This window comes from Lactuca serriola, chromosome 6 (genome assembly GCF_051521515.1).
Source record: "Lactuca serriola cultivar US96UC23 chromosome 6, Lser_US96UC23_V15, whole genome shotgun sequence".
NCBI lineage: Eukaryota > Viridiplantae > Streptophyta > Magnoliopsida > Asterales > Asteraceae > Lactuca > Lactuca serriola.
In genome coordinates this window covers 2,796,481-2,868,569 of record NC_136413.1, presented here as the reverse complement: position 1 = coordinate 2,868,569, position 72,089 = coordinate 2,796,481, and the positions used below count along the sequence as shown (strand labels likewise).

Below are 72,089 nucleotides of genomic sequence, written 5' to 3'. Positions count from 1 at the left end.
TTTCTCATTTCATCAAGATTTGGTTGTGCCCTAATTTGTTTTCAGATTTCGTGTAGGTTCATAATGCAGAATCCGATATTGATGCTCTTTGTGTTGGCCCTTGGTTTGCCTCTTTAACAGTAAGTCGTTTGATCTGTTTCTTGATTTAATTTGTATGCAATTCATGGTTCTAAAAAGGGTAAAAGCATCATCTTGTGTTTTAATTGTGGGACAGGAGGATTTTTTCATCGTTTTACACAACATGCTTGCAAAAAGGGTAGAAGTGTCAGATATTCAATGTGTTAAAGATGCAAAGGTTCCTTTAATGAGATTCAAATTTGAAGGAATCTCAATCGATTTGCCTTATGCTCAACTTCAAGTAGAAACTGTTCCTGAGGTCAGCTTGATTTTTTTTTTTTTTTTTTTTTTTTTACTTTTCTTTAATTAATTGACTGAAATAATCACATTTTTTTTATTTAATTTGCCAGAATGTTGATATACTCAACTCGTTGTTCTTAAATGGAATTGATGAAACAAGTTGGAAGAGTTTATCTGGTGTACGTGCAAACAATAGCATCCTGCAGCTTGTTCCAAATGTCAAGGTATGAAATACATTGATCAATTAAATATGTTAATGTTATGGATATAATTATAATTAAAATGTATATATATATATATATATTTTTTTTTTATTGTAGATATTCCAGGAATTACTGCGATGTGTTAAATTATGGGCAAAGAGGAGAGGTGTATATGGTAATGTAAGGATTTCTTTTTCTACTTGTTAATTGAAATATATTGCTATTAATTTTTATAATATATACATATATTTTTTTCAATCATGCAGTTATTTGGATTTTTTGGGGGTGTACATTTGGCTGTTTTATCAGCCTTTATTTGTCAAAGAAACCCAAATGTGAGGTTATTAGCTGCTCTGGTTTCAATCTTTTTCAAGACTTTTGCTTTTTGGCCATGGCCGACACCTGTCATCCTACAAGGATCAATGCTGCCACGTCATCACCCAGAAACAAGATCTTTAATGCCTATTCAGCTTCCTAGCAGCCCACATGAGTATTGCCATTCCAATATCACAAACAGCACTTTCACAAAAATTAAAACCGAATTTCGCAGAAGCTATTGTCTTATTCAGGTACATTACATAATTATTAGACTTCAAAAAGCAAAATAATATTCATTTAAAACATTGGTGCAGGATTTATTGAAGCCACAGTTTGATTGGAGAAACCTATTTGAACCCTACCCTTATTCAAAGATTTACCACCGGTTTTTAAAAATTACCCTTTCATGTTCTAAAAAAGATGAGCTAGGGGATTGGGTAGGATGGGTGAAATCAAGGTTTCCAGGTCTTCTAGTCAAGGTAAAATTAAAAAAATACTATATATATACTTTTCTTACATTTTGCTTATATGTATGTTCTTGAATCTTGTTGTTGCAGTTGGAATTGCAGAGTTTTTGTGATCCAAACCCTAGTGAGTATTTTGATGAAAGTATACAAGATCCGAATGTTGTTTTTTATTGGGGATTAGCTGTTGATGACTTGGATCTTGATTTAGTACAAAAAGAGTTCCAAAAGAATCTTGGAAATGGGTTCAAGGGTATAACAGGAAAGATGACATTATCACTCATTCAGACTGTCTGAATTATCTACCTAACCCTAACCATTATTATGTTGGGTTTTTGAGTTAATGATGGACTTGTGCTCAAAGGGAGATACATATACAGATACATGTATAGATACAGATAAAGTGAAAGATACACAGTTTTTTTTTTTTTTTTTTTTTTTTTGATATTTTTTGTTTTGTTGTTTGAAGATTAACATAGGATTGGAGAGAGTGGGATTGTATAGTTTTTTTACAGGGTGGGTTGTATTGAACAAGAGGGTGATAGTATAGTTTTTATGGAGGATACCATTAAGTGTCCATCTTTCTCTTGTAACAATTTTTTTTGTTGTGTAATACCAATACCAAAAAAAAAAAAAAAAAAAAGTTAAGAAATGTCCAAGTGATGTGATAGTGTGTTTTCGTGGTTTGTTTAGGGACATTTTGCTATTTTGCAAAAGTAATTACAATTTGATTCGTAGTATTCTCTTTGAAGCATAAATTGTACCATCGTATAGCATTTAGTACTTTAGTAATTCCAATCTCTTAATCGTTCTGAGAATATAGGGTTTCTTAACCATTTAGAAGAGGCTTATCAGACATGTTGAATGTTGACTGAATGGTTCTGTTATGAGGTTATCAAACTGCCCGTAAGTAATCTAAATGTTTGAATTTCATGTCAAACATTTTAAAACCAATTTCAAGATTCTTTTTAAACTCCTCTTGTTTTGAATCAAGATCCAAGTAATAAGATCCTTTCAAGTACTAATCCCAAGTAATAAAATGGGGCGTGGATTTTGTAGGAGCAACACAAAATCTTCAAGAAAGAGGTAAAGCTTTACTTTTGATGTTAATCTCTTAGTTTATGAAAACAACCTTGGGATCATCCCATAAGAACAACTCTATGTTTACACACATTTAGAGCAAGGAACAATATTGGTGTATATATTTGTTCTTAGTTCTAAGAGAGCAAAACTACTTATGATAAATTAGCATTATACATATTGTTAATTTATAATAGGCTCATGACCAGTGCTTGAGCTGAGTCGGCTCAATACTAGATGCTTTAGAGTCAAGGTGTTTTTCATCGGCTTCTTGGCTTCTGTAACATCCCAAATTCCAAGCCATTTTTTTTCATTTAATATTATAACATTTGTTCCAATTACAAGTTCAAAGGTAAAAAAAAAACCATTTGATTCAAACATTTAACACAATATAGATATAAGAGTTATTAAGTGCATAAATCTCCAATGGATGTGATGCAATCAAGTTACATCCTTCCTTCGTTACCAAAAAAACCTGAAACAATTTAAACTTAAAACCGTAAACACAAATATAGTGAGTTTCCCAACATACAACATATAGCCATAATAACAATAACATACATATCAGTAACCCAAAAACCCATCTTTCTTTATGCATGGAGTAAAGAGAACTCTTGCATGCACTCTTTACTCCACCAAATGACCGTATAACATCCCAAACATCATTCAAGAGCTCAAGAGTTCTTCTAACTCAATGGAATGAGCCACAAAGGAGCAAAAACTTACTAAAATGGACCAGAACCCAACAAACTCTTAGATCTATAGAGGAAATATAAGAAAGCTTGAAACTTTAGAGTTTACCAAAGTCCAAAGGTGTTAAGAAGGCTAAAATCTTCAAGATCCATGCTTCCTTGCCCAAGCTTTCATGCATTATCACTCAAAAACCCTAAAAAACACATAGCATATTGGGCCAGAGGTACCTAACGCTCATTAAATGGCACTCCACGCTTCTTGATAAATTCTAGATTTTTCAGTTCTCAGCTTCAGCTTCAAACAATAATAACTTCTTCATTGTGAACTTGATTTCAGTGGTCATTATATGAACGCGAAGGTATGACAATCCCTACAATTTTATCAGATTATATTTGAAAAGCATACCGAACATAATTTATTAATACATGCAAAAAGTCCATAATATCACTTTTTCCCATTTTACCCCTTGGCTCCAATTCACATTTTCAGGGGCTTAAATCACTTAATTATCAATGTCTAATAAGGTCTAAACGTTATTCCCTTGAAGCCTAAGACCTTTACTTGATCAAATTACGGTCCGCTATCCTGAAATTAGGAACATCCCAAAACCGGGTGTACAATTCTCCCCTACTTAATCTGGATTTCTTCCTCGAAAACTGTTTCACTTAAAATTTTAGAGAACAACACCAACACACCCTATATGCTTCCTCTAACCACTTCATAAAATCAAAACATCTATAAAGAAAATATGAGAGACCACTTGGAACCCACTGATGCCAATAAATACCCAAATCACTTGAAAAAACTCAATTGAAATACCTAACTCATAGCGAAAGCCACTGAAACTGTGAAACTCTCAATCTACAACTACAAAGCAACTCCCTTTACATACTTCACAAGAGCGGGAACCCATTAGTCCAAAAACTTCAGAAATCATACATAACGACTGTAGATCAATCGTCTAACGTGCCCTCCCCAACTCTTTGACTAGAAGCACCACCAACCCATGTTGACTCTCAAAACATCCTGATCATGAATTACAACCAATCCCAAATTCATAAATTATGCCCACAAGACCTCGAGTACACACTTGACTTCCTGAAAAGTCATCAATACCAACCACTCCCACGAGCATAACAATGTTTAATCCAAAAATATTGCATGGCATCCAAACTCCCATATCAATTCATAAGCACAACCATCTGACAAATCATCCAAGAGACCTACAATGAATCTCATAATTGGTAACTTAAATAAAAAAAATCATTCTCACAAAAACGAACAAGGATCCTCTAAGACGAAACCCAATATGGAACTACTGATATACAACCATGACTTTCCAACAAGTCAACATTTAACAAATACTTGAACAAAACTTGCATGGTACCGAACCACCAATAGTATTTCTATACTGCCTAAATACCCAAATATGCCAAAAGACTAATGAACCAAACACATGAGTCTCCACTACATAACTGTCGGGTCCAACTCACATAAATCGTATCCATGATGGTTTATGTGACATCCCCAAAATCACGGCCAGAAAAGACCGGTTTGTTTATGCTTTGTTTAAAAATCAGAGTTACATTTTAAATGAAAGTGTTGCGGAATTTGTCCCAAAACAAAAATATGATAAAGATTTATCAAAAGCATTTCCATAGAAATTTATTTTATTAAAAGACTCGGGATATCATGTTCGTACATATCAAAAGCATAAACAGTACAATATAAGCCTTACTACATTATTTCATATCTACAGGCCTATATCCGTAATCCCTCGTCCAAAACATCACACCTATGCTCATGCGCCACTACCTGTAATACATAAAACTGAGTGGGTCAGGCTTGGGAGCCTGGTGAGCACATAGGGTTTTCAACCCACAATAAATAAGTTTATTAATTTCATCGATCAACAATAACCCGATTACCCGTTCCCGTTATCCTCACTTTACGTCCCTAAACACCTATCATAAGGGACCTAGCCTAAGGATCATCATCGGGACGGACACTACTGCTAAGGGGATTCCTCAGCAATAAATGTCCTAAAGGCAACCATGTGGGGGATGGAGTACACCGGTGAACATATCGTTCACAAACACCTACAGGTTGCGAGCCTGCTAGTGTTCCACTGGACTGTCTAGAAGAGTCCGTGGTCGTCATCCATACTCCGCTAGATGACAGAATCAACAACATCAACATCGAGGCCTCTCATCATTTTATCACACATCACCTATTGCATCTACCCATGTTTTACCCCAACATTTTCGTAGATATAAAATACATATACAGTTTAAATCATTGAAAACATGTATAACAACGTTCATCTAGCATAGATAGCAAGTATTCAGATAATATGCACACATAGCACGTAATTTATATAAAATACTTCATATCTATGTGTAAGTTGAAAGTAACTATGCACTCACTTGTTAAGGTGATGATTCCAAAATCGGGCAGCGCTTGCTTCTAACGATTCTATTTTCCTTCGACGAAACCTAGCATTATTATCGCTAAATTTTAGTCTAATATTTACCGTGACCAACTATTAGTCTTAGTATTATTATTATTATATAAGCGTTAAACAATATTTTCCAACCACTATGTACAGACAGGGGCCAGACATAAAACACCGGAGGGCAGGACCATTTTGGCATATAGCACTTCTGAAATCCAACAACCCTATGCGGCCCTTTAAACCAGATTCCCCGTACCGCGAGTAGTTAAAAAAAAATATTATAACGATACTTATATAAGTTATAATAATAGCTCAAATATTTATTATAAGTTCATAATAACAATACTAATTTTAAATATAAGCTATATTAAAATAAGGTAAGCATAACTTACTTACAAGGGGGTTTTAGCTAGGAGTCGGGCTCTGCAGGGGCAGAACTTCGTCGCTGAATCTTTCTAAGAAAGATTCGTGCAGCGCTTCAGCGCTCACCTTACTATACTAAGCTACAGAAAGAGAAGTCGAATCACGAGGGACCGAAATGCTCGGGGGATAAGGAGAGAAAGACTCTTGAATCAAGAGAATGGTGCAAGAAATATGAGAGCCCAAGGCTCTTATTTATACTAATTGAATTTTCAAAAACTACCCTCCATAATTACTTAATGACCTTTTAGTTATATAAACAACTAAACACCCCTTTATAATACTATTATAAATGGATTTAATGATATTTGTACTAAACTAATGTCGAAAGAACTCAACATTAGTCTTATAATGACCGCATCGTCGATACCTTTCTAATGATATATACATATGTACATATATGTGTACGTATACATGATTTATACTTTATTTTAATACGTAAATATGCTATTATAATTTGTAACTCGTTCATACGAACTCCGTTTTTGACGTTCTTTATATCCACGCGTAGGTGAAGACGTACTCTACAACTTTCATTTAGACTCCGTCGGCTAATTTTGACTTTATTTTTAAAGTTATATTTTTAACAAGCCGGGACAGGATTGGTCTGTTTAAAATCTCATAACTTCTTCATACGAAGTCAGATTTGGGCGTTCTTTTTATCGATGTTCTTAGTTTAATATATTCTACGACTTTCGTTTAGATCACTAAGGCTAAATCTCGCTCTATCGTAAATTCACTATTCACGCTTCCCGGTATCGTGCCGGTTCTGTCGTGAAACTTCGACGGGTCATAACTTCTTCGTTATAACTCGGATTTCGGCGTTCCTTATATGCACGGAAACCTTGAGACATATTCTACAACTTTATGTAGAGATATCAGGATTATCTCACACTTTAATTTTGACGCTCATTTTTATTCTTTATTAATTATACATTTATAATTAAATAATAAACACATATAATTCACATAATACTCAAATATTTCATCTTTATTACTTCAAAAAGAGTTACAAGAGTTGACCTAGACTATTACATTGACAAAAATGCTTAGCCCTGAAACCCGGGCGTTACAGTTTACGATATGTCATGACACCATCCAAATCATTGGAATAAGAAGTGTACGGTTCTACACCTCTCTTGTTATCATCCAATCACGGGCATGAAAACTCATGACCAACACCTCGGTAGGCATGTAGTGTAACACCTCAAATTTTAGACCAAATTTTTTTCATTTTTAGTTTACCAAAAATTACTTTTCATAACCAAGTTATCAAACACAAATTTGTTCAAACAACCATTATTACAAAATATAAGAATTCACAAACTGCCCCAGTAACAAATCTCCTAGCGAGTGTGTACAATCAGACCTTCGCCTTCCCGCGGTCTCAAAAGTACCTGCCACATATAAGTCAACAATTGTAAGCACGAAGCTTAGTGAGTTCCCCAAGATACCACATACATCACAACATAAATAAACAACTATGGGTTATCAGCAACTATGGGGACTATCAGCAGTCCCAGTGGGCTAACAGCACGCCCTGTGGGTTATCAACAACACTGGAGACTATTAGCAGTCTCAGTCACATATAAACAACATAACATAATAACAGCTAGACCCAACTGGTCGTCACAGATATTGCTATTCTACCACACAAGTGAGAATAGGTGAGGAGACTCACTTGATACCGACAACAAGTAAACCTCACACCCAAACTGCCGTAACTAAATTCTGACTGGTCAACGAAATAGTTAACCCTAGTTAATAATTAAGGTTCAAAACTCAACTTGCAAGTCCAAATCCCATAACTAAGTCCTCTAAGCACAAAAAGACCATTTTGCCTTTCCCATGGTTCAAAACCCTAAATCTTGACCAAAGGTCAAAAGTCAACTGCCCGACACGTAGGCTAGGTGTACCTCTTCTTACGCGGGGCGTACAACTCGAATAACGTATGGTCGGGGTCAGAACCGGCTACGCCCAAGAGTACGCACGACGTACTCCGTCTGTTTCAACTTGTCAATTTTGTGTCTTAATCCATAAATACATCTAGCCCCCAACTTCAGATCTAACCATCCTAAGGTGACTTGTTCCATAAAGTCATCAACTTTAAGCCTTTGCATGGCTAGGAAGGGCCCAATACAACAAACTTTAACTTATAACACACTCTAAGCTACCATACTCATGCATGGGCCATAAGGAGTGATCAAGCAACCATTTTTATGCCTCTACAAGTCCTATATTGCATGAAAGGTCGACTACTAGTCCTTAGAGTGCTCCAAACTCATAAAGGTCCAATCTTGGTGGACAAAACTCATAAAACTTCAACCATGAAGATCAAATGGAAAACTTATCAAGGTATAAACTTTATACTTGAAAATGATGCACAAAGAGGAAAGATTTATGGATCTACAAGCTTGCTAGCAACCACTCCTTCTTCTCTAGTCTCCTTCTTCAACTATATGCACCAAAATCACTCAATAAGCTCACAAAACCCACACAAGCAACCTAGACCCAAAATTAGGGTTTAAGGAGGATATGGTGGATGGAAATGATGGTCCAAAGGGGTATAAGATGGTTTAAATAAGGATAAACCCTTAAATTTAGGGTTTGAAGTCTGGGCTAGTACGCCATGTGTACCAAGTGTACGCCCAACGTACAAGCAAAACACCCCCGATGAGGCTTTACGATATTCTAAAAAGTACCAAGATACCATATAGTATCTTGGTAATTTGATACAAAAATAGATTAACAACCAAGAAAACAACGAAATACATATATGTTGATCAATCAACAATAAGTAAATAAAAATAAGTTCAAGAACACAAAGAATTACAAGGAAATACCTTAATCATTTTGGATCTCCAACATAAAATATCAGGAGGTGATAAAATCATCTGCCTTAAAACTTGTATTAAATCAAAATAAAATTACAGTTGATAGCTGATCTTAGAAATAATGTGAATGTGCTTAAGTTTTGAAAGAATTAGAGAAGAAGAAGTAGTGGAAGTGTCTGGGTGTGTATCTAGGGGTGAGCAAACCCAAACCAACAAACCGAGAAACCGACTAAAACCGACGAAACCGAAACCAAAAAAACCGAATCCGAAGCAAAACCGACGGTTAGGGTTTTAATTTTCTAAAAACCGAAAAGTCGGGTTCGGTTTCGGTTTTTACCCAAAAACCGACCCATACTTAAAACCGACAAACCGCCCCAAGAAACCGACCCATCCAACCCGTGAAACCGACTCAAACTTGATTGTTTTTTGGTTATAATAGACTATTTTGGGCTTTGGTTGTAACTTGTATTAGACTATTTGGTTGTAAGACTCATGTTTTTTGAAGTATTTAACTTCAATTTGGTGTTTTTGAAGTATTTAACTTCAATTTGGTGTTTTTGAAGTATTTAACTTCTTGCTTAATTTTTGGAAAATGGGTTAAAACCCAAAACCCATGGGTTTAAACCAAGAACCCATGAGTGTATGGGTTGAACCCAAGAAACCGAAAAACCGAAAAACCGACCTCAGAACCCAAGAAACCGAACCGACCAAAAACCGATCCTATTGGGTTCTGAAAACCAGAAACCAAACATTTATGGGTTGGGTTGGGTTTGGGTCCAAAACCGACCCATGCACAACCCTATGTGTATCTGTCAGCTAGTCTTTATATACATAACAAGAATAACTAAAATTCCGACATTCTTGGGATTCTCCTTGATCTTTGCTTGACCCGGATTTCTTGAAAATCTTCGATGTTCATTAGGCATTGACCATATGTAGTTTAACTTTGACCGGTGAATAGTCAAAGAGCCAACAGTTTTACATGCCAAAAAAGAATCAAGGGTTAAGCTACCTGCCAAATGCCCCTCTTGTGGTCCCATGAATTACTCGGAAGAATGCCCCTGACGATACCGCCGATAACACCAAACCCATGGTCGGAGCCCATTGTTACTATGTGCATCCTAACACCAAATTAACTCATACCTAACACACACTAGCATCCAGACCAAATAACTCTGAAATGAAAACCTTAAATATGTGCATGGATTTTACATATAATTCATTTATTTGAACATAAAATTTGAGAAAATCATATGAGAACTTTCCTTTTCTTTTTCATATCCTCGAAAATGTTCCTAAAGCTGAATTTTTATGCTTAGCCTTGTGTTTGTCGTCCTTATCCACCTTTCAATATCCTTTTTTTTGTTAATTTTTCACTTTTCTTGTTCTATCAATCATTGAATATCATTTATTTCTTGGTAAATTCTTTTTGGGGCCACTTTCATCTTTTCAACATTCGCTTCTGTGACAAATACACCGTTCTTCATCACAGAAGCATTGTTTAGAATTGAAGATCATTGTCAGAAATTGAAAAATAGTTAAATTTATGGGTAATTTTGGACTAATCAAAAATATTTTAGGAGCGAAAAAGAAAGTTAGGCCTTTAAGTTGGGGTCTTTGGAAGTGCTTTTCAATCAACTTATTGGCTTTTCATTTTCAGTCAACTTATTGGCTTTTGAAAAAGCCAGAAATTTCTGATTTTTTGAAAAAAAAATATCATTTTTACACTAAAAAGTTTGTGTTTACCAAACATATTTTTTAACTTATTGATTTTTTAAAAAGTCAATAAATTAATAAGTCGGTTTGAAAAGCATTCCCAAGCACCCCTAATCTCCCTATTTTAATAAAAAAATAGTTTTATTCAACTTTTGATATGTGTCACTATATTAGGCCTCATAATTAACGTATATTTTATTATGTCTCCTAATTAATGCATGTCACTTGTTAACCTATTGGTTCTCCATTTCAAATTTTAAGTTTCCCACTCTAATTATATTAAATTAATAACATTAGAATAAAAATTAAAATAAAATTAATACAAATTATAAAATTATATAATTTTACATATTTATTTAAATCAATGATTATAATTTTATATAACTAAAAAAATCTCTTAATTAATAATTTATTTAAAATAAGTGATTAATAATTTTTATTTTTTACTATTAAAGTTTAATTAATTTTTTAACCGTAGTTTTCACGGGTTATAAACTAATCAACAATAATAAATGACTCATTGTAGCTTTGATGTGAATCTTATTATGCATTTTGGAATATATATATATATATATATATATATATATATATATATATATATATATATATATATATATATATATATATATATGTGTGTGTGTGTGTGTGTTGAATGAGACGTTAGATGAGAATTATGAGGTATTTAGTTATGTGAAAATTTGATGGATCCATTAATAATACTGTTTGGTAACAGTTAGTGTATTTATAAATTATAATGTCGGATTGATGGCCACATTTTTAGATTGACAATATTTTCTTTTTAAATATTCTAAGCATACCATCCTTAAAGGTAATAAGTACGTTTAAATCAAACTAACGCGATCATTTGAAAATGAATTTGAGTATAAAAAACTATCTGAAATATATATTTTGGATACCAAAGGGCAAAGTCACTTTTGTAAATGGATTGGGCTAGATATCAACAAGTATTCGACTATCCTATAATTCTTTAACTTATGAAACATATAAAGGAATCAATTTGGTAGTAGCATCTTATATTGCACTCTTTGCAGCATTTGAGTTGTCAAGGAGATGATCTTCAAGAACAGTAGGACAACTCCAACAAGTGTTGTGGATGCCATTATTGCTAATTCATATGCATGTTGAAAATGCAGGAGTAAAAGATGGTTACAGTGGCTGGGCTGAATGAATTTGTTCACCTTTTACTCATTTATCTTTGTAATATGTATTCTTCTACTCTCGTTCTTTTTTTTTTTCTGTATCTTAATATTGTATTTTTATTGTGATATAGTCGCTTGCTAATGGTCGACCTTTTAATGATATATGTCGTTTCAAAAAAAAAACCACAACAACGACAGATACTCTTATTGAGGGCGTAGCTATGCTTGTATAAGGTAGATTCTAGGACCTACTTTTTTTTAATGCAACAAATATATAGAAAAAATGTAGGATCTATTTTATTTTTGCTAAAAGACCTATCTATTTCAGTTTTATTTAAATAAGAAAGCACGTGGTTTTTAGTTCTAGATTCGTCACTGCTTATATAATAAATGAACATTAATGTGAATACCCTTAAGAATTATAATGCCAAACGAAATTCTTGTAAATATCCTTAATAATTGTAAGGGAAAATGACTTGTGAGGGTAATTACTTTTTTTTTGTCTTGTTCACGTTTAAGAAACTTCATTTTTTTGTACACATTTGACCATTTAACTTGTTAAATGTGTTTACATATTACTATTGTCATATGCTATAGTAGGTGACAATGGTAATATGTGAACACATTTAACAAGTTAAATGGGCAAATGTATACAAAAAAGAATGTTGTTTAAATATGAACAATTTTTTTTAATAATTTTTTATAATTTTTTACAACATTTTTATGATATTTTTTTCTACAGGTTTTTCTAATACAATGTTTTAAATCTTTGTTTATATTTTTTTTTAACTTTTTTTTATTCTGTCATGTTATTTCAATACAAGCGTTTTTAAACCAAATATTTTATAAATGTTTTAAAATTTTCTTACAAGTATTTAACTTGTTTTTTTTTTTATATTTTCATACATTTTTTTATAACTTTCATATATTTATTTCTAAACTTTATTTTACAACATTTTTAAAGTGTTTCTCAAATTTTGTATGATAGTTTAATATTTTTTATTACATTTTAAAATATTTTCGTTAAATACCAGTTTAAAACCTTGTATTAAAAAAATTAAAAGTTTATAAACTTCTAATTAAAAAATATTAAAAAGTTGGAATATTTTTAAAACATTTACATTATATAGATTTTTTTTATTTGCTAAGTAATATTTTCTTTTTCTTTTTTAAAAGACCATCCATATTTCTTGTTACATATTTAATTTATTTAATTTTATAGTCAGATACTATTTACTTTAAACATATTGTATATGCTTAAAAACAAAAGAAAAAAAAATTATAAGAGGCTATATAAAATATTTCAAAAAACAAAAACATATTGATTGATTAAAAAGTAAAGTTTTAAAATTGATCAATATTTAATTAGTATTTAGGAAATTGTGAATATTTTAAAAATAATGTTTGAAAAAAACATAATACAAACAAATATGAAAAATAAAATCGCTATTAAAAGTGGGGAAAATGACTTATTAGTATAATTTACTTTTCGTTTTGTTTACATTTAGACAACTTTCTTTTTTCATACACGTTTAACCATTTAACTTGTTAATTTGTTAACATATTACAATTGTCACCGGTTATAACCGGTAACATTGACAATATGTGAACGCATATAACAAGTTAAATTGTCAAATATATACAAAAATAAAAAAATTATAATGATTATCCTCATAAGTCTTTAAAAATTTTGGGAGTTACATTATGCTTTTCACCTTTTACACAATCACTTAATAAGAGTTTTTAATCATAATAGTATTATGAGAAAAAATATTTCTCATATTAGTGTTCTCTCAAAAGTATTTACCAAAATGGTATTATTTAATTTTAATACTAATATTATTCTTTATAAAAAAAGAAAAACACGTTTTTTGTTTTCCCTGGAACGTTGGAACGAATAGAAACAAAAAAAAAAAAAAAAAAAAAAAACATAAACGCAAACTGGGGCTCAACTCATCGTTCTGTCGTCGTCCACCATCTCCGGCAGCCTGCACCTCCTCCATCCATCGCCGGCTGGCTGCGCCTCCTCCATCGTCGCCAACGACTGCAAGGTATGTGAAGTTATCGATTTTGATTCTGATTCTTAAGTTTTCTGTTTGCTTCTGGATTCCAATTGTTAAGTTTGTTGTTTGCTTTTTTGCTTCTCTATTCTCATTTATCTCAATTTTGCTTCTAGTTAGGACGAATTGTTGATCAATTTCTATTTTGATTATTTGCTTTTGTAAATGGAATTGATTATTGTTTTGATCAATTTATGTTTCGATTTTGCCTCCTCCATCTTCACAGCTTGTTTTTTTTTTAATCTTTGATGGAATTGATTGCATTATGTTTCTTTTTCTTTTTTGTTATCACAAATTCATATGATCATTTTTTTGATCAATTTTTGCTTGTTTTTGTTTGTTTGTAGATGAATTCTATTATAGATATGATTGACAATGAGAATTTTTCTATAATTTCTCAAGCGGCTGTTGTGACTAATTTGATGAATATAAACAATGATGTTGAGTTAAATGAAATATTGGAAGATGGAATTGGAGATGAAGATGATGATGAAGCATCTTTTGACAATAATGTTGAATTACCTTCAACTTTTACTAATATGGAAGGAACAAATTTGACTATTGATGAAAATTGGATTATGAGACAATCAACGAGGAAGAATGATTTTACGCGAGAGTTGGGAAAAGATTCTTTCAAGGATAAAGAGGAACTTGTTAGAGAAATCAAGATCCATAGCATTAGGACGCATAGACAATTTGAGGTCATTGAGTCACGCCCAACTATTTGGACTCTAAGATGCAAGTTGTACTTATCTGGTTGCAAATGGAAACTTCATGCAAGTAAACGTAAATGTAGTGGTTATTTTGAAATCACAACGTATACCGGTTCGCACACTTGTTTACACTATAAGCTTTCTCAAGACCATCCGAACCTAGATGCAAGCTTGATTTCTATGGAAACTAGACACCTTATAAAAGAGCAACCTTCTATCGGTATTCCGGCTTTGAGAGCTGAAATAGTTGAAAAATTGGGGTATACTCCTTCATATAAGAAGGTTTGGGATGGAAAGCAAAAAGCAATTGAACATGTGTTTGGAAACTGGGAAGAGTCTTATATCGCTTTACCAAAATATCTAGGCACACTTCAAAAGTTCAATCTAGGAACTATAGTTGAATGGTGTGTTTCAAGATCGAACGATGTGGATGAAGTTGAATTTAGGCGTGTTTTTTGGGCTTTTGCTCCCTCTATCAAAGGGTTTCACTATTGTCGACTGGTGATTAGCATTGATGGCACACACTTGTATGGTAAATAAAAGGGTAAGATGCTAATTGCAATGGGAGTTGATGGCAATAATCAAATTTTGCCACTTGCATTTGCTATTGTAGAAAATGAATCTTATGATACTTGGGATTGGTTCCTTTCCCATGTCAAGAATCATGTGGTGAAAGACCGTGAAGGCATATGTCTAATATCTGATCGTCATGGTGGAATTCTTAAGGCTGTCAATGAGCATGGATCTCCATGGTTAGAGCCACGTGGTTTTCATAGGTATTGTTATATTCTTTTAAGACATTTCAATAACTTGCTTCATTAACTTACATTATCATTCTTCTTCTTCTTATTATTATTATTATTATTATTATTATTATTATTATTATTATTATTATTATTATTATTATTATTATTATTATTATTATTATTTAATAAAGGTATTGTTTACGACATTTCATCAACAACTTTTATGACAAGTTTCGTAATTCAGAATTGAAAGCTTTAGCTTATCGTGTCGGGAGTCAGAATCAAATTCGAAAGTTCAACTTCGTCATGGAAGAAATTGGGAAGTTAAATCCACGTGCTCGACAATGGTTGGAGAGTCATCCACTTAATAGATGGACACTTGCACATGATGGTGGAAGGAGATATGGGTTGCTCACAACAAATTTGTCAGAGATTTTCAACATTATACTTAAAGGTGCTCGTTTCTTACCAATCACAGCTTGTGTGTAACTTACATTCTATAGAATGATGCATTATTTTGAGATGAGACGTCCTTTAGGATCTAGTTCTCAAGCTCATGGAGATACACATACTCCACATGTTGTTGTAAAACAAGTAGCTTTGATGGCAAAAGCAAGTGCACATTCCTTAAGATCTTTTAATCAAGAAAAAGGTATATTTGAGTTGATAACTCAAAGAGGTCGAAATGTGCAAGTAGTTAATTTGGAACAAAAAACTTGCACATGTGGTAAATGGGAGGCATCTAAATATCATTGTTCTCATGTCTTGAGTGCATGTGCCAAACTCTCTTTGAATAGTTGGCAATATGTTGATAGATGTTACTCGATTGAATATCATTATGCCACTTAGGCATCTGAGTTCTCCCCGCTTCCTCATGAAGCATATTGGCCACAATCACCATTTAATGAATTACGTCCAAATTTAGAATTATTACGAAATAAAAAAGGTCGTCCTCGTTCAACAAGACTAAAAAATGGCATGAATATTAAAGAATGAAGAAATGTCAATCTTTGTGGAATTTGTAGGCAACCAGGACATAATCGAAAACGATGTTCGTCTATGCCAAGGTAATATATATATATATATATATATATATATATATATATATATATATATATATATATATATTTGTATGGTATTTGTTGTGGTTATTCTCTTATTTTTTTTACAGGTAATGATTTTTTACCAGTTCAAGGTCAAGCTAATTTTTAGCACCTGGTTCTTGGTATGTGTTCTGTTATTAAATCTTCTCTATTTTTGCACTTTGGCCTTGGACTCGGCGAGTCGAGGGACTGAATCGCCGAGTAGAAGCCGGATGAGGCGCGGGGTTTAAGTCGCGAACTCGGCGAGTAGCCGCTGTTTGGGAAAAAACCCTAATCCATGGGTTTGCACCCTATTTAATTGACCTTATGCAGCCTCCTTTCCTCCCTTTATGCTCCAAAACACTCCTCATAGCAACCCTAGCCGTTTTTGTGAAGATCTAAGGCTTTTTGAGTGATTCTTGTGAGTTTTGGTCCCAAGGAAGAAGGAAGAGCATAGAAGGATCAAGAGGGGACTGAAGGATTCGAGTTTGGTTTATCATTTGCAGCCTTTGGAAGGTATAAAGTCTGAACCTTTCTCATTCTTTTGTTAGATCCCTCTTTGGAGTGATTTAAGGCTTTTATAAGCCATTTTTGGTGGCCAACCATGTTTGCAAACATGGTTGGGGGTTTGGGTTTCTGTATCATGTCATTTTATGAGCCACAAGTCAGATCTACGTTGCTTTTTGCACCAAGGATGGCTCCACGCAACAAAAGAACCATTCTAGAGCCTTTTAAGCTCTAATGTCCCATGCATGCACGTAAAGTTTGTAACGTTACGTGCTAGATCGAGTTTAGTGGCCTGGATCTATCATTTGGTTAAGTGTTGTACATCAGAAATCGAAGTTCTTAGTAAGGAATGTGATAGACTCGGCGAGTCCAAGGGTTTTGGTCCCATATCAGTGAGGGTCGTAAGGACCAGTTGAGTGTGGAAGGGTTTTTAGGAGTCCCGGGGAGTGACCCAACGTTCTGGACTAAGCAAAGTGTTCTGGGAATTCATGGTACTCGACGAGTGCATGAACGGACTCGGCGAGTCCAAGACAATCTTCATGGAACTCGGCGAGTTGTTCATCAACTCGGCGAGTCAAGGACAGAACGTGTTCATAGGATGAAGAGTAACTCGACGAGTTGTTCATACGACTCGGCGAGTCAAGTCAGGACATGAGTATTAGTTGATGATGAACTTGACGAGTTGTTCATACAACTCGGCGAGTCGGATGTAGATTCAGTCGGTGTTCATTTAGAAGGAAAACTCTTCTAGTCATCGCCTAACTCGACGAGTAGAGACGGGTATGAGGACAAATGAAAGGAAAGGGACTCGACGAGTTGGCGAGTCAACTCGGCGAATCAGGTCAACTGGAAGTTGACTTTGACTTTGACTTGGTCAAGGGGTAAAATGGTCATTTTAACCTAAGGCTAGATGTCAGTTTCTGACTAAGTGTTTTGTGGGAATTTTAGCCGGAGGACTTCCGGAGCAGTTGCGGCAGCAGTCAGAGGATTCCCGCACAGTTCAGCAGATACGAGGTGAGTTACCTTCCAGTAGGGGTGGGTCTAAGGCCACAATGCCGGCCCACCATTGAGGAGTACTTAGAAGATAATTGTCTTTGTTATAATTTATCTTGGTCTGGTTTGCGTTTGGTTATGAGTTATATCTGTATGATATGTTGCATGTTAGGGATAGTTTCCCTGATAGTGGTCTTTAGGACCAAGGGGTAGGTCAGTACCCGGATATGTTCGAATGTGTTCTTATATCTTGCTATTGTATGCTAGTAGTAGGGGTGGAATAGTCCCTAGTTACCGGTTGAAAGATACCGATGACGATTACCGTTTGAAAGATACCGATGACGATTACCGGTTGGAAGATATCGATGATGTTTACCGGTTGAAAGATACCGATGATGATTACCGGTTGAAAGATACCGATGGTATTGTATGGTATGTGGTATGATGGGGGAACTCACTAAGCTTTGTGCTTACGGTTTCAGTTTTTGGTTTCAGGTACCTCTTCGTCTAAGGGGAAGGAGCCGGCGGCGTAGCATGGCATCACACACACATATGATTTTTCCGCATGGTGTTTTCTAGGATTGTACTCTGATATGACATTTGTTCATGGTTGTGGGTTTTGAATATGATACTTGGTTTTGAGATGTCATGTTTATACAATACTTTCCAATGAATGTTTTATGAATTAATTAATCAGAAAATGAAATTTTTGGGCTTGAATTTTGGGATGTTACAAGTTGGTATCAGAGCCCTGGTTTGAGGGATTCGGGCACGCCCTCGGGGGTATCTGGACTCAAACTAAGGGGCTAAAAGATTTTTACCATAAAATGGTTTTCTAAAAATCTAAGCGAAAGGATTTTACGAAAGACAAGGTGTGTGATGCATGCGACCGACCTGGCTCAGGTATGTTTTCCCCAAGATACCCATACATGTTAGGTTATTCTATATGGCTTGATTCAGAATTGCATGCTATAATAGGACTAAGGATCTAGGAGGATGCCTTATATGCCTATTGTATGAGTTGTATGCTAGGGTTGTTCAGTCAACAGTAGGATGACCTGTATAGGTTATGCCTGATTTGGTTACTCGATGCACGAATGCTGCTTGCTTTGTGCTACGGGGGTTCTGGCTATTTCCGACTAACTAAGGAGCGGATATGTAACAGTACCTGCAAGTTAGTTAGGGGGAAATGCTAGGGGCTCCTGTGCAGCTGAGGGCGGAGAGTAGGTCGGAGAGTGCCCTAGGGAAGCCTAGGATGAGGTTAGTGGAAAGGGGTATCGGTAAAGGGACCTGGTGAAGACGAAGCAATCCTTGAGGAAAGCACGGGTAGATGTGGAAGGTAGTATGGGCCCGTACTACTGAAAGCAGAGGACCCGTACTCGAATCAAGGAGGGCCAAGACGAAATCAGGAACCTTGGGGGAGTGTGTTAGATCTCTCGAGTATATGTATGATCCTGACCCTTATGCGTATGTTTTCAGTATGGTGACCACACGACTTGGAGCAGGAGGTTCCGGATGAGGATCAGGATCGGGCTCGGGTTCGGGATCCTTGAGTCGACCCCTATCATCTTCGGGTCGATCAAGGAGGGGATTGTTGAGCTGATGGAGGATCGTCTTCGATCATTCAGGAGTGATATGGCGTCTAGCCAGATGGGTACGCGCACACTGTCCTTTAAGGACTTTCTGATGGGTTTTGGCTATAAGAACATCCTATGTGCTCATACAAACCCTAATGCTTGGATCTAGGTTTCTCTATTGTACATGCAATTCATCCAAGACTATAAACCCTAGATCTAGAATATGATAATCAATATAACATATAAATTAGGGTTTAGATCATACCTTGATTGTTATGTAGCAATAACAATCTCAAATCCTTCTTGTATTGACTTTAGAAAGCTTAGAGTCACAAATGTCACTCCTCTAATGGTTCACAAACACCAAGAGCAAGAGTATGAAGAGGAGAATAGGAGGAGGCTGCCCAAAACGTGTGGAAACCCTAGAAGGAAGCTTGTCCACGTTTTTGGGGCATAAGGGTTCTATATATAGTGAGGCTATTAGGGTTATCTAATAAGGAAACCCTAATTTGGATGCTTAAGCCCTAAGCAACCCATGGACTCCTTTCCTTAAAGGCCTTGGACAATTTCTAATGGGTTTCCCCAAAGAATTCGTCCAACCTTATAATATAAGGTAATCCATAGCCCAATTGCAATTATCTTATAATTACAATTCTAGTCCCTTAAGTTTAATTAATCTCTTTTAGTCACAAACTTAATTCTTATTAATTCTTGACTAATATTAATTAAACAATATGATTTCTCCTTTAATATATTATTCTCATAATATATTAATAAATCATATTTAATCCTTTCTCTCCATAATTCATCCTATCAAATTGCTTTGGTGAAGACAATCCAAAAGGACCATGCACCATCGGGTCAAGTACATACCAAAATAGTTATGGACTTAGACACTAATCCAACAATCTCCCACTTGGATAAGTCTAATAAGTATTCTGCGTATGACTTCAGATCCTGATCTGCAACCGTAGCTTTCCAAAGCCGTTGTCAACTCTGATCCTATCAGATACGCGTGTCCTTTAGATAAGGGATCATATATTCCTCCATTCTAGATATCGTACGAGGCATGATTTCTAATCATTCTCTCTGTACTATTTCTCGACTTCCGATTTATGACGACTGACTAATTGAACAAATCAAATTAGCCCTAGCTCGGCCGAGCATTTACGTTTGTCATCAATAAATCATCGAGGGGCCCAAAGATATCGCTTTCATCCTACTTTGGATAAAAGGAACGGATAAACTTTGATTCAATGCTCGCTTTCACTCACTCACCGAATCACACACAACAATATGTTTTATAACACCAAGTTACTGGTGCGTTTACATATTATCAATGTGCAACCGATTTGCAAGATACAACTCACACATCTCGGTTTCAAGAATATAAGATGTTATCGTCTCACCAATCACTCGTGATACAATTCATGGAGTGATCCAAGTGAACGTGGGTTTAATCCAATGCTCAAATCATATTCATAAGCACTCATGAACGTTGCAGCAAACATTTTCTTATGTCTAATACTCTTTAGACAATCCACACACCAATTCACGACAGTCTTTATTCATACCTACTTCCAACATATGAACGATTATGGCCCGTTCGAATAATTTGACTGTTCTCAACCAATTAAATTATTCAAGAATTCAAAACATGCAAAGTGAAACACAAGGATAATACTAATCCCATATGGCCTCAAACCTTTGAGTATAAATAAAACACCTTTTATTTATCACCATATCGATTACTCATTATTTTTTGTTTCGGGTAATCAACTTCTTACTCGAATTATTACACTTGTCCCATGCTCTTAGCATGCACACAATGTTTACCTATGGTTCTTACTTTGTGAAATAGATCAAATGAATACATTTCCAATCCTACTCATTCCACAACTCCCAATCCTTTTCACAAGTGTAAGAATATCAAATTCTTGCCACTTATAGAATATGTTAGATTCTAACATTTTATGCAACGATCCTTTTGTAATGTCACTGCACTAAAGTCACAATGACTATTGCCAATGAAATTACAAATTCCTCTATCGGATATTGTTACAATACAATTCCTTAGATGTGATGTCTCTCACTCAAAGTACATTCCTTTGAACATCCTTTTGCATAAAATTTCTAATCTAGACATTGATTCTCAATATCCAACTCCCAATATGGAAACCTTTCCATACTTACCATATGACAACTCATTCTCAATAGAATCTTATCTATTAATAATAATGTCGATATGGTCCATCCAATACTATACTTCCAACTACTCACAAGCGACCGATCCTCGGCAAACTTTGGATTGTCCTTTGATAGTTGTTTAATTATCATAGTCAAAACCGATTCTCGTCCTTTTTCCCTCTAAATGCGTTAGACATTTGGAAAATTTTAGAATGGTCAAATATTATAGCATTTGCAATCAATCCTATACCCGAAGCGTATGGGACACGATGCATAATGTCATACACGAAGATTCGATACTTTATCAATCTTCTGCCATAATATTTTATGTGCTACGTTCTCAAAATTCGAACTATGAAGAGGAATGTCGTAATCATAATCGGATTTTTAAGAACGCACAATGTTTCCTTGACTAAATTATTAACATTCCACAACCTAATCCTTTATATTTGAAATGAAGCATAATATTCTCTCCCTTAATTATAGCAAAACAACTTTACAACCCTTACGACTTTGCAAGGTGTAACTCTTGTTTTTCTATAATTAATATTGCTAACTTGTAATACTTGCCTTAATAATCATACAATCATAACATTTATGCTCCCACTATGATGATTATTATAAACATAACACTTATGCTCCCACTAGCTTTGACATGTATTCAGAAACAACTTAATCTTTCAGAAAAACAATGCCTATTGAATTTCTTTAAGTTCATATTTCTAATACTCAATGCTTTGATAATCTTTTATCAAGGCTTCTTGAACTTATACACCTTTGTCTTATATAGCTTATATGTGTGTCTAACCAATTCAGACTAATTGCCAAACCTCACAATTCAAATCATGGAAAGGGATACCGTAACCATAATCGAATTCGAGAATACAATTTCACAATCACTATCTTCTTAAAATCTTTCTTAGTGAAACCATTTCCTCACAGTCATTTTCATGAAGGAGGGAATCTTATGACACTTAGATTTAAACGGTGTATGTGTTCCTATCCATGTGAATTTGTCAAAACAAAGTTTACGACAAATTCAGACTCATATGGACCGAACTTTCTTAATCTTGATTTCTTGCCTTATGGTAGCACAACTGCCCACCATGTCTTCCAAGTAGTTAAGCAGCTCACCTTTTCCTATCAATGTACTTTTCATTGATCAAGGTCCTTGCCTTTTATGCATTCAAACGAGAACTCATAGGACTCACATGCATAATTAACTCAATTGGAATGACACAGAAACAAAATAGTGTCAACACGATAGGTTGTAAACCTCAGCTCATGTGCTAGTGATGACCGATATGGTTTATTTTGATTTGTTTTTGAAACCTTTCAAGACTATTAAAACTCCCACTGACTCCTTGACATATAAGATTCTCTTGTCAATAAACATTTCTTGACAAACAAATATTCAAGAGTTAGTGTAATTTTTATCAAAACACTTCATAAATTGGTCCTAGTTGGTCTTTGTCTTGTCCGAGATATCACAACTTTCCACATTTGATGAATGTTATAAACCTTCCTAATGCTTGTCACTCAATATCACAATCTTAACTCTAAGACTTGTTTTGGAACGAAGTATGATTGACTTCTTGATTTAACCATTTCTTCAATTCTTGATTCCTCTTCTTAGACATACAATTGTACCAAGACTCACTTAGAGGATCAATTGAGATATGGTTCTTAATCATTAAGACTTATCATAAAGCATAAAAGGTACTCTCCCTTCTTCTTAGAATGAAGAAACTTTTATCTTTCTGCCTACTTGATTCTTCTTATTCGTTCTGCTATTGATTTAAACTTTTTCAATCAATTCAGAATTACACTTAATCTTATAAGTCTAATCATATTTACTAAACCTTTAGTAAATCATGACGAATATCTTTGTTACTCTTATGGTGTACTTGATCAACACGCAATTTTGTGTACTCGATTTCCTAGTCCTTCACTTGACACTTTGTCAACGAATTAGTCTAATTTCCAAATATGAAATTTCTCATTCATCATGCAACCAAGTTGCGTGATTCCAAATTTCTATCCAACTGAAACTTGGGCGATGAGAAACTCTCCTTATTTGGTAAATTTTTGACATTTTCATAATTAAGAATCAAATCCATTATTGCTAATAACAGAAACATTCTAACATCAATTTTTCATAAACGCCATTGCAAGGATAAATAAATAATATAAAATCAAAATTTATTTTATTGCGGAAAAAAATTGTCCTTACAATGCAATTCTTTGAAAAAACTATGCTAATACATCTTTCTTAGCAATCTTATTCTAACTCTAAGTAGTAGCTCAAGAATCTAATCTTCAAGTAATGCGATCGAAATCCATTCCTTCACGGTTAGATTCTGCTCACTTCTTCCCTTAAGCTTCCTTTCTTTTCTTCGATCCATCAATTGCAATCTTATCACATTATGTATTTAGAATCAAGAATAGAAACTTAAAAGAGTTAGTCAATGGATTTTACCTAAGGCAGAGCCATACGTTTTGACTCTCCCATCTCTTAGATCTCTTAGGTAAATAGGGCAGTTTCGTCTCCAATGCCTCTTCTCTTGGCAATAAAAGCAAATTGACTCGTTTGGAACAGGACATGGAACTACTTCAGACATTGCCTTTCTCTTATGATCAAACTTTTTGATCATAGCATGTCTTTCGTTGCCATTGTCTATATCCATAGAGGTCTTGAAGGCAGATTCACCAATCAACTTTGCTTTTCTATTGCGCCAAACCATTGCTGATTCAGCGGCAATAAGCATATATGTGACATCCCCAAAATCACGGCCAGAAAAGACCGGTTTGTTTATGCTTTGTTTAAAAATCAGAGTTACATTTTAAATGAAAGTGTTGCGGAATTTGTCCCAAAACAAAAATATGATAAAGATTTATCAAAAGCATTTCCATAGAAATGTATTTCATTAAAAGACTCGGGATGTCATGTTCGTACAGATCAAAAGCATAAACAGTACAATATAAGCCTTACTACATTATTTCATATCTACAGGCCTATATCCGTAATCCCTCGTCCAAAACATCACACCTATGCTCATGCGCCACTACCTGTAATACATAAAACTGAGTGGGTCAGGCTTGGGAGCCTGGTGAGCACATAGGGTTTTCAACCCACAATAAATAAGTTTATTAATTTCATCGATCAACAATAACCCGATTACCCGTTCCCGTTATCCTCACTTTACGTCCCTAAACACCTATCATAAGGGACCTAGCCTAAGGATCATCATCGGGACGGACACTACTGCTAAGGGGATTCCTCAGCAATAAATGTCCTAAAGGCAACCATGTGGGGGATGGAGTACACCGGTGAACATATCGTTCACAAACACCTACAGGTTGCGAGCCTGCTAGTGTTCCACTGGACTGTCTAGAAGAGTCCGTGGTCGTCATCCATACTCCGCTAGATGACAGAATCAACAACATCAACATCGAGGCCTCTCATCATTTTATCACACATCACCTATTGCATCTACCCATGTTTTACCCCAACATTTTCGTAGATATAAAATACATATACAGTTTAAATCATTGAAAACATGTATAACAACGTTCATCTAGCATAGATAGCAAATATTCAGATAATATGCACACATAGCACGTAATTTATATAAAATACTTCATATCTATGTGTAAGTTGAAAGTAACTATGCACTCACTTGTTAAGGTGATGATTCCAAAATCAGGCAGCGCTTGCTTCTAACGATTCTATTTTCCTTCGACGAAACCTAGCATTATTATCGCTAAATTTTAGTCTAATATTTACCGTGACCAACTATTAGTCTTAGTATTATTATTATTATATAAGCGTTAAACAATATTTTCCAACCACTATGTACAGACAGGGGCCAGACATAAAACACCGGAGGGCAGGACCATTTTGGCATATAGCACTTCTGAAATCCAACAACCCTATGCGGCCCTTTAAACCAGATTCCCCGTACCGCGAGTAGTTAAAAAAAATATTATAACGACACTTATATAAGTTATAATAATAGCTCAAATATTTATTATAAGTTCATAATAACAATACTAATTTTAAATATAAGCTATATTAAAATAAGGTAAGCATAACTTACTTACAAGGGGGTTTTAGCTAGGAGTCGGGCTCTGCAGGGGCAGAACTTCGTCGCTGAATCTTTCTAAGAAAGATTCGTGCAGCGCTTCAGCGCTCACCTTACTATACTAAACTACAGAAAGAGAAGTCGAATCACGAGGGACCGAAATGCTCGGGGGATAAGGAGAGAAAGACTCTTGAATCAAGAGAATGGTGCAGGAAATATGAGAGCCCAAGGCTCTTATTTATACTAATTGAATTTTCAAAAACTACCCTCCATAATTACTTAATGACCTTTTAGTTATATAAACAACTAAACACCCCTCTATAATACTATTATAAATGGATTTAATGATATTTGTACTAAACTAATGTCGAAAGAACTCAACATTAGTCTTATAATGACCGCATCGTCGATACCTTTCTAATGATATATACATATGTATATATATGTGTACGTATACATGATTTATACTTTATTTTAATACGTAAATATGCTATTATAATTTGTAACTCGTTCATACGAACTCCGTTTTTGACGTTCTTTATATCCACGCGTAGGTGAAGACGTACTCTACAACTTTCGTTTAGACTCCGTCGGCTAATTTTGACTTTATTTTTAAAGTTATATTTTTAACAAGCCGGGACAGGATTGGTCTGTTTAAAATCTCATAACTTCTTCATACGAAGTCAGATTTGGGCGTTCTTTTTATCGATGTTCTTATTTTAACATATTCTACGACTTTCGTTTAGATCACTAAGGCTAAATCTCGCTCTATCGTAAATTCACTATTCACGCTTCCCGGTATCGTGCCGGTTCTGTCGTGAAACTTCGACGGGTCATAACTTCTTCGTTATAACTCGGATTTCGGCGTTCCTTATATGCACGGAAACCTTGAGACATATTCTACAACTTTATGTAGAGATATCGGGATTATCTCACACTTTAATTTTGACGCTCATTTTTATTCTTTATTAATTATACATTTATAATTAAATAATAAACACATATAATTCACATAATACTCAAATATTTCATCTTTATTACTTCAAAAAGAGTTACAAGAGTTGACCTAGACTATTACATTGACAAAAATGCTTAGCCCTGAAACCCGGGCGTTACAATTCTCTCCCCCTTAGGATGATTCCGTCCCGGAATCATGCATCAGCAAACAGATGTAGATAGCGACTCATCATGTCATCCTCTGTTTCCCAAGTGAGATTCGGCCCATTCGAATGTTTCCATCGGACTAGCACCAAGTCGACCATCTTGCGTCGTAACTTCTTAGTCTTACGGTCAACAATTGCCTCAGGCTCTTCGATCAACCTTTTATTTTCATCCATCCTTAACTCTGAGATTGGAATTATGTCGGGAACATCTCCCGTGAATTTCCTCAAATAACACATATGGAAGGTGTTATGAATACCATTGAGTTCTTCGGGCAATTCCAGCTTGTAAGCTTGGTTCCCTATCTTCTGAAGAACTTTGAACGGTCCAATAAACCTTGGACTCAACTTTCCTCGTTTCCCAAATCGTATAAGTCCCTTCCACGGTGAGACTTTAAGCAAAACGGAATCCCCAACTTCGAAAGTTATTGGTCGTCTTTTCTTGTCAGCATAGCTCTTCTGACGATCCTGGGCTGCTAACATCCTTTCCCTAATCACCTTCAACTTCTCAGCAGTCTCATGGACTATCTCGGGGCCCATAAACTGCTTCTCTCCGGCTTCAAGCCAACAAGACGGCGTACGACACTTCTGCCCATACAAGGCTTGATAAGGAGCCATCTTGATGCTCGAGTGAAAACTATTGTTGTAGGAAAATTCTACTAGAGGTAAGTGCTCGTCCCAATTCCCATGGAATTCGAGGGTACATGCTCTCAGCATATCTTCCAGCGTCTGAATCGTTCTTTCGCTCTGACCATCAGTTTGCGGATGATAAGCAGTACTCAAACACAACTTTGTACCTAACTCCTCTTGTAGACTCCTCCAAAACCTTGACGTAAAACGACTATCACGATCTGATACAATCGTAAGAGGGACACCGTGAAGTCTTACAATTTCCTTCACGTAAGCATTTGCGAGCTTATCCATAGACCACTTCTCGTTGGCTGCTATGAAGCGTGCACTCTTGGTGAAACAATCCACGACTACCCAAATCATGTCGTGACCGTTCTTCGTCCTGGGCAGTTTAGTCACAAAATCCATGGTGATGTCTTCCCATTTACCCATGGGTACAGGTAAAGGTTCCAAACTCCCATACGGTTTCTGATGTTGTGCCTTAACCCTCGCACATGTTACGCACTCGGCCACATACTTCGCAACATCGAGCTTCATCGTCGGCCACCAGTAGTAGGGTTTTAGGTCCCTATACATTTTAGTGCTACCGGGATGAATCGAGTACATGGTCTTGTGTGCTTCTTCCATCAGAAGATCTCTTATTCCTCCCGTCTTAGGTACCCAAATTCGATCTTGGAATACCTTCAGTCCTTGACTGTTTGTACCAAACACTAACGTTCTTCCTTTCGGTCATTTTTCTCTAAAGCTTCTTCTTGAGCTTTCCTGATACTTTCCACAATCGTCGAGACGACTTCAATTCTTAACGCTCTTGGCCTTTTCCTTTCCAGATTGACTTTCCGACTGAGAGCATCAGCAACAATATTTGCTTTACCTGGGTGGTAAAGTATCTCACAGTCGTAGTCCTTGAGGAGTTCTAGCCAGCGTCGTTGCCTCATGTTCAACTCCTTCTGATTAAAGAGATACTGGAGACTCTTATGATCAGTGAAGAGCTTGCACTTCGTGCCGTAGAGGTAATGCCTCCATATCTTTAAGGCAAAAACTACCGCTGCCAACTCCAGATCATGAGTGGGGTAGTTCTTTTCGTGCTCTTTCAATTGTCGAGATGCGTATGCTATCACCTTTTCTCTTTGGGTCAGAACACAACCCAACCCGACTCCAGAAGCGTCACTATAAACCGCGAAATCTTCGACTCCATCGGGTAGAGAAAGTATCGGTGCTTCACATAACTTCTTCTTTAGCTTCTCGAATGCCTCATCGTGTTTCTTACTCCACGTATACGTAGCTCCTTTATGAGTCAAAGCTGTTAATGGAGCAGCTATCGAAGAAAAGCCTTGGATAAATCGTCGATAATATCCGGCTAATCCTAGAAAGCTTCGAATCTATGTGGGACTCTTTGGACGTTCCCACTTCATTACAGCCTCGATCTTTGCGGGGTCAACCTTTATTCCCTCCTGGTTAACAACATGACCCAAGAATTGGACTTCCCGTATCCAAAAGTCGCATTTGGAGAACTTTGCAAAAAGCTTCTCCTTCTTCAACACTTCTAATACTTCCCGTAGATGCTTGCCATGCTCCTCTTGGCTTTTCGAGTAGATGAGAATGTCGTCGATGAACACTATCACGGATTTATCGAGGAATGGTTTACAAACCCTATTCATCAAATCCATGAATGCTGCGGGAGCATTGGTTAGCCCGAATGACATAACCAAGAACTCGTAGTGTCCATATCTCGTTCTGAATGCAGTCTTCTCAATATCCTGCTTTCTCACCTTTAGCTGATGATATCCTGACCTAAGATCGATCTTTGAGAAGTAGCTCGAACCTTGCAGCTGATCGAATAGGTCATCAATCCTCGGCAATGGATACTTGTTCTTCACCGTTGCCTTATTCAGCTCTCGGTAGTCTATACACATTCTCATACTTCCGTCCTTCTTCTTCACGAATAACACCGGAGCTCCCCAGGGTGATGAACTAGGTCGAATAAAACCGTTGTCCAACAGCTCCTGAAGTTGCGTCATGAGCTCCTTCATCTCCGTCGGTGCTAATCGGTAAGGTGCCTTTGCTATCGGTGTTGTTCCTGGTAACAAGTCTATACGAAACTCCACTTGCCTATCAGGTGGTAATCCGGGAAGATCTTCGGGAAAGACTTCCGGATAATCACACACAACCGGTATATTCTGCACCTCTTTCTTCTCCTTCTTGGCATCGATTATGAATGCCAAGTATGATGCACATCCTTTGGACAAACATTTCCTGGCTTTCATCAGGGAGATGATTCCAGAATTCACTCTGCGTTTGTCCCCATACACCATAAATGATTCTTTTCCGGGTGGGTTTACCTTTACTATCTTCTTTCGGCATTGAATCTCAGCATCGTTGGCGCTAAGCCAATCCATACCCAAAACGATGTCGAAACCGTTTAACTCTATGGGTAATAGCTCTTCGTGGAATTCGTTTTCGTTTAGGTCAATGACGATGTTCCTAATACGATTACTAACAAGTACGAATTTGCCACTGGCAACTTCTACAATCAGGGCATTATCTAGTTTTTCTACAGGCAATGCTAATTTCCCACCAAATTTATGCGACACAAAGGAGTAGTTGGCTCCGGAATCAAATAGTATATTTGCAGGCAAACCATTTACAAGAAAGGTACCTGAAGCGACGTCTGCTGCCTCCTTTGCAGCCTCGAGCGTCATCTGGAAGGCTCTCGCCTTCGGCTTCGGTGGTATGTTGGGTCTTCCTGTCTCCTTCTTCTTCGGGCAGTCCTTCAAAATGTGCCCTTCTTCATTGCACCCATAACAGGCTTTCTGGTTGAGGGTGCATTCATTGGCGTAGTGCCCAGGCTTTCCGCACTTGTAACAAGTGACCCCTCCGTCACACTTCCCAGAGTGCTTCTTCTTGCACTTGTCACACCACTTCGCTTCTGATCCTCCTCCCATCGAACCAGACTTCGAGAATCTACTCTTTTTGTTGGACTTCGAGGATCCACTGAACTTCCGTTTCGCACCAACCTCAGCCCTCTCCAGACCTCTTTCCTTTTGTTGGGTCTCCACGTTCTTAGCTGCTCGAACAGCTGATTTCAGAGTGGTTGCCATCTTGACTGTTGGCCCAAAGTCAGCCGGCAGTCCGTTTGCGAATTTCTCAATTTTGGAAAGTTCGGTTGGCACTAGGTATGGAAACAACTTCATCTTTTCCGTAAATGCAGCAGCATAGTCATCGATGCTCATTCTCCCCTTCTTCAAATTTTGGAACTCATTGTTCAGATCAATCAGGTCTATCTCTGAACAGTACTGCGCCTTCAGTTGTTCCAAGAACTCATCCCATGACATTTTCAGAGCTTCTCCCCGTGGCATTGTATCTGCCAATAGCTTCCACCAGCTCAAGACTCCAGTTTTCAATTGTCTCACAGCGAAGACAGTCTTCTGCTTCTCGCTGCAGTCGCAGCTCTCAAACACCATCTCCATCTCGGAGATCCAGTCCATAATCTCAACAGGCTTTGGGCTTCCTGAGAGACTTGGTGGTTTCGCACCCAAGAAATTTTTGTACATTCGCCCATCCTTGTTGTTTCTCCCTTCTGGGCCATCCTTTTGCTCACCTTGAGTCCCTACTTGACTCACTTGGCGGGTATAGTTCCCTTCCTCAGATGGCTCGGGAACTGGCTCCGTCGGTTCAACATGTATGGTAGGTTCGTCCCTATTTTCGTGGAGCATCCGTCTCATTTCTTCCCTTTGTTCAGCTAGCATAGCCTGAATCATGGCTTGAACTCCAGCCATGGTGACTGGCTCAGGTGCAACTTCTTCAACAACAGGTATTTGCTGAACCACTGGGGGTTGGTTCCTACCTCCATTTGCGTTCACGTTTCCGCAACGGGTCCTTGCCATCTTGATCTATACACCGAATAAGGTGAATTTAGATCTTTATTTAGGATAGACGTTTTAAATCGTCCTTATCACTCCGAAACATTTACATGCTAGTTCTAATATCGTAGTCGTACGTTTAGAACCCTAAACACATAAGGTTTCCAGATCCGGTCGGCAACAGACCATAGATCCGAACAATTAACAGCATATTATGCACAAAGCATTTAGCACATAAAAGCATTTTAGGCACAATTCCTAAAATAGGCTAGTGCTCACACCTCACAATCATCGCTTAGCATTCTAAGTTTAAGTCTAGAAATCCTACAAATTCCTAGTTCGCTTAAACTAATGCTCTGATACCAACTGTGACATCCCCAAAATCACGGCCAGAAAAGACCGGTTTGTTTATGCTTTGTTTAAAAATCAGAGTTACATTTTAAATGAAAGCATTGCGGAATTTGTCCCAAAACAAAAATATGATAAAGATTTATCAAAAGCATTTCCATAGAAATGTATTTCATTAAAAGACTCGGGATGTCATGTTCGTACAGATCAAAAGTATAAACAGTACAATATAAGCCTTACTACATTATTTCATATCTATAGGCCTATATCCGTAATCCCTCGTCCAAAACATCACACCTATGCTCATGCGCCACTACCTGTAATACATAAAACTGAGTGGGTCAGGCTTGGGAGCCTGGTGAGCACATAGGGTTTTCAACCCACAATAAATAAGTTTATTAATTTCATCGATCAACAATAACCCAATTACCCGTTCCCGTTATCCTCACTTTACGTCCCTAAATACCTATCATAAGGGACCTAGCCTAAGGATCATCATCGGGACGGACACTACTGCTAAGGGGATTCCTCAGTAATAAATGTCCTAAAGGCAACCATGTGGGGGATGGAGTACACCGATGAACATATCGTTCACAAACACCTACAGGTTGCGAGCCTGCTAGTGTTCCACTGGACTGTCTAGAAGAGTCCGTGGTCGTCATCCATACTCCGCTAGATGACAGAATCAACAACATCAACATCGAGGCCTCTCATCATTTTATCACACATCACCTATTGCATCTACCCATGTTTTACCCCAACATTTTCGTAGATATAAAATACATATACAGTTTAAATCATTGAAAACATGTATAACAACGTTCATCTAGCATAGATAGCAAATATTCAGATAATATGCACACATAGCACGTAATTTATATAAAATACTTCATATCTATGTGTAAGTTGAAAGTAACTATGCACTCACTTGTTAAGGTGATGATTCCAAAATCGGGCAGCGCTTGCTTCTAACGATTCTATTTTCCTTCGACGAAACCTAGCATTATTATCGCTAAATTTTAGTCTAATATTTACCGTGACCAACTATTAGTCTTAGTATTATTATTATTATATAAGCGTTAAACAATATTTTCCAACCACTATGTACAGACAGGGGCCAGACATAAAACACCGGAGGGCAGGACCATTTTGGCATATAGCACTTCTGAAATCCAACAACCCTATGCGGCCCTTTAAACCAGATTCCCCGTACCGCGAGTAGTTAAAAAAATATTATAACGACACTTATATAAGTTATAATAATAGCTCAAATATTTATTATAAGTTCATAATAACAATACTAATTTTAAATATAAGCTATATTAAAATAAGGTAAGCATAACTTACTTACAAGGGGGTTTTAGCTAGGAGTCGGGCTCTGCAGGGGCAGAACTTCGTCGCTGAATCTTTCTAAGAAAGATTCGTGCAGCGCTTCAGCGCTCACCTTACTATACTAAACTACAGAAAGAGAAGTCGAATCACGAGGGACCGAAATGCTCGGGGGATAAGGAGAGAAAGACTCTTGAATCAAGAGAATGGTGCAGGAAATATGAGAGCCCAAGGCTCTTATTTATACTAATTGAATTTTCAAAAACTACCCTCCATAATTACTTAATGACCTTTTAGTTATATAAACAACTAAACACCCCTCTATAATACTATTATAAATGGATTTAATGATATTTGTACTAAACTAATGTCGAAAGAACTCAACATTAGTCTTATAATGACCGCATCGTCGATACCTTTCTAATGATATATACATATGTATATATATGTGTACGTATACATGATTTATACTTTATTTTAATACGTAAATATGCTATTATAATTTGTAACTCGTTCATACGAACTCCGTTTTTGACGTTCTTTATATCCACGCGTAGGTGAAGACGTACTCTACAACTTTCGTTTAGACTCCGTCGGCTAATTTTGACTTTATTTTTAAAGTTATATTTTTAACAAGCCGGGACAGGATTGGTCTGTTTAAAATCTCATAACTTCTTCATACGAAGTCAGATTTGGGCGTTCTTTTTATCGATGTTCTTATTTTAACATATTCTACGACTTTCGTTTAGATCACTAAGGCTAAATCTCGCTCTATCGTAAATTCACTATTCACGCTTCCCGGTATCGTGCCGGTTCTGTCGTGAAACTTCGACGGGTCATAACTTCTTCGTTATAACTCGGATTTCGGCGTTCCTTATATGCACGGAAACCTTGAGACATATTCTACAACTTTATGTAGAGATATCGGGATTATCTCACACTTTAATTTTGACGCTCATTTTTATTCTTTATTAATTATACATTTATAATTAAATAATAAACACATATAATTCACATAATACTCAAATATTTCATCTTTATTACTTCAAAAAGAGTTACAAGAGTTGACCTAGACTATTACATTGACAAAAATGCTTAGCCCTGAAACCCGGGCGTTACAATATAGGTGAGATATATAAGGGTTACGTCGCAGTTCATCATATAGTACTCTCTTACGAACTCACTATATGAGTTAGGAAGTGACTGAAGAACCCAATCAACAGCCATCTCCTCACAGACAACGGATCCCAACATTCTTAACCTATCAATGTGTATGACGATTCCAACATTCTTAACCTATCAACTCGGTAGAGGGATGCCGTAACCCAAATTGCAGAACATTTGAAGGTAAGTGAATGACGATTCACTAATTTCCACCATGAAAAACGAAAAAGAAATTTTAAGTTTTAAATCTATGAAAACTCCTAGATCCTTTGAGATTCATTGAACATTTCAATGGCATGTTTAAATCTCGATATGCCCCTCTTGTTTGTGACTGGGATGCCGAGGATCACAAAGCGGGTGTGAATAACCATGCAAACTTACATGGTACCCTCACATGTTACAGTCACCTATTCGATGTGCCGGTAAACCACACACGCTCCACCGAACTATGACAAACATTGAGTCACCCTTTACTACCTATGCTTAGAACCATTTAGTGTGCCGGTAAACCACACACGCTCCACTAACGTCTTCGCAAGGGCACAAAGTGTAATTTCATGGAATTGCATCAATTCACTTTTGCCTAAGTAACTAAGATTGGGAATTTGTAAAACATTTAGTTACTTTTGTACTTCATTATACTTATAATGGAAGGTTTTTTTCCTATCCTACCCGTTCGGCTAACGACCCTCCACTAGTCAAGAGTGCGGTGGGTAAGAGTGGATACTCATTCAATCGCCATTTTATAGGCAATTTCCTTAAACACCCCTTATAGACCAGCTTCGTGAATGAGGCCTACTAACGGTAAGACTGACTTTTTCACATACATATATATAATGTTAGACTTTTAATGTTATATATAGTATAGGGTGTATTTTACACTTTTAAAATACTAGGAGGTCAAATTTAACAATTATACTTTTAATTCAATTAAATTGTAAACCTAAACTTTTATGGATTTATTAAACCTCTTTTAATTATACACCTTAATTAATTAATAAAAACATAAGGGTGTGATTTGAACTTTTCAAAACAATACTAGGGTTTTAGAATTTAACATTCCTAAATTAAACCTTTTAATCAACTTTTAAATTCCAAAACTTGAGGGCAAGTTTTGAAACATTTCAAAACATTTAGGTTTAGAATTTAAATATACATCAAAATTAAACTTTTAATCAAAATTTAAATTCCAAAACTTGAGGGCAAGTTTTGAAACCTTTTCAAAACATTAGGGTTTCAACTATTTAAATTTCAAAACTAAACTTTTGAGTTCAAATTTAAACTATAAAACCTAAAGGGGAAAATTTGAAACTTTTCATAACACAAGGATCAAATAAATAATATAAATTAAACAATTAATTTCATCATTATTTATATTTGACCTAATTTTCAATTTCTTGCAAAACAAGTTACCCAATTAATACAAATAATCCAATCTTTATCATATAAGGAAGTTATTATCTAATCAATTGGTAATTATCTTGTGTTTTGGCAAGGATATTCTTTAAGAAACAATAAAATTCGTATTTTATAGGTTTGAAACGAATATGGTAATTATCCTTAAGCAAAACAGCAACAAAATCCGAAATTTTCTCTGTCTGACGCTCCGACTCACCGAGTCACACTTTGGAACTCGCCGAGTAGGGCTGACTCGCCGAGTCCAAGTAGTGACTCGCCGAGTTAGGTCAAACAATAAGCCATAATTCGATTTTCAGCTACATAATGCATCAATACAATAGAAACCAATCAAGGCTCTGATACCACTGATGGGTTTTGGCTATAAGAACATCCTATGTGCTCATACAAACCCTAATGCTTGGATCTAGGTTTCTCTATTGTACATGCAATTCATCCAAGACTATAAACCCTAGATCTAGAATATGATAATCAATATAACATATAAATTAGGGTTTAGATCATACCTTGATTGTTATGTAGCAATAACAATCTCAAATCCTTCTTGTATTGACTTTAGAAAGCTTAGAGTCACAAATGTCACTCCTCTAATGGTTCACAAACACCAAGAGCAAGAGGATGAAGAGGAGAATAGGAGGAGGTTGCCCAAAACGTGTGGAAACCCTAGAAGGAAGCTTGTCCACGTTTTTAGGGCATAAGGGTTCAATATATAGTGAGGCTATTAGGGTTATCTAATAAGGAAACCCTAATTTGGATGCTTAAGCCCTAACAACCCATGGACTCCTTTCCTTAAAGGCCTTGGACGATTTCTAATGGGTTTCCCCATAGAATTCGTCCAACCTTATAATATAAGGTAATACATAGCCCAATTGCAATTATCTTATAATTACAATTCTAGTCCCTTAAGTTTAATTAATCTCTTTTAGTCACAAACTTAATTCTTATTAATTCTTGACTAATATTAATTAAACAATATGATTTCTCCTTTAATATATTATTCTCATAATATATTAATAAATCATATTTAATCCTTTCTCTCCATAATTCATCTTATCAAGTTGTTTTGGTGATGGCAACCCAAAAGGACCATGCACCATCGGGTCAAGTACACACCAAAATAGTTATGGACTTAGAAACTAATCCAACACTTTTGTGGGAGTGGTGCGCCGGATTTCCATGGGGTGAAAGACCCCATTGCTGCTAGGAGATGGATTGCAGACATTGAGTCTGCGCAGCTGACGAGCTTCTGCCTAGAGGGGTCGAAGGTGAGATATGCAGCAGGATGCTTGCGAGATAGGGCTAGGGAGTGGTGGGAGTCTGTTGGCTTCTCATTGGGAGCCTCGGCTATTGAGGCTATGACTTGGTCGGACTTTGTGACCAGATTCAGGGCGGAGTTTGCGCCAGCTGTGGAGCTTCAGCAGCTGGCCAGGGAGTTTTGGGATATGAGGCAGACTACGGAGACTGTGGCGGAGATCACCGCCAAGTTCCGGGAGAGGGCATTACTGGTGCCCCAGTACGTGGGTGATAAGGATATGAGGAGGACCCGCTACCATGACATGCTACGAGCTGACATTCGGGAGCATGTTAGTTTTTCGGCTTGCCATACCTTGGATTCCATGATTGCCAGGGCTAGGGAGAGGGAGATTGATCTTGAGCACGTCCAGAAGAGGAAGGCAGTGGAGGGGCTGACGACTGGGGCTTCGGGGAAGAAGCCCAAGAGATCTGATGGTAGGCCGAAAGGCCAGGCAGGACGGGACCGTTGTGGGAAATGCAGTCGGTCACACGAGGGAGCTTGCCGCACTGGGCCGGGTTCGGGCTGCTATAAGTGTGGCAAGGTGGGGCATTTTGGAAGGGATTGTACTGCCCCCGCCCCTACGGTACAGATGACAGACCTGATTTGCTTCCATTGCAATCAGAGGGGCCACAAAAGGGCCAATTGCCCGAGATTGACAGCAGCGTCAGCAGCAGTGCCAGCGGCAGCCCCGGTCTCAATGACGGCGCGGGTTACAGATGGCCGGAAGGTCAAGACAGAGGTTCCAGTGGTGCGCAACCGAGCATTTCAACTAATAGCCGAGGAGGCACGCGCTGCACCCAATGTGGTGACGGGTATGATTCTTTCCCTCTGGTATTTTTTGTTGAGATTGTGTTATTGATATGTGCTCTGTTTAGGATCGTTCCATGTGAACGGCATCCCGGTTCTGGTATTGTTTGACTCGGGCGCTACCCGATCATTTGTGTCTCTTGCACTTAGCAAGAGATTTTCCAAGTCTTCGGGCATGCTGGATTGCCCTCTAGAGGTAGAGATTGCAGACGACCGTTCGGTGCGGGCATTGACGGTATTTCGAGATTGTGTGCTGAGGTTATTTGAGGAGCGCTACCTGGTAGACTTGGTTCCCATTCCATTGCATGGGAACAAGGTGATTATAGGCATGGATTGGCTCAGCCCTAATGGGGAAATGATCGACTGCGCGCAGCAGTTGGTGCGGATCAGGACCCCAAGCAGGGGAGATCTGGTGATCCAGGGCGAGAGGCCACATCGAGGACCAACTTTATGTTCAGCAGCGAGAGCTAGGCGTTACCTCCAGCAGGGTTGTGCAGGTTATGTCGCGTATGTTATGGATACCCGGGAAACGGGTAGGGCTACGGTGGACGATGTACCTGTGGTACGGGAGTTTGCGGACGTATTCCCCGAGGAGTTGCTGGGGATACCTCCGGAACGACAGGTGGAATTCAGGATCGACCTAGTTCCTGGTGCGGCTCCGATAGCCAAGGCACCATATCGGTTGGCTCCTCCTGAGATGCAGGAGTTGTCTACACAGCTGCAGGAGCTGTTAGACAAGGGTTTCATTAGACCTAGCAGTTCACCCTGGGGAGCCCCGATTCTGTTTGTGAGGAAGAAGGACGTGTCGCATCGGATGTGTATAGATTACCGGGAGCTGAACAAGGTAACGGTGAAGAACCGCTACCCACTCCCGAGGATTGATGACCTCTTTGACCAGCTTCAGGGAGCATCTTGGTTCTCCAAGATTGATTTGTGTTCAGGGTATCATCAGATGAGGGTCAGAGAGGAGGACGTACAGAAGACCGTGTTTCGGACGCGTTATGGCCACTATGAGTTTGTGGTGATGCCTTTCGGGCTCACCAATGCTCCTGCCGCGTTCATGGATCTCATGAACCGCGTGTGTAGACCGATGTTAGATCGGTCTGTGATAGTGTTTATTGATGACATCTTGGTTTATTCCAAGACGCGGGAGCAGCATGAGGAGCATCTGCGGGAGGTTCTAGAGACTTTGAGGAGGGAGAACTTGTATGCTAAGTTCTCCAAGTGTGAGTTCTGGTTGCGTGAGGTGCAGTTTCTTGGGCACCTTGTCAACCAGAACAGGATTTCGATAGATCAGGACAAGGTAGAGGCCGTGAAGAATTGGGAGATTCTGAGGTCTCCATCTGAGATTCGGAGTTTCCTAGGATTGGCAGGCTACTATCAGAGATTCATTCAGGATTTCTCCAAGATAGCAGTTCCGCTCACCCGACTGACTAAGAAGCCGGTGGTGTATCGCTGGGGGCCTAAGCAACAGGCCGCATTTGAGACGCTGAGACATAGATTGTGCGAGGTGCCAATTTTAGCCCTGCCATAGGGCATGGAGGATTTTGTTGTGTACTGCGATGCATCCATCGCAGGATTGGGTGCGGTATTGATGCAAAGAGGGCATGTCATCGCCTACGCGTCGAGGCAGCTGAAGCCTCACGAGTCGAACTACCTGACGCATGATTTGGAGTTGGGGGCTGTTGTGTTCGCCCTCGAGATTTGGCGTCATTACCTCTATGGGGTTCGGTGTACGATTTACACGGACCACAAGAGTTTGAGGTATCTCATGGACTAGCTAAATCTGAATACGAGGCAGCGTCGGTGGCTTGATGTGGTGAAGGACTATGATTGTAAGATCCTCTACCATCCAGGGAAGGCCAATGTCGTGGACGATGCGCTTAGCCGCAAGGCAGCGCCGATCAGGGATATCTGTCTAAGGATGATAGTGGTGACTCTGCTTCTGGAGCGGATCCGGGAGGCTCAGCAAGAGGCTATGAAGGATGAACATCGGAAGAGTGAGCGGATTGTGGGGCAGGTTTCCTCTTTCGACTATGATAACCGAGGGTTATTGACTCTTCACCGTAGGGTGTGGGTCCCTTATCATGGAGGAGTGCGCCAGGTCCTGATGGAGGAGGTGCACAAATCTTGATTCTCCATTCATCCCGGGGCGACGAAGATGTATAGGGATCTTCGTCTGGACTATTGGTGGCCCTGCATGAAGCGGGATGTGGCATGTTACGTGGAACGGTGCTTGACCTGCAAGAAGGTCAAGGCCAAGCATCAGAGACCCCACGGCAAGATGCAGCCGTTGGATATCCCACTGTGGAAATGGGAGGATATTACAATGGATTTTATCACGAAGCTTCCCAGGACCGCGCGGGGGATGGATTCGATATGGGTCATCGTGGATCGATTGACCAAGATCGCCCACTTTATTCCGATTCAGGAGAGCATCTCGGCCGAGAAATTGGCCGATATCTATATCAGGAAGGTGGTGGCGCGGCACGGAGTGCCAGTTTTGGTAATTTCAGACAGAGACGTGCAGTTTACTTCCAGGTTTTGGAAAAGGTTTCATGACGAGCTGGGTACTCGTCTGGATTTTAGCACCGCTTTTCACCCGCAGACGGATGACCAGAGCGAGCGGACCATCCGGACTCTGGAGGATATGCTGCGGGCATGCGTTTTAGATTTCAGAGGTAGTTGGGATACCTACCTCCCATTGGCGTAGTTCTCGTATAATAACAGCTATCATGCGAGTATCGACCGTCCTCCCTTCGATATGTTGTATGGGAGGAGGTGCAGGACCCCGATATGTTGGAGCGAGGTTGGCCAGAGAGTCATGGGGAGCACCGAAGTAGTGCTCGTGACAACAAAGAAGATTCAGTAGGTCCGGAGTAGGCTTCATACTGCTCAGAGTTGGCAGAAAAGTTATGCTGATAAGCGTCGATCAGACCTGGAGTTCTAGGTCGGGGATATGGTTCTCCTAAAGGTGTCGCCATGGAAGGGCGTCATCAGATTCAGTAAGCGGGGCAAGTTGGGCCCAAGGTATATCGGACCGTTCAGGGTTGTAGCCCGGGTGGGCAGGGTGGCGTACCGGCTGGATCTGCCAACCGAGCTCATTCAGATCCATAGCACTTTCCACGTCTCTCAGGTGCGGAAGTGCCTAGTGGACGATACGACGGTAGTACCCTTGGAGGACATTCAGGTTGATGGCATCCTGAATTACATCGAGCGGCCTGTAGCAATCCTTGACAAGAAGTCGAAGGATCTAAGGAACAAAAGAGTAGAACTTGTGAAGGTGCAATGGCAGCATCGGAAGGGGTCGGGGTGGACATGGGAGCCGGTGAGCGACATGATGGAGCACTACCCCAAGCTGTTCCAAGATTGAGTGGCAGACTTCGAGGACGAAGTCTAAAATAAGTGGGGGAGATTTGTAGCACCTGGTTCTTGGTATGTGTTCTGTTATAAGCCATTTTCGGTGGCCTTTGGGTTTCTGTATCATGTCATTTTATGAGCCACAAGTCAGATCTAGGTTGCTTTTTGCACCAAGGAAGGCCCCATGCAACGAAAGAACCATTCTAGAGCCTTTTAAGCTCTAGTGTCCCATGCATGCACGTAAAATTTGTAACTTTACGTGCTACATCGATTTTAGGGGCCTGGATCTATCATTTGGTTAAGTGTTGTACATCAGAAATCGAAGTTCTTAGTAAGGAATGTGATAGACTCGGCGAGTCCAAGGGTTTTGGTCCCATATCAATGAGGGTCATAAGGACCAGTTGAGTGTGGAAGGGTTTTTAGGAGTCCCGGGGAGTGACCAAACGTTCTGGACTAAGAAAAGTGTTCTGGGAATTCATGGTACTCGGCGAGTGCATGAACGGACTCGGCGAGTCCAAGACAATCTTCATGGAACTCGGCGAGTTGTTCATCAACTCGGCGAGTCAAGGACAGAACGTGTTCATAGGATGAAGAGTAACTCGACGAGTTGTTCATACAACTCGGTGAGTCAAGTCAGGACATGAGTATCAGTTGATGATGAACTCGACGAGTTGTTCATACAACTCGGCGAGTCGGATGTAGATTCAGTCGGTGTTCATTTAGAAGGAAAACTCGTCGAGTCATCGCCTAACTCGACGAGTAGAGACGGGTATGAGGACGGATGAAAGGATAGGGACTCGGCAAGTTGGCGAGCCAACTTGGCGAGTCAGGTCAACTGGAAGTTGACTTTGACTTTGACTTGGTTAAGGGGTAAAATGGTCATTTTACCCTAAGGGTAGATGTCAGTTTCTGACTAAGTGTTTTGTGGGAATTTTATCCGGAGGACTTCCGAAGCATCCGCGACAGCAGTCAGAGGATTCCCACACAGTTCAGTAGATACGAGGTGAGTTACCTTCCATTAGGGGTGGGTCTAAGGCCACAATGTCGGCCCACCATTGAGGAATACTTAGAAGATAATTATCTTTGTGATAATTTATCTTGGTTTGGTTTGCGTTTGGTTATGAGTTATATCTGTATGATATGTTGCATGTTAGGGATAGTTTCCCTGATAGTGGTCTTTAGGACCAAGGGGTAGGTCAGTACCTGGATATGTTCGAATGTGTGCTTATATATTGCTATTGTATGCTAGTAGTAGGGGTGGAATAGTCCCCAGTTACCGGTTGAAAGATACCGATGACGATTACCGATTGAAAGATACCGATGACGATTACCAGTTGGAAGATACCGATGATGTTTACCGGTTGAAAGATACCGATGATGATTACCGGTTAAAAGATATCGATGGTATTGTATGGTATGTGGTATGATGGGGGAACTCACTAAGCTTTGTGCTTACGGTTTCAGTTTTTGGTTTCAAGTACCTCTTCGTCTAAGGGGAAGGAGCCGGCGGCGTAGCATGGCATCACACACACATATGATTTTTCCGCATGGTGTTTTCTGGGATTGTACTCTGATATGACATTTGTTCATGGTTGTGGCTTTCGAATATGATACTTGGTTTTGAGATGTCATGTTTATACAATACTTTCCAATGAATGTTTTATGAATTAATTAATCAAAAAATGAAATTTTTGGGCTGTTACATAATTGTGATGTTCTTCTTTTTGTAATAAACAATGTTGGAGTTTTTTTGTGGTGTTTTTTTTGTAAGAAACAATGTTGATGTGTCTTTTTTTCATTTTAAAAACATTGTATGTGAATGTTGGAATTTTTGTGCGTTAAAATTTGATTATAGTGGTGGTTTTTGATGATTTTTTAATGTTGAGGCTAAAATTTGATGGTAAAAAGGTTGTATAAGAAAAATGGATATTAAAAAAAGAAAAAACCTGAAAAAAAAAACATTTATTTTAAAAAGCAGTAAAAAGGGTAAAAAAAACTAAAATGAAAGTTGTCATTTAAAAATATATATATAAAAAACAATAAAAAGGTGGAATAAAAGAGAAAAAAAATAAGATATTTAAAATAAAAAAAGAGCTAAATAGGAAACTATAAAGTAAAGAAAAAAAAGAAAAACACTAAAATGGTAAATACTTTTGAAAGAACATAGTAAATATTTCTTTCAACAACCCCATTATGGTCAAAAAGTCCACTTAATAATTTGTATGATCTCGCCTAGGGGTGAGCAAACTCAAACCAACAAATCGGGAAACCGGTTAAAACCGACGAAACCGAAACCGAAAAAAACAGAAACCGAAGCAAAACCGACGGTTAGGGTTTAGATTTTTTAAAAACCGAAAAATCGGGTTCGGTTTCGGTTTTTACCCAGAAATCGACCCATCCAACCTGAGAAACCGACCCATATATATATATATATATATATATATATATATATATATATATATATATATATATATATATATATATATATATATATATATATATATATAAAGAAAAGAAAATATAATAACCCTATATCACTAAATCGAAATCGACGACACAACCAGTAGCAGCAGGAGCTCCGACGAGTTCCGACTCCAACAACCCCATTCCCAAACTGTCGACGCCATTCTTCCAAACCGCCGCCTCCGACACTCCGTTCTCGCTTCTCACTTCTCAAGTTGGTTTTCAAATTTCTCTTAAGGATTATAACATCGATTATAATGTTCAAGGATTATAACCTTCATGGTTCATCTAGGGTTTAAATGTTTGATTATAACCTTCATAGTTCATCTACAGAAAGAAAGACATCAATATTCAGCAAATTATTGTTGTTGTTTGATTTTAATAGTAGCTGATTTAGTGATTTTAGAGCTGAATGAACCTACGATATAGATTATTGTTGTTGAAATATTGTTGTTGTTTGCTTATGAATTATGATGTTATTGGCTATTTGCTTATATTTTTTATGCTGAAATTCAGAATTTTTGTTCCTGTATGATCTAAAAACAATTTTTTTTGGTAATTCCAGAAACTGTTGATGTTGATTGCATTTTTTTTCTATGTAGATTTAAAGGTCTCAAGTAAATATAGAAGCTGTTGAGTGCATGGGTTGAAAAACCGATCTTAGAACCCGAGAAACCAAACCGACCAGAAACCGATCCCATTGGATCCTGAAAACCAGAAACCGACCATTTACGGGTTGGGTTGGGTTGGATTTGGGTCTAAAACCGACCCAAACCGACCAATGCACAACCCTAATCTCGCCCATATAATTTTTGTGTGCGTCGTTATATCGTCCAGTTTTTGGCTTGCTTTTATTATTATTACTAGGTGTAAGACTCATGTATCACATAAGTTTATTTAAAAAAATTAATATAAAATTCAAAAGATTTGAGAAGTTTGAATATATAAGAAAAGTGAGAATTGAATTATAAAAATTAAAGTGTTTTTTTTTCTCTTTTAAATTTAAACAAATAATTTAAATAAATAAATAAAGGAAATTAATGAAACTTTAATTTAGTAATTTTGAAATTAGAAGGAAACACCATTAATGAAATTGATATGCATTTATTATTAAATTTAAATAATATTTTGCATTTAATAAAATAGATAAACCATAAAATAACAAGTGAAATAAAAATTAATTTAAAATTACCATAAAGTTACAAGTGACAAATTAAATGAAAGTATGACAAGTGGCAAAAAAAAAACCTTCATTTATGAGTAAATCATTATTATTATTATTATTATTATTATTATTATTATTATTATTAAACTTTTTAATTGTTAGAAAAAGTTAATAATCGTATTTATTTACAAGGAAGAAAATAATCGATATTTATTTTGGGAAGGTGTGAGTAACATCCAAAACTCCTTTGAGAATCGTGTCGCTATCAACTTTATCTATACTCTATTATTTAGAGCCAAAGTTCTCAAGTGCAATGCAATACCAATTCCAAAGGATATACATCAACCATTAAAACTTGTACGTTACTTTGGATTTAAAGATTCGAGCTCCTAAAAGAGAGTGCTAGCTTGTTCATAAATAGAGTATGACACTTCCACTTGGGAAAGCAAACTAATCTCAAAGGCTAAGGATCAATTCATCAAATATGAAGCTCTTCTCTTTTCTCATTTTTCTATCTCTTCATCTCTTTCAAGCTCCATTAATGGTGATGGCAGATAGAAAGTTGATAGAAAGCACATGTAAGGCAACACCTTCATACAATCTATGCCTCACAACTCTCTTATCAAACCCCAAGAGCTCAAGTGGTGATGTTAGTGACTTAGGACTCATCATGGTTGGTGCAACAAGGGTTAAGGCGACTCAAGCCATACAACACATCAAGTCTCTTTATGGGTCACACCCTGAGCTCCGGCGGTCGTTAAGTGAGTGCGCTCAAATGTACATAGCGGTGGTGAAAGCAGATGTGCCGTCGGCCATACAGGCGTTGGATGGTGGTCAGCCCAAGTTTGCTGAAGATGGGATGGCGGATACTGCGGTGGAGGCTCAAGCATGTGAGAGGAGTTTTAGTGGTGGTGGTGCTCATAAGTCGCCGGTGACACTGACGGAGATGAATAAGGGAGTTGAGAATACTGCTAACGTTGCTAGAGCTATTATTAGGATGTTATTATAACTTGTCATTTATTGTTTCTATAAATATATATATGCTTGATGCTAACTAAGTTATATGTATATATTTATTTTTCATATTATATAACATGTAATAGGGGTAAATTTGACGATTATATATTGATATGAATTTCATTCCGTACCGTTTAGTTAATAAGAGATATTCAGGTTTTTGTGGTTTTTGTAGGTTTAAGAGTCGGGTTTTTTCTAGTGAGGTGCATATATATATATATATATATATATATATATATATATATATATATATATATATATATATATATATATATATAGAGAGAGAGAGAGAGAGAGAGAGAGGGGGGAGGGGGGAGGAAGTTTAGGTATATATATATATATATATATATATATATATATATATATATATATAGAGAGAGAGAGAGAGGGGGGGGGGGGGGGGGGGGGGGGGGAGAGGAAGTTTAGGTATATAAGTCACCAAAGTCCAATACCAAACTTGATTAGGCTTTGTAGATGATAAAGCACATGAACAATCATTGATATATATATGGACAAAAGGGTGTACAAAGTGGCTTTGGGAACCCATCATATTCTTCCCCCTTTAACTTTATGATCCTTTTCCATCGATGATAAGAAAATGCTTTGATAAAAAGATTCATGCGTTGTTCATGGTAGAATCCACTCTCTTTTTCTGTTTAATGATGATAAAAGAAAATTCTTTTCTATTTTCAGCTTATAATATATATATATATATATATATATATATATATATATATATATTGTAGTTTAAAATTTTATTGATTAAGATGTTTTTCTACTTAATGGTGTTAATATGGAAATCAATTAAACCATACATATATATATACAAGTTTGTTTCTTTTAAACTTAATATGTGAGAATATATTTATAAACGTCTGCGTATTTACTATGTTACTGTTATCTAATAGAAGTGGTTGTCCACGTCCTGCTTTCTATTAGATGAGGGGTGGGACATGTGTTATATTTTCACACTGCATCGACACAGCATACACCCTTCTGTTCACACCTTACATTTCCCTTACAATTATCTTTTAGGATAATTAGTTAAAAGGGTAAAATATATTTTTTAATTTGTATATACGGCGGAACACGGCCATTTATCCGAACTAAAATTTGATTGGTAGCTACAAGATATCAATAATACTAATACTTTTGGTTTATGAGTCAATTTTTTTTTTTTACATTTATTTACTAAAATCTAAACTAAGGACCCGTTTGAGTTTCTGTCTGGAAAAGTTTTCTGATTGGGAAAGAAACCATGTTGTTTGATTGTACATCTGATTGACTATGCTGAATGATGAAAAAAAGTAATAATTCAATAAAAAATTAATTTTAAAAAAGTTATTTAAAAAAATTAATAATCCAATAAAGAAAGAAAAAGACGGGTTCGGTGTATAATTGTCTTTCCAGCCCATTCAGCCAGAAAGATATGATTTTGGGGCTTTCTGGGAAAGACATATCTTATCGGGAAAGACCCTTTTTTGTGCAAATCAAACAGTCTTTCTGGTCCATTCAGCCAGAAAGATTTGTTTGGACCTGGAAAGATGCGTATCAAACGGGGCCTAACTACCAATTAACGAGTATGTTTGATCTAAAGGTATTTTCTTTTTGAAAAAAACACGCATGATTTTTTGTCCTACTTTTCCAAACATAATTTTAACAACATACCTATTTAACTTCTCAAAACCTTTATACAACTAAGGTAAGTAGAATTACAAAGAATATGACATCTTTAAGTTCTAGCACATAGAAGCATTAAAATAACTAGCAAAAAAAAACTGTAATAACAAATTTATAAGCATTTATTTTTATATGGTACTATTATTTAGGCAAAAAAAAAATCAAAAGCTAGTTTGTAGTCTGCAACATAATGTATTATCTTTGATTAAAAAAAAAAAAAAAAAAAAAAAAAAAAACACTCACCACTATGATTCATGATATCACAATGTCATGTACTCTTGTTTATGATACTATAAGGCTAATGCTTGAAGGCGTGGACTGCGGTTCCAAGTCGTATCATTGCCACCTGGACTGCAAACACCGCCCTCTAGGTGCGGTTTCAGTGCGGCTAAAAATGGTCACACCCTCTTTCTTCTCTCTTTTTATTTATGTGTCTTTCTCTCTCTTCTCCTTTATCTCACCTCTCTCTTTCTCTACCATGGTTTCCAATCCCTGGGTGTGGTAAAGAACCACACTTTGTGTGGTAAAAATGATGTGGCTCCTATGTGTCAAAGGAGGTAGTGCGGTTCTTGTGGCACCACTCCCTCCAGCCTAAGAGGAGTGGTGACACTCTTGGCACTTTGCCACATAAGCATTTTAAATGTCACATCATTTTTCTCCTTTTAGCATCTACACTTAACATTTGCTAAGGAGTGGTAACACTCTTAGCACTCAACTTTTTGTATTTTCTTTTTTATAATTTAATTTAATTACTATATTTTAATAAATATATTTTTTGTATTTACTTTTTGTAATTTAATTTCATTACTTTATTTTAATAAAAAAATATTTTTTATTTAATATTAAATAATATATACAATAACTTAAAACATGATTTAATACTACTTAAGACCTAAAACATGATTTAATACATAAAAAAACACACTTCATTATTAAAACTCACTTCATAAAAAAAAAACTCACACTAAAGCAATTGGTCTTCCTCCGAATATTAGCCTTCCAATTCGTCTTCCGGTGACATATTTAGATCAAGATTGTCCATCGTCCAAAGATGATCGGTCAAATGGCAGCGAATATCGATATGGATTACTCCACTCTGAATTATCCTCAATCTTTGCATCCATTCTTGACCATCATATTCTAGTGGTTATGTCTCCGGGATGACTTCATTCTCCTCGTATACACATATCGTGTTTCCTTCATGTTCTACTATCATATTATGCAATATGATACATGTATACATCACCTCTGTCATATTAGAAATATCACGAAACATGGATGGTTTTGCAACTATCTGCCAACGCTTTTTTAGTGCTCCAAACGCTCGTTCAATATCTTTTCTTGCTTTTTCTGGGACTCTCTTAAATTTGGCCCTCTGAGGGTCATTCGGACTTTTTCTTGGACTTCATTGCGGCTCGGTTGGCGTTCCTCCACTTCGAGTAAAGTGAATCGGGGTTGCGGTACTTCTTATTCATGCGGTTGTAAAAGTTAATCCAAACTTTTGTTTGAAGGTTGTTGAGTCTTGGTCTTTCCCATGGATCGGGTCCTCCGACACATCTAGCCATGATTAAGCTAGTGTCCTTTCTTCATCATCCGTCCACCGTTTACTTGGAGCCCTCCCTTTTCCTTTTTTTGTGCGTGTGGTTCCACTTCGGGCTCTTGAAAGGATTCTTGAACTAGATCTTCAACGGGGCCTTCATCAGAATAATCAGATGACTCATCGAGTAGGCGACGTGGTTGAGATTGAAAGTTAGTTTGCGGTTGGGGTTGAGAAAAAAATTGAGTTTCTTGAACCGTTTCAAACGGATCAAGATCCATATCTGGCCGAGGTGTTGGTTAAGATTGGTTGTGGTAAAATCTCATTGGTTGAGAAGAGAAAGGATTAAATGGAAACATTTGTGGAGACATTGTAGGAAAATAAAAGTTAGCGGGAGAGTGAATTGGTTGATCAAATGATGGTCGATAACATGGTGGTGATGGAAGGTTTGGGGATGGAAGGTTTGTTGATTGAGTGTTTGGAGGTGGAATGTGCAGTGATGGAAGGTTTGAAGATTTTTTTTTTGTTGGTTCTTGGGGTTTTTTTTGTTTGAGATGAAGACATTTTTTGTGTTGGAGAATTGAGATAGTGATATTTTGTGTGTGTTAAATGTTAAGAATGTGGTTTGATTTATAGTGGTTGAATGGTAGATGAAATTTTTAATTTTTATTTGTTAAAAAAAGTTTTTTTTACTACCGAATGTAATTGTGCAATTGAATTTTGTAGAAAGTAAATGAAAATTGAATTGTAACGGATGGAAATTTAATGGTAAATTAAATAAAGTGGCTGGAAAAGTAGTCAAACTATTTGCATGCAAATATCATTCAATTCTTCTGCACCAATCAAACTCTTCCACTGTCTTCTTTCTCTACACGCCATACAATTGACGAGCATCTCTTGGCGAGTCCTCTAGCGAGAGCTAGGGGGCGGTGTTTTCTTGTTTATAACGAGCCTTGGCGATCCGGTGGCAAACCCTACTCTGTTCAACCTAATATACAAAAAAAAAAAAAAGTAGTTTGGACTTATAAATAACCAGAAGATGTTCATACTTGAGAAGGATGGAGAAGATGTTCATAGCGGAGAAGAAACCTAGTGATGGAGGGAACAAGAAAAAGGGTGTTAAGCACGATGGTTAAGGGCAATGTTTTCAAATTCATGTCGAAGGCTTTTTAGTTCTTTTTCTTCTTCATCATGTTATTAAAATATAGTTAAAAATTTAAACATTTATTCTTTGTGGATAAGTTTTCCTCCGAATTAGGAACATTAGGTACTAAATTTTTTTTATTGGAATATCAGTTTTTCTTCAAAATAGGAATTTTAGGTTTTGTAAAAAGTTCTAGTTCTTTTGTATTTTCGTTGTGCCCTAGCTCCTTTAAAGTGATTCTCTACTTATTAGGCAATCTAAATATATGAACATGTTTATAAACAGGTATTAGAAACTTGAAAAGCAGGGGAGCCATGGCCTCCCCTGGTCCCTAAAGAGATCCGCCCCTGTTTGTATATATTTAGTCATTGAGTTTTTTTCATCTACATTTACCCTTCAACTTGTTAAACTATACACATTCAGTCTTTATAACTGGTTACTCCATGTTGGCCGGAAAAAATGACTTAATAAGGTAATATATTTTTCATTTTGTACACATTTAGTCCTTAATATTTTTGTACACATTTAATCCTAAATATTTTTTTGATTCAAAACAAATCGTTTTTGTTTTTGTACTCATTCAATACTTATGAATGATTTCTTTAGATTTTTCTCACCACATCTTACGTGGGATAATCATGCATTGAAAGATGTTTGGGGTTGTTGATGCTTATGTCAATTGCGATCTCGACTGCTTGGTTGTGTATGTCTTATTGTTTGGCTTAGGTCTTATGTTATGAACGTCATAATTTCTTCATACGATATCAGATTTTAACTATATTTATATCCACGTGTTCGTTTTTTGAGTCTGCTACAACTTTCATTAAGATTACTCCCATTAAAATTTAAATTTTTTTGACTTATGTTTTTATAAAAAAAAACATTCATCCATGTATTCATAAAAAACGTATGGATATAAAGATCGTAAGTAAAATACTTTTTAACGGGAGTAATCCAAACGAAAGTTGTAGTAGACTAAAATATGAACACATGGATATAAAAGATCGTTAAAATTCGAGATCGTATGAAGAAGTTATGACGTTCAAAACACATGACCTAAGCAACCAAATAGTCGAGATCGTGATGGACATAAGCATCAAAAGCATCAAACATCTTATTAATGATTGTTTCACTAAGATGTCGTAAGAAAAACTTAAAGAAATCATTCATAAGTACTAAATGAGTACAAAACATAAATGACTTATTTTACAAAAAAAAAAAAAAAAAAAAATTAATGACTAAATGTGTATATAAAATATTAAGGACTAATTGTGTACAAAGTGAGAAATATATTACCCTATTAAGTCTTTTTTACCGGCTAACCTGGAGTAAATGGCCATAAGGACTGAATGTGTACAGTTTAACAAGTGGAAGAGGTAAATATGGACGGAAAAAAAAACTGAGTGACCAAATTTATACAAATAAAAAAATATATTACCCTTTTAAGTTATCTCTTATCCATTCTCTCAAAATTTTCACTTTTATCTATTTTCTTTAAAAAAAAAGGATTCATTGATCCTATAAATGTCTAAGAAAAAATTGTAATGGACATACTTACGTGGATCATGGAATGATTACAAGTGTCTAACGACAAAGAAATGTGGAAAGCAAAAGTACGTTTACTATAATGGGTTTCCTATCAGCTTCTTTAATGAAGAAAAAGGCGTGGTATCCAATTCATCTAAACTCACTACAATGGGCCTCGTTCAAGGTTAAGATTTAAGAATTGGCTATGTTTGGGTGATCGGAAACAAAACACATCAATCGAAACAAGTTTTAAAGCGATTCTTACTTTTACTTGTAAATTGTAACAATGTGCATTTGCAATTGCAAATATAATTTATATTTAAAGTCATACAACGAACCACAAACTACTTAACATAATTGTTAACAATATTTACATTACAATACACATGGTCGGGCCATGAGCATATGCACGGTGTGCAACCGTACAAAGCCCGTGATGTTAGGGGTTGTAATTTGTCCCGGTTCTGTCACTAATCCGTCATCAATCCGCGCTAATCTATCATTATCTGTTGCTAATCTAAAATTTTATGGGCCCATTTACCTGACAATACATTACATATCATCAACATTTTAAACCGTCTAATATTCTAGTTAGTATTCATGTCCTTAAGGGGCTTACACAACAACCCTTGAATTGATTTACAAAACATAATTCATCAATTCATATAAAAATGACTGAATGATTTTTCTAGTATAAACACTCGAATAAATTAGTCGATCAAACACGATTACACATCACCAGACCATTTTTAATGCTTAGAGGGACATGTTTTTTATTATGATCGTTCACCATCTACAAATATTAATTTTTTTCCTTCTTTAATGTTCGTTACATTTCGTAGCCTTGTCGAGCGATGACGACATCTTTCCTTTCATTTTAATTTTGAATTTGGAAGCTCGTTGAATAAATATATCAAGCGAATATGCTCCATGGGGAACTAGGAAAAACTTGGATGCCAAGTAGCAAAATACTCAACAATTGAATAATATTGTGAATGTATTGACTCGTATATAAAGAAATAAAGGAACATGCACTCAATACATGAGCGCGCGTGTATTTATATACATCCAACTTACCACGTCTCGAACTTTTTTTCTCCAAATCAACTACTTGCACGTTTTTGTCTTTTTGAGTAACCACCTTAAATACTCATTTCGCCTTGTTGAAAGATATTAGGGTATGTGCACTAGCTTTTGCCATTGACGCTGCTTCTTTTGCAACAACATGGGGAGTAAACTCATCTTCATTAGTTTGAGCAGCAGGTCCCAAAGAATACCTCACACCATAGTAGTGAACCAATCTATAGAAGGTAAGTTGGACACACATAACAATTAGTAAAGAAAACGAGCATATTTTAGTACATTGTTAAAATCTCTGACATGTTTTTGTAATTCAACCATATCGCTTTCCACCATCATGTGCAAGTGTTCATCTCAAAAGTGAATTAGCCTCGAGCCATTGGTGAGCTTGTGCATTTACTTTTCCAATTCTCCCATGATGGATTAAAACTTGTGAACTTAATTCTGACTTCCGGTATGGTAAGTTAAAACTTTCGGATGTGAGTTGCGAAACTTGTGATGGAAGTTGTTGACAAAATGTCACAAATAATACATGTAATCTCTTTCAAATATGAGTTGAAATTAAACTTATCATAAAATTGGTTAATGAAAAAAAAACGATACATGTGAAAACTTTGTGCCTCTAACCATGGAGATTCGTGCTCATTAACAACCTTTAAGATTCCACTTTGTCGGTAAGATATTAAACAAATGCCATCATTTCTCTTTTACCACATGTTTCTTGACATGACTAAGAAACCTATACAATGATTATATGATTCATTCTCAACAATAGCAAATGCAAGAAGAAAAATATGATTGTTGCCATTAACTCCAATTGCAATCATCATCTTACCCTTGTATTCACCATATAAATGTGTTGTGTCAATGCTAATGACAGCCGAAAATGCTCAATCCGTGGATAGAGGAAAAAAACATGTCTGAACTCCACCCGATCCACATTATTACTCTCCACTTGATCCGCATCACTCAATCTAGCACTACATAATTCAATTATAGTCCCCAAATTGAAATATTAAAGTGTGGCAATAAAATTTGGTAAAACAATATAAATTTCCTCCCTATGTCCAAATATGTTGTGACAACCGTCAATTTTCGGTCAAATCAAAGTCAACTAAAGTCAGCAAGTCAAACCAGTCAACTCAATTGCCCGTATGTACTAAGAGTTTACGTTATGTAATTCCTAAACAACTCTCTATTCTAATGAGAGATCATAAATCGAAAAGTGCGTACATCTAGATCTCTCCCAAATCTCTCTAAGTATGTGGAATCTCTCCCAAATCTCTCTTTGTATGTGAAATCTCTCCCAAATCTCTCTCTGAATGAGAAATCTCTCCAAGTATGTCAAATCTCTCCCAAATCTCTCTAAGTATGTGGAATCTTTCCCAAATCTCTCTCTGAATGAGAAATCTCTCCAAGTATGTCAAATCTCTCCCAAATCTCTCTCTGAATGAGAAATCTCTCCAAGTATGTCAAATCTCTCCCAAATCTCTCTAAGTATGTGGAATCTCTCCCAAATCTCTCTCTGAATGAGAAATCTCTCCAAGTATGTCAAATCTCTCCCAAATCTCTCTTTGTATGTGAAATCTCTCCCAAATCTCTCTAAGAATGTGAAATCTCTCCCAAATATCTCTTTGTATGTGAAATCTCTCCCAAATCTCTCTCTGAATGAGAAATCTCTCCAAGTATGTCAAATCTCTCCCAAATCTCTCTAAGTATGTGGAATCTCTCCCAAATCTCTCTCTAAATGAGAAATCTCTCCAAGTATGTCAAATCTCTCCCAAATCTCTCTAAGTATGTGAAATCTCTCCTAAATCTCTCTCTGAATGAGAAATCTCTCCAAGAATGTCAAATCTCTCCCAAATCTCTCTAAGTATGTGAAATCTCTCCCAAATCTCTCTCTGAATGAGAAATTTCTCCAAGTATGTCAAATCTCTCCCAAATCTCTCTAAGAATGTGAAATCTCTCCCAAATATCTCTTTGTATGTGAAATCTCTCCAAGTATGTCAAATCTCTCTGAGTATGTGGAATCTCTCTCGAAATCTCTCCCAACTCTCTATAATCACTCGGGGCATCCCGACCCTCGAATTTGGCGAAAACAGCCCAAAATCGGAAGTCCACGCGAAAAACGGACTTAAGGAACCGAAACCCCTCTCAGGAACCGAAACCCCTCTTAGGAACCGAACCCTTCTGAGCCGAAGGCTGCTCAACCGAACCCGAACGTTCGGCACCTTTCGGTTCTGACCATTTCCTCTTCTGATGACTAACCGAACCCTCCCTTCTGATGGCTTGCCGAACCTTCTCTTCTGAGGACCAAGGACCGAACCTTCCCTTCTGAGCTTCGCTTCTGAGCCTCGCTTCTGAGCTTCTGACCGAACCCTCGGCCTAGGACCCTTCGCTTCTCGCTCCTGGTTCGCATCTCGCATCCGGCTCAGCAACCACCATGACCGAACCTCGACCTAGGGACCGAACCTCAGCCTAGGACCGAGAGGCCTCGCTGGGAAGCCTTTTTCTCCCGGTTTTCGATTAAATTCGCGTTTTAAGCCCGTTTTTATTTGTTTTAGCACGGGATTTTCACCCAAAACTTTATTTTAACATATAAGGCCCCTAAACTATTAATTAATCACGTTTTTAAGGATAAAACCTTATCCAAAAGGGAGTAGGTGAAGTACAAAGATGGAGTGTTGACTTTCCTTTATTTTATGACATAAGCAACCTCCATCACCCACTCCATGTCACTATTCCCCATCAGCCCTTACCTAGTCATTTCATTGTACTTTTCCTACCTTTTTCCAACCCCACAATTGGTCAAAGGCTAGAAAAGCCTCCTCTCTCCTCATTTCTCTCATTTTCTCTCTTTTCACCAAAAAGAGCAAACTCTTTTCTCTCTCATTTTCCCTCTCTAGAACTCGAGATTTGAGGGCTGATCTTGGGATTTTCCTCCACATTTGGTAAGAATAATCCCTTCTCTTTATGATTATTTCACTTCTTTCTACTCGAATCATGGATATCTTACACAAACTCTCTCATAATTGTGTTAGATCTTCGAATCTTCAAGTGATTCTTCAAGTGTTCTTGGGTTGAACACTTCTCTTCTTCAACACTTACCTACTGAAATCACTTAAGGTGAGTTCATACCCCTACATTTTCATTGTTTTCTCAAGTTTTTAGGGGGGGAATACAAGTAAAACAACAAGAACAAAACTAAACTTTCCTAACAGCCTACATCAGAAAATTTGGACCCCATTCACGGACTGTTTTGGACAACTTAAACATTTTTGTTTACAAAACTGTTTTAGGTGTAAGTAGTTCCAGTTCTTAGCTTTAAAATGACTACTTGCACATCTCCACACAATTTTTCTACAATTTATGGTGATTTTTACAAAACTGCCTATCATCTCAAACACCAATCCGGACCAGTCTGTGATTATGGACTTGGTTACACAGGTTAGAGGTCCCTAAAAATTATGGAAAAATTTATGAATTAATTAGACTCATTTTCCAAACTCTCAGAAGTTACAGAACTTGATTTAGACATTTTATGATTTTTCTACAAATTTTCCAATAACAGTTACAGAAATTGTTATAAATAGAAAAACACAATAAATTTCATATCACCTTGTAACATGTTGAGCAAGGTATATATATCATTATATGATTATGTGTTATCATAGTATGTGATATTTATTTTGTATTCATATCTAGTTATACATCCGTTAGCAGATGAAATTTCACTAGATAATACATAGAAATAACCAAGTGTTATAATTAAAATACACAATTACATACAAATGCATTATTAAACTATGTTAAGTATAGTTTATGTACTTTACTATTTCTACCCTTGTTTTTGATAGACTATAGTAGGTATAGTTTATGATACATTACATAATACAAATATATTTTCAGAAGGGTACATTTATACAAAAGGAAACTTTCATTACGTTAAGTGTAAATTCATTACAAAAGCGTTTTCATAAAAGAATTTTCATACTTTACAAACGTTTTAGGATAAACTATAATAGGTTTGATTTATGTTTCCATTAACACAACAAACACATTTCGGAAAGTTTTTATTCCCACAGGAAAAGGTTTTACACTTATGCACACCACACGTAAACTTGTTAACCTAAATTGTGAGACATTCTCGTCTGTACGTCCGAGTACAGAATCTAATTCTTGCTAGTTATAATCAGAGTCTCCTGGAGGGAGAACGTGATAGTTGTGTATAGATCTATATTGGGTTTGACACCCCACACCTCGCTGCTAGCTACAGCCGGACCTGCAGGTCTGCGGGTGACAAATGTCATTTTCATATTCGCGACGCCTGAGAAACGTCGTAGCAGGTATACAGGTCATTAGTATGATTATAGCGGCTCACATAGGGATCTAACGACATAAGTTTACAGGAATTGCATAAATCAAAAGAGGTTTTATGTTAATTTAAAATCATTTTTTATATCAATAATTACAGATATTATGGCATATTTTCAGTCTTGGTATTTAAGATCACACATCATTCATTACGGGATTTTTCTCAAATCTAAAAGGGGTTTTATGTCGATTTAAAACCACAATTATATCTTTAAGTATGACAAAATACATATTCATTTCGGTTCTGGTATTTAGGACTACATAACTTCTATAAGGAAAATATTGGATTTTTCTTGGTGATATACATCTTCTTACAAAGATCGAATTTCAAACTCTTACTGTCAAAAGCTTATGAACTCACCAACCTTTGTGTTGACACTTTTTCAAACTACTTGTATTCTCAGGAATTCAATGAATCAGGAATTCAACCACGTCTTGAGGATGGGACGATAAATCGTTAAACAGTTTATTTTGTATCATAATGTAATTGATTCGAATCATGTAAACATATACTTTGGTGTAACTTTTTCAATTATATTTATGATGGTTGTATTTACTTTGAGCACTATTATACTCGTTGTTGTGATACTCTACATGAAGTCCTCCACCCCTGGACGTTTCCGCCATCCTTGGTTTGGGGGTGTGACATATGTGTTCAAGTGCCTTCTGTTCTCCATAGTTCCTTTATAAGGTGTTTATTTTCTTAAGAGATCAGGTTTGCATCTAGATTTGGGTAATCTTGAGTAATTCTATATTGGAAACAAGTGTGTGGACCAATGTTTCATGTTATATCAAAATAACCACTGTGTTGACGTTTACATGCACACAATTGCCACTTACATCCTGTTTGTGAGTGTAACTTACATCTTACCTTCCAAACTATTGGGCATGTTTTAACTACTTCATATTGTCGATGCTTCTTGATCATATAAAATTTGATAGCTTTGATAAGTTCATCTTAATTTTTAAAAGAATTTCTCCCAACTTTTGAGTTAAATCATTTTTATTTTTAGAGTGTGATACCACCCAATTGTCAAGATTAGCCACATATATTCCTTATAAAATAGTAAAATTAGAAGGTACCTCTATATCAATTCCATCTACGGTTGCATTTCCTCCGTTCTCAATTTCATATTCATCTTCTTCATTGTCCGTGTCAAGCCCATTGTTCACAACAATAAATTGGGAAATTATGTTGAAGCCCACATTTTGATTAATGTATGACACACTAATAATATGATTAATAGTGGTTAATAAAGTTGTGTTTCTTTCTTGTTGTATCAAAACCGATTCTTGAGTTTTGCAAGTAATGTAACAAATAAAATCAATATAAAAAACAATACAAGTTAAATGTTAAAAAGAGATATATCAGATGAGTCTTAATACTTGGGCATTGTAATCTTGTGATTTTTCTCATTAACTTTAAACTTTAATTATAGTTTGATTTTTCCCATTAACTTTAAACGAACGGATTTTTATTATTCATGTTCATTCGTTTAACAAATTGTCTTGGACAAAGAAACCACCAAAGATATGCATTGAATTCTTGTCCGATCCATCATCAGAATAGACATCTTGCAACCCACACCCGTTATCACGTTAATAAAGGCCCAATAAGAAATTCACAACTCATCATTCTTATAACGGAAACAAATAACAGTCTTCCATTATCTTCATACTAATAACTTTCACAATTATCATGGTAAATTGCATTCTCGTATTTATAATGTAGCATCATAGCATGAACCAATCTCGTAAATAAAAAACCATGGTTCATTTTTCTGAATTTCTTCTCTATCTCAAATTGTGTTTATATCAGATTTTGTTGTTCTTCACTTTTTTTTCTGGTGTGTAATCTATCTGAAATATGTGACTTTTATCTGATTTTGGTTCCCTCTTATGCGAAATCTATGAAGAAAAAAAACCCTACTTCATTTTTCTAATTTTGATTTTATATCTAAAATTGTGTTTGTATCAGATTTTGTTGTTCTTCCTTTTTATTCTGCTTTGTAATCTTATGCTTTCAGTTCAAGCTTCATAGTTTCTGTTTGATGTTCTTCCCTTTTTTACTACATTGATTATTAGGGAGTTTCGAGCCATGAATCTGAAGCTATCAACAAAAATTGTCCTTTCAGATGTTCTAGACAATGGGAATGATGCAGAGCAGTTTGAGGCGTTAACTAGTGATTGGTTTAAGGATGAATTAGAATTATGCATGTATGTTGGTACTTCATAGAAGAGAACATCACCTTCTTAAAATTTTGAAGAATGCAATATATAAAGTTGTAAATTGGGTTGTTACTCATAAAATGTGGAGCAAAGAAAAACACTTGATTAGTTTGTGTATATGTAGAAATTCAATCAGTTTGTAAATCAATAAATTTATGATAATGATTTTATGTGATTTAATGAATATTTGTAATTGTGAGAATTGTTTTGAGAAAAGTTTACATAAGTGTAATTGTGAGAATTGTTTTTGTATTAAATGACATTGCTATAACTAAATAGATTTATGTTGTGTTGCAAACATAACATAAGGGTAAAATGATCATTATGATCATTCAACACATCATGGTTTCAGTGCTAGATGTAGATTCAGTGGGAATTTCTAACCCAGTCAACTCTAACCTAGTCGGTAACCATCAAATGACCCAGACACATAAGGAAAAAACAATAAAGCATGAGCAGAGGGTGTTTTTTGTTAGCAATAGTCAACATATTGGAAGAATAAGAAAAGACTTTTAAAATTTCGGTTTCAGTTCGAAGACCCAAAATACCCGCCCGATGGGTCTGGGACGGATATCCTCGAAAAACGATTTTGATGGATTGGACTTGGAGAACTAATAACCATTAACCGGACGAGGTGCATCGGTTTTTTCTGTCAGCAATAGTCAACACAATTGAAGAATTAGAAAATAATTTTAAATCCACGTCATGCCAAAAACTTCAAAATTGGTACTTTGGTATAATTAGCCCCCCAATATTTAAATTCCTATCGAACTCCACTATGACATTTTAAACAACATATTTAGCTTCACATATTCTAATTCAACTTTAAATGGTAAATAAGTCCCTATCCCTATCCTAAATAAAATGAAACCAAACATGTTTTGACTTTTGTTGACTCGAACCGAACCAGTTTGGCAAAAAAACCGATTTGTGCACCTCTAATGTACACCCATTTGTCCAAATACAACCTATTAACTCATTACATATTTGATTTAGCAGGCTTTAAGGTGTTTTGGTTATAAGAAAAAAAAAACATTATATTTAGGATCCCATGAACCATATTGTAAGTCTTCCTACTTTCCCTAAAATCAACGGACCAATCTTGTTTATACTACTTCACATAATCCAACGACACTTCTTCCTTGTTTACAACAGGTGATTAATTGTGTTCTTGTACAAAAAAAAAAAAAGATATTTCACAATTTTTTATACAAAAGCCTTCAGTCTCATTGATGAAAACGGAACTGCAAGCATCTGTGCATTGTTCTTTGTATTTGTTTCTTATAAAGCAATTAACATTTTTATTAAGGATTCATCGTGACATATCACTTTGAGTTTTTTTGCATATGATTAATGATCGATTGTTTTATATGTGAATATCTGATGAAGAGGAGATAATGTAACGAATCTTTATGTAGGAATATGTTATTTTCAATATAGAGAGCTATATGCATATGCTATTTCTCTAGTAGTCAGAGTCCATGAGAGCAAATCACTTTCCAACTCTCAATAATATCCATCAAGCTTCATTTATTGTTTTTGTATGCATCTGTAACCATATGCACATGCATCTTATAATATGCTAGCCGCATCCTTCTTAGTTCTTACAAACTTCAAGGGTAAAACGGTCTTTTCACACACACCAACTATTTACTTGTATAAAAACCGGAACTTAATTATTTCAGAGCTTTACAAATAAAAGAAGAAAAATTAACACCTACCTCTTTTGCTACAATCATATTTCTTTTATAAAAATTATATATAAAAAAAAAAAGGAGTAGCACTATTTACTCTACATATGGTACATGATCTCGTGTAAATATTGAACTACTTTGAGCCATTTGAGGAGAACCCTGAAAAGCTACACCTGAATTTCGACCTGAAAATTTGTAAGCAAATATTATTGATTCATTACTTGGGTGGTTTCACATTGACCATTTTACCCTTACTATATATATATATATATATATATATATATATATATATATATATATATATATATATATATTTCCATGTAGGGTACTATGGTCTATGAAGCATTCATGTGATTAAGGATTGTTATGCACTCTAGTGTCACGTGTGATGTTAACCCAAATTTTGAATGCCCTACAAATTCAAGAAACTTTTTTATTTTTTTATTTTTTTATTTTTTGTGTTGTAGGGTAGGAAGCATTCAGGTGGTTAAAAAGTGTCACATGTAATGTCATGCCAAATTTGAATGCCATGTCACATGTAGGGCAACTTATAAGATGCCAAATTACTATCCTATCCCTCACAAACAAAACAACAAAGACATTAAGTCAAAAGATATTGGAATATGAACACATATCGATATCTTCCCCTTTCTTTACATTATCATCTTATCTTTTTAACAATTATATATATAAATTTTTTATATAGGTAAAGGTACATGCAAGAAATAGCAATATACATCTATGTATATGATTATTTTTTAAATATTATTACAAAGTATAAGTGCTTGGAATTTTATTTTTCGTATTAAGGCATTGTACTTTGAAAAATCTACACAACTATATCAGTGAATATAGCTTTTTATTTTGGTGACATTTCTATAATTAGGTATAGTTTCAAAGTATAATGCTCTAATAGGAAGAAATAAAAGTAGGATGCTATAATAATTAATAAACTAATAAATAAAAGTACACTTAATCCTATTTTCTACTAATCGTAGTTTGCAAAATTTAAACAAAAAATTAACTCAATCTTGAAAAGAAAAAAAAAATCAATTACCTTGAAGAAGTATGACTAATAAGAAGACGATGGTAAAAAGCATGGCAAACAAGGCTGCATGTGATGATGATGATGATGATGATGAAGCTTTCTTTTGCTTGAGTGCTTTCATGCGCTCAATTCTCGCCTTTTTGATGATGGCAAGTTGAGCAAGCTCTTTGATGAGGTTTTGATCATAAGAATCCAAAGAAAAGCCTCTAGGAGGTCTAGGTGGTTTTTTTGCATTTGTAACTTTTTTACCCTTTTCTTTCCCCATCTTCTTCCCTGTAGAATTTACATTATTCTCTGCATTGATGTTTGATGGATTCAAGATACTTTTTTTTGCATCCAAACCAGGATCTTTGTTGCTATAAATTACACCAGTGCCACTCTCAAGATCAAAATCAACATCTTCTTCTCTACAAGTCGAATGAATATGATCCATTCAAAATTCAACCCCCTTTCTCGTCACTTCCAAATTCCTAAAATTCTATTCTTTTTTTTTTTGCTAAAACGCACAAAGATTTGTGTTCTCAGGTTCAAAACTAAGAAGAAGAAAAAAACGTAGTTGAGATTTTGCAGTTTTCTAGACACAGTTGCTCAAAACTCAAATACCAAATATATGCTGCTCAAAAGCTCTCAATGGATACAAAATTCTGAAAGTAAAATAGAAGAAAAAGATTAGGATATCATCTCCTATTAGTCAATGTGTGTGTGTGTGTATATATATATATATATATATATATATATATATATATATATATATATATATATGAAATATGAAATAGGAAGTAAAAAGAGTCTTCATGTGAACTCAAATGAAAAACTATGAGCTAAACAATGTCAAATCAGGGGTAACCAGAAATGTATAGCTGGCATTAATCACAAATTTCGGGTCAAAATATAGCACTTTTTTTTTTCAATTACATGCTGGAATACAGAATTTATCAATCACGTAACTATAATTTGAAATTTTCGTCTATCTTTTATCTTCGATTTTAGTCAAATTAACTAAGATAAAATCATTTGTACCAGTTGCGACGATTGCGTTTCCATAGTCAAATTGGGTATTCTGCCAACCTTTCGGTCAAAAAATCTAAATATCCAAAGCAAAACAACCCAAAAATGCTTTGTAGAAGCCGAAAGAAATAATCAAACTAAAGGATTTGATCTAAGTAACGAATGAAGCTAACGATTGTAGCTTTAAACGACAAACATAAGCAACGAATGTCGAAGAACAAGTGAACTCTAAGTAAAGAAGAAAAAAGAAATAGAAACCCAATTGTTACGGGTAAAATTGCTTGCGATGTGATTCAAATCTCAAGAAAATGCAACGCGTAAAGGAATCAAACTCGATTACTCGTAAATTCAAGTTATGAATTTCATAATTCAGACGATAAAGAAAGACGTGATGAAATTAAAAGTACCTTATATAACTAGAAATCGACGGAAACCTAGATCGAGTATGATATGCATATAGTAATCAAAAAAATCCTTCTTTTACCTCTCTAACGTATGAAGAAATTCATCAGATGGATAGCGACTGGTTATAAGACGCATATGGCTTTTTAGTTTTTAAGAATTTGTGGACAACCGGGAAGGTGCTCAAAAACTGATTTTATTTCATTTATTTTTATATTTATCATATTAAAAGTACAAAATAAACATGTCTCAAATAATATATAAAAATATATAAAAGCTAAATTTGTTGAAAGAATAATGAAACATGTTAAATTTATAATATTTATATATATGGTATTATGGCTAAACATTTATTCAATAAAGTTATATATTTTTTATATCACTTATTATAAATAATGGTTGGATGTTTCGATTAATCCTTGCTATTTTTGAGCAACGATTTTTTTACAACTTTTTTAACATTTAATTAATTAACTTGTCAATTTAGTAAAACATATGAATAGCTTATCAGTTTGATACATTTACTGAATGCAACGATTTATGAACAATAAGAAAAAAGTATTTTAACTTAATTTCTAGATCCCTTAATAAGATCTCGTGTGATGTTATTTGCATGTGTTAATATGTAGAGATTGTTTCGGGTCTACAAGAAGATCTCAAAAATTATTTGAATATATGCTCCGTTGGTGGGGAACTAGGGTTGGACCATTCTTCTCAATTATGGATACATATTCATAATCACTAGAGGCTTATCTTAGCAAAACTAAATAATAATTAATATTTAAAAAATAGATGTTAGAAATTATATATTTTATTTGTGAAGAAGCATTCATTATAAGTTTTCGGAATCTCAAAATATATATAAAGACAAATTTATATAAATGGTTATTGTGGTCGGGGAAAAACCACTATAAAGTCTTTATCGTGAATGTTGAACACGATTGGTCCTTGTGAGGGGTCGTTTGATTTGCTTTTGACTGGATTTTGGTTGAATCGGTCCGGGTCAGTGTGTTTGATTTGCATGGAGTCAAGAGGCTCTAGCTGACTCGGTCAACAATTTTCATCCGACTCGGTCCATCCAAAAAATGAAGCTGACTGGAAACCATACGCTTTAATCCCCTTTTCTAACCTTGACTATAATCACCTCCAACATTCGCTTGAAACTTCCATCAGTTGGATCAAGCGAGACCACCATCTCCATTTATCAGCCACACCGTCGTCCTCCAACCTCTTCCTTTATGGTATCTTCCTCCGTCCCTCCTCCACGAACGCCGACCTACAACTCTAACGGTAAGCATCTTTCCTCTGTTTTTTTCATGAAATTAGATGCAAATATGTATGTATTTTATGAAATTAGATGTTATTTGTGTATTTATTATCTGAAATTAGATGTTTTTTATGTATGTATTTGCAGAAAATTGATGCTATTTGTGTATGACCTAATTACATCTTTTCGTTTTGACCTGATCGACATATTTGGAGTTGTCTAATATAGAAGTTGGAAGCCATGGTTATTTTTGTTTTGTTCTTAAATCTTTTTATGTGTAATAAATGGTCTTTATTAAATCATTTATCATGGCTACTAGTTGTAGATTAGCATAAATTCAAGGTTTAAGATGAGTGTTACAACAGATTTGAGGCTTTGCATACATTAATGGAATGTTTTTTAGAGTGAGAAAGAAATATATTGAAGTTGATCTGTTGGCGCTGAATGAATTGATTGAATTTTGCTTTATTTCTTTGTTTTTGTAATTGCAGGTGAGTAGGAAGATAGACTGGTTGTATGGTGGCGGAAGTATTGCTCTAAAATTATTTGGTTACTTTGTTAGATTATGGTTTATGGACAGAAATTTGGAGAATACCTTCCAACTCAAAGACCCAGGTCATGTGAATACTTTTACTTTGTCTTTGTTGGTCTTTTATTGTGTATATATTATAAATGGTTGTAGTTGTATAATATTTTGTATACTCTTCATCAATTCTATTCATATAATTTATCAATTATAAACATATACATTTTATTTAGCACAAAACAAAAAATAAGGGTATATTGGTCATTTTTAGCAGTCAGACGCGTAATCAAACAATATGGTTTCAGTCAGAGCCCGATGCAGTCAGAACTTTAGACCCAGTCAGGCCCCGACTCAATCAGAACTGACTCGGTCAACAACTATCAAACGACCCCAGTTTGAAATATTTTAGGTTCATATGGCAAACACCGTTAGAAAATAAAAGTTAAATGTAGGTAACATGACCAGAATACCAATTAATGTATATATATATTTTCTGTTTTAAATACTTTATGCATAAAAAAAAAATTGTCTCTCCGTTATTTCTTCACCTCTTTGACTCTTCGTCTCTTCCCAACCCATCTCTTCCCTCCTATCTCGTTTAATGAAACCCGCAACTCTTTTCAATCCTCCATGATCCTTAATTTCTTGTACCTTACGTCTCTTCAACAACCATTGAAGTAAGCATGAACCTTGTGAAAATCATTTGATGATTTAATGGTACATGACGTTTTATATATCGATTTCAACATATATAAAAAGAAATAAAAACAATGCAATATTACAAATCAATTCATGTTTTTATGTTTATGTAAGCACGTATCAAATTATAGTTTTTATAAGTTAGATTTCAGTTTTTCTATTCTTGTAAAATCCATATAAAGATATAAACCAATTCCAGACTTCTACCTATCTTTTTTTTATTACAGTTCTTGTTATCGGTTCTAGTTCTTTATAGTTTTTGTGATCGATTCTAGTTTTTCTTTTCAATGAAATCTATTACAACTTCTCCTTCTAATAAAACTCAAATAGAAAATCAATATTATAAATGAATATTAAATCCATATCTATTAACGATTATGGGTTTTCTTTTCAATGAATCCATTTTGGTCTCTTAGTTCCTATAAAGCAAGATAAAATTCGTAATGTTATAATACACCTTTATTTCTAACCAAATCCATCTAGCTCGAATTCAAAATTTCCTATCGACATTAAAGAACTCCACCATTGCATAACCTCTAAAGACCTCCAATATCTCGACCAATGTTTAAAAAAACAGGTTTTTAGTTGAACGAGTCTGATAATTAGTTTTCAGTTAGACCCTCGGTTCAATCTGACTTCCATAATTTGTATGTATTTTCTATTTTTCTACTTACATATGTATATAAATCCCAAAAAAAATCCTACATGTCGTAGTGTGTGCTTCAGCCATCGAGTTGTGTATACTCTTGTTAAAACTTGATCGATCAAGTTGTTCAATTTGCTTTTAAAATGAGTTGTTTTTTAATGGGCTAAGTGAAATCAAACTATCAAAGTAAACCATTTCAAATGGTTTTTTTACCGGTTCAACCAAGTTTTTGAAGAAACAATCTGGTTCGATTCAATTCAAATTGATTTTTAAAACAATGATCCTAACCACCACTACCATCCATAATCGTATGCATCCACTATCACCACATGTATCGCCTCATTGAACTCTTTCATAACGTCATCTAACTCTGACACATGCCCATATACCATCGACATAGTGTCCCCTCTCTAACTCCTTCCTCTCCCTCTCCTCTCTCTCTCTCTCTGTCTCTCTCTCTCCCTCTTTCTTTCTCTCTTCATCTCCAATTTGGTTTTGCATTTGCCAAAAAAGGTCGGGAGAGAGACATGTAATTGGGATAGGAGATTATAAAAATGGATTAAAACATAAGCATGGAGTTTAATCCGGGTTGGTGATTATAGAGGGGAGATTGATACGAGCAATGAGAAAAGTGGGGATGGAACTTGAGGAAAGGAAAATGATGTTATAGGTGTAAGTATGAAAAGAGATAAAGTGAGATCGAGAGAAAAAAATTATGAAACCTCATTAAGCATATAAAAAATAAATATTTAAGGGTATTTTGGTCATTTTATAGGAATTTAACCTTCATTTCTAATGGTGTTAGCCATAACGACTTTTAGTGCAACATTTAAAATTCTCAAAGACCAGTCGTGTTTAAAATTCTTCATAAGGAGTTATAGTAGTATTTTTTTGCCAACTACAAGGATCATTTATGTAATTTTGTCTAATATAAACATACAAACTAAAAGTTAAGAACTCCTAAAAACTCTTCAATTTACTTGAAATAGATTTTCTTATTGTTTATATTAAGGGTTAAGGACATATTTGGTCACTTAATTTTTAGAATTGTGTTCATTTGGGCACTTAACTCATTTTAAGTTTTAAAAGGTCACTGAACTTATAGACTTATGCCAAAATGGTCATGAAACATTTTCTTAGTCACTTAACTTTTGTATTTTTGTTAATTTGGTTAGTTTTTTTTTAAGTTTTTTATAACCTGTTTTATAACTTTATTTTAAAATTTTAGCAATTAAATGAGCACAATTTCAAAAGTTAGGTGACTCAAACTTTTACCATTAAGACACTCTAAGCCAATTAGATCTCAACTTTAAGTCTCATAAAGTCCAAAAATGCATCTTTCTTGTCTTAATCTAGTAAGTCCAAGTATTCCACTTTCATATCTAAATCAACATGAAGTCTAAATGGATAAAGTCTCTAACTTTGTCTATTATAAGACTACAAACTTCCAAAATCTAAAACCCTACGTTGTGAATTGATCAAAAACCCATCTTTCTTTATGCGCAGAGTAAAGAGAGTTCTTCCATTGTAACGCCCGTAGATCAGGGCTAGTCAATTTAGAGACGATAGGCGTCAAAAATGAATTTTTGATGAAAGATTATTTAGAATGAATAATCTTAACTAAGTTATAGTATATGTTACAAGGTTTCCGTGCATATAAAGAACGCCGAAATCCGAGTTATAACGAAGAAGTTATGACCTGTCGAAGTTTCGTGACAGAACCAGCACGACACAGCGCGACGTAAAAAGTGAATTTATGTTAGAGCGATATTTAGCCTTAGTGATCTAAACGAAAGTTGTAGAGTTCGTTAAACCGTGAGCGTGCATAAAAAGAACGTCCAAATCTGACTCTGTATGAGGAAGTTATGATTTTTCTAAGTTTCAGCTTAGCAGTATGCAGCCCGAATACTCGATTTGAGATCGAGCGGTTTTTAGCCGAAACAATCTAAATGAGAGTCGAATATCTCGTCAATTGTATTGAAACGATAAAAATATAGGCGAAAACGGATGTCGGATGAAGAAGCTATGAATTTATAACGGAGTTTTCCAGTCCCGGCCTACTAAAAATAATATAATAAAAATAAAGTCAAAATTAGCCAATGGAGTCTAAACGAAAGTTGTAGAGCGTAGTCTCACCTACGCGTGGATATAAAGAACGTCGAAAACGGGGCTCCTATGCGAAAGTTACGCAATTTAGAAGTTCGACGAGTCAAATTATGTAACGCCCGTAGATCCGGGCTAGTCAATTTAGAGGCAATAAGGGTCGAAAACGACTTTTCGACAAAAGATTATTTAGAATAAATAATCTTAACCAAGTTGTAGTATATGTCACGAGGTTTCCGTACATATAAAGAACGCCAAAATCTGAGTTATAACGAAGAAGTTATGGCCCGTCGAAGTTTTACGGCAAAACCGACACGACACCGGGAAGCGTAAATAGTGAATTTACGATAGAGCGAGATTTAGCCTTAGCAATCTAAACAAAAGTTGTAGAATATGTTAAACTAAGAGCGTCGGTAAAAAGAACGCCCAAATCTGACTTCGTATGAGGAAGTTACGATTTTTCTAAGATTCGGCTTAGCAGTGCACGGCCCGAAACTCGAATTTTAGTTCGAGCGGTTTTTGGCTTACGCGACCTAAATGAGAGTTGAAGATCTCATTAATAGGAACTCAACGGTAAAAAGATGGACGAAAACGGAGTTCGTATGAAGGAGTTACGAATTCTTCGCGGTCATTTAACAGTCTAAACGCCTCCTACAGTTAAATTTGAGATCGGTCGAGAATTAGCCGACGGAGTCTAAATGAAAGTTGTAGATCTTGATTTTACCTACGCGTGGATATAAAGAACGTCGAAAACGGAGTTCGTATGCGAAAGTTATGATTTTTCTAAGTTCGGAGGCTGATACGCGATAGGGGGTGACGTGGCACCACCAGAATTGGACACGTGGCACCACCAGAAGGCCACCACATGGACCAACTCGGCGAGTCATGACTCAGACTCGACGAGTCCATCAGATTTTGCACTATAAATAGAGGTGTCGGGTCTAGCCTTCTCTTCACACCTCCCAAACTCACTTTCTCTCTCTAGTTTCTCTCTCTAAGCCTCCTTAAGCCCCCTAAAGCCTAGGTAAACCCCCTAGCACCCGAAGGAAGCCCCGAGGCTCCCGGAGTTCCGAGAAAAGAGCCTTTCGGCTCGGGAACGCTGCTCCAATTAAGTTCCGGTTTTCGATAAAATTCGCTGTAAGTGTGCTACGCTTACGCAATTTTTAATATAGCTTTCAAATAATTATAGGAATGTTATTAGGTCCTTAAAATAATTATTTGGGCTATTATTATGAGTTATATTGAGCGTTATTAACGCTTAATAATACTCGGACTAATTAATTTGTCGCGGTTATCGTTAAACTAAACCCTAGTGGTATCGATACTAGGTTTTATCGAAGGAATATCGTTTTGAGAGTATCGAAGCGTTGTCCGAGTGCTGAGTCACCACCTACTCAGGTGAGTGCATGGTCCCTTTCATCTTACACATAGATATGAAGTATTTTAATATAAATTACGTGCTATGTGTGCATATTGTTTGAATACTTGTTGTCTATGCTGGATGAATGATTTATACATGTTTTAAATGATTTAAACTGTATATTTATTTTATATCTACAAATATGTTGGGATAAAACATGGGTAGATGAAGTAGTTTGTGAGTGATGAAATAAAATTATGAGAGATAGGTGATGATAGGAAGGTGATGATAATTAGGTGAGGATAGATAGGTGATTATGAATCGGTGATGTAGGATACTACGACCTCGTCCGACAATGTGGAGATGTAGTCATCTACCAGACTATAGATGGCGACCACGGACTATTATAGACAACCCCGTGGAAACACCAGCAGGCTAGTAACCTGTAGGTGATGAATTACGAGTTCAGGCGATGTTGCAACTACGTATTCATGCGATGATAGTCTAACCCTTATTATGAAGTACGAGTCCAGGCGATGTTGTGGCTACGTATTCATGCGATGATAGACTAACCATTATCATGATTTACAAATCCAGGCGATGTTGTGGCTGCGTAATCATGCGATGATACCCTAACACTTGCTAGACACATATTGAGGGAGTAATCCCCGGATTAGTATTGTCTATGCAATGTAGGCGATGATCCTTAGATAAAGTTCGTAGGAACAATCATATAAGGAAATACGATGTAAGGAGATGAGAAGTAAATATGATATAAGAGATGACCCTTGAGATAATATCTTTAGGGAAGACTAAAAGAAGATAACGGGGATGGGTAATTGGGTTGATTGTTTGATTGTTTAAACATAATAACTATATTATTGTGGGTTGAAAACCTTATGTACTCACCAGGTTTCCCAACCTGACCCACTCAGTTTATTTACATCACAGGTGACGATATGAAGTGACATTACACTGAGAGATTTAAAGAGATGTAGATCACTAGTGTAAATAATTGTAAGTTCTGTTTATGCTTATGTTTCTGTATTAACAATGACATCCCAAACGTTTTAAAATGAAATAAATACGTTTCTTCAAAAATGTTTTAATAACGTATTTATCGTGTTTTTCTGGGAACAAATTCCGCAACATTTTTATAAAATGAAGTACTCTGATTTTTATAAAGCATAAACAAAATCGGTCTTTTCTGGCCGTGAAAATGGGGATGTCACAGTTGGTATCAGAGCATTAGTTTAAGCGAACTAGGAATATGGATTTATTTCTAGACTTAAACTTAGAATGCTAAGCGATGATTGTGAGGTGTGAGCACTAGCTTATTTTAGGAATGATGCCTAAAATGCTTTTATGTGCTAAATACTTGTGCCTGATATGCTGTTAGTTGTTCGGATCTATGGTCTGTTGCCGACCGGATCTGGAAACCTTATGTGTTTAGGATTCTAAACGTACGAATACGATATTAGAACTAGCATGTAAACGTTTCGGAGTGATAAGGATGATTTAAACGTCAATCCTAAGTAAAGGTCTAGATTCACCTCATTAGGTGTATAGATCAAGATGGTAAGAACACGTAGCGGAAACGTGAATGCAAATGGGAACCGAGATCAGCCCCCAGTGATTGAGCAAATACCGGTGATGGAAGCCACTGCTGAGCTAGTCACAATGGCCGGAGTGCAAGCGATGATCCAAGCGATGTTGGATCGTCAAATGGAGGAAACCAGGCGTTTGCTCCAGCAAAATCGAGAGGAGGCGACCATTCAGATCGAACGACCCGAGTTAAACGAGGGGCAGACTGAGGAGGGAAACTACAGTGGGACTGTTGGTCAAGCCAACCCACCAATGGTTAAGCAAAACCACCAGGATGGAGGAAATGATGGACGTGGATGAAAATACAAGGATTTCATGGCGTCCAAACCACCGAGTCTATCTGGAAGCCCGACGCCGGTGGAAGTCATAAACTGGATCTCCGAGATGGAGACGATGTTTGAGAGTTGTGAGTGTAGCAACAGGCAAAAGACCGCTCTCGCGGTTCCTCTGTTGAAATCTGGAGTACTAAGCTGGTGGAAGCTACTAGCTGATTCGAT

At 36.2% G+C, this 72,089-nt stretch overlaps 3 protein-coding genes across 4 annotated transcripts in view; 2 read left to right on the top strand and 1 right to left on the bottom strand.

The window, feature by feature from the left end:
* PAPS3 (poly(A) polymerase 3) overlaps positions 1-2,005 on the top strand; it is a 2,804-nt gene extending 799 nt beyond the window's left edge. The window contains exons 4-10 of the mRNA XM_079006756.1: positions 57-119; positions 215-376; positions 468-581; positions 678-740; positions 827-1,129; positions 1,193-1,357; positions 1,436-2,005. Of these exons, the coding sequence (XP_078862882.1) occupies positions 57-119; positions 215-376; positions 468-581; positions 678-740; positions 827-1,129; positions 1,193-1,357; positions 1,436-1,639 (1,074 nt within the window). The 3' untranslated portion in view covers positions 1,640-2,005. The remainder of the gene's footprint in view (positions 1-56; positions 120-214; positions 377-467; positions 582-677; positions 741-826; positions 1,130-1,192; positions 1,358-1,435) is intronic.
* A 43,065-nt stretch (positions 2,006-45,070) lies between these two features.
* Positions 45,071-45,789, top strand: LOC145058941 (cell wall / vacuolar inhibitor of fructosidase 1-like). The gene has a single exon (XM_079006818.1). The coding sequence runs from the start codon at positions 45,131-45,133 to the stop codon at positions 45,653-45,655; it is 525 nt and encodes a 174-aa protein (XP_078862944.1). The 5' UTR covers positions 45,071-45,130; the 3' UTR covers positions 45,656-45,789.
* A 15,017-nt stretch (positions 45,790-60,806) lies between these two features.
* LOC145058840 (uncharacterized) lies at positions 60,807-63,568 on the bottom strand. Of its 2 annotated transcripts, none has more exons than XM_079006721.1 (3): positions 63,469-63,568; positions 61,986-62,620; positions 60,807-61,113 (listed from the first exon to the last, which is right to left on the bottom strand). In XM_079006721.1, exons 2-3 carry the CDS (start codon positions 62,407-62,409, stop codon positions 61,022-61,024), a joined length of 516 nt encoding a protein of 171 aa, XP_078862847.1. In that variant the 5' UTR covers positions 62,410-62,620; positions 63,469-63,568; the 3' UTR covers positions 60,807-61,021. The 2 variants fall into 2 exon arrangements, with proteins under 2 accessions (XP_078862847.1, XP_078862846.1); XM_079006720.1 differs by having other exon boundaries at positions 63,392-63,546.
* Between the last annotated feature and the right edge of the window lie 8,521 nt (positions 63,569-72,089).

What these genes read in the sequence shown, in the direction of transcription:
- LOC145058941 (XM_079006818.1), top strand. Translation starts at nt 45,131, where the DNA reads ATGAAGCTCTTCTCTTTTCTCATTTTTCTATCTCTTCATCTCTTTCAA.
- LOC145058840 (XM_079006721.1), bottom strand. Translation starts at nt 62,409, where the DNA reads ATGGATCATATTCATTCGACTTGTAGAGAAGAAGATGTTGATTTTGAT. An exon ending in ATTAGTCATACTTCTTCAAG is followed by an intron (nt 61,114 to 61,985) that starts GTAATTGATTTT and finishes ACAAATTTTCAG; the next exon opens with GTCGAAATTCAGGTGTAGCT.